The sequence below is a fragment of a genome, unplaced genomic scaffold, assembly GCF_019419815.1.
Source record: "Pyrus x bretschneideri cultivar Hongxiangsu unplaced genomic scaffold, Pyrus_bretschneideri_v1 Contig80, whole genome shotgun sequence".
In the NCBI taxonomy this organism is placed as follows: domain Eukaryota; kingdom Viridiplantae; phylum Streptophyta; class Magnoliopsida; order Rosales; family Rosaceae; genus Pyrus; species Pyrus x bretschneideri.
Window position 1 is genome coordinate 1,258,016 of NW_025999821.1, and position 72,089 is coordinate 1,330,104.

Genomic DNA, 72,089 nt, shown 5'->3' on the forward strand with positions numbered 1-72,089 from the left:
CCCTGGGTGATGTGGGATCTTACAATCCGAATACCTCCACATAAAATGTAGGTAACCCAGGTAATGTCAATCAATGCAAGTAACATGTCAGCCGGAGTCACCTAACGTGACCTGTACGACTGAATCTAGAGCTCAAATCCCCAACTCACTAACTATACCTGCACATGAGTCGGACCCACCTAAAGTGGTTTGTACGACAGGACTGGGTGTAAATAAATACGCTCAAGTGCTACGATCACGTGAAGACTGGGCGAATAATCGCGGCTCACCTACGAGTCGGAACCATCTATAGTGGTCTGTACGATAGGACTGTGCACCTAACTTGGATCCAAGATGAGCGTGTGGTGCGGGAGGTGAACATCACGTGAAGGACTATGCCCTACTTTGGACGAGAGCACTAACACCGGGGGTGCAGGTTATGAGCTCTTTCTGCATCTCACATAACCACTAATTCACAATCATAATCCATAAACTTACCTGTGCATCCGCAGCACCAATCATAAACATTGCAACTACTAATGCATAATTAAAATAGGCAAAGACTATGCATGGCATTTAAAACATATAAACATTCCATTTCATTTTCTGGGAAAAACCACAAGTATATAGGTATATACGGAAAACCAAAAGCCCACTCACACTTTCTGTTTTGCGCCCCTCCAGGTTCTAGTTAGAAGCAACTTTGGTGGTTCACGAGGACTTTACGGTGGTCTGACAGAACATCACAAATGTAGGATCACCTTTGGGCGTTGTGTGATTAGTATTCGTTCTTCTGGATTGCACTTAGGCTTTTTGTGCTCTGATTATGTTTATCCCACTTAGTCTCACACTAGTGTGTTACTTTAACTAGTTTATTTAGTAGTTTGGTTTTTATTTATTCGTACTTTTATCATTATCTTTTGCTTCCGCACTGTGCACATGGCTACGTCACCTTCACGTGACGGCCAGCATGCCTTGATTTTGGTCGGGGTGTGTCACAAAAAATAACGGGTTTCAGGTCAACACGATAACTAATCAGATCACACAATAAGGACCGTTTAATAACGGGTCCTTAACAGGTTTACCCGAAGGTGACACGCGAGTAAACCGTTTTGACACGTGAAGAAAAAAGTTATTTTGATGATTTTAATTTTTTAAACTACTAAAAAAAGCTTAGTATAAAATACAATAGTCATAGTGTATATGTACCTATTGTATATTAAATATGTGTTATTGTATCATTATTCTATATAAATTCAAAATTTTAAGTTTTATATTATACTATAGACAAAAAGTGAGATTAAAATATTATAAAACACATTAAAAATAAAAATGTCAAACACATTAAAAAATTATAATAATTAATTTACAAGTGCGAAAAATGTGAAAAATATTCAAGGGCTTGTGATCACATTCTCTACGCTTTGAGTTTGGGTACATCGTCGTTTGAATTTTTAAAGCCATACAAACTCTCATTAATAGTATTTTTAATGAAGTTCAAAATAAATAAAATTCATAATCATTAATGTACAACTCTAAAAAATGTGAAAACATACATAAACGTGCAAGGTTCATCAACCTTTAAACACAACTCCATCATTTTGCATATCCTTGAGCATTTGGTATTTTTTAGTAATGTACTAATGTTTTTTCATTTAGTTCTTAATTTGGAGTATGTAATACTTAAAAGATAAACGTTTTTTTTTTTTTTTGTATGTTTTGAAATAATATTTAGGTGACAATGTAGTATACATATACTAATTTAGTATTATGTTTTTTATTTTATTTTTTTTGTCAAATTATGTTATTCATTTTCATTATCTATTGATTTTAAATACATTTTCTTGAATGGGTAACGGGTCGGGTCATATTACCTGATAATATTAACAGATCAATTTTGGGTTAGGTCATATTACCCGTTTACTTTAACGGGTGTTACACGACACGACCCGTTAAGATATCAGTTATGTCACGAAAAAAACACGACATGAATGCTAGGTCTAATGTAGTCATGTAAAAAAGGGGTAAATAAGTAAAAAAGGTAAACGGATATACGATTACGGTTAAACGACTACGAGGTTATGGGTATGGTTAACCATTTATAAACAGTTATGGGATGGTATAACCGTTTATGCAATTGCCCGACGGGTAAACGGTTATGGGTATGGTATAACCGTTTATGCAATTACCCGACGGGTAAACGGTTATGCAAGTAAGTGATTATACAATTATGGGTAAACAACCACCATTACCTGCCCGCCATAACCATTGTCAATCCCTAATCTTGAGAGATGTAAAACATGGTTTTAGTCCAATGCACCCTTGTAAATATAGAGGTCAATTTTTAAATTTCACGTGTTCATTTAACACACCCCGACCCGAAATGTCCACTAGGACTCCGAATCAAGCTGTGTTGGCCGACACCTGGAAGGTGATGAAGCCATAAAGTGCAGTTATATGGAACATGTGAATAAATTTAAACCTTCGTGTGCCTAAATATCAGAGTGCGCTGGTGAGCAGGTATGCACCCACTTCACATGTGTCGTCAGAGCATAAGTAGAGTACAGTAGTGTGGGTAAAGATCATACCCTCAGAGGTAGCCATTTATACTAACACTTGGAGGGGCGGAAAACAGAAAATGTGAGTGCGCAAAAACAAATTTTTTGAAAACATCTTTCTCTTTAGAAATATAATAACCCCCACCATAAAACCTGTATAATTTCCCAGAAAATAATACTACATACATATATAAGAACTATGCTCGAGAGGAGTGAAACCAGGTGTATGCCATGTCAATTATCTCAACAACGAATAAGTATGCCAGGTGAAATAAATCAATATAAAATGACAGCCGGAGTCACCTAAGCTGACATGTACAGCTAAGTCTATAGCTCATCAATCAAATTCTGCACATGAGTCAGAACCACCTAATGTGGTCTATACGACAGGCTAGGTGTAAATAAATACGCTCAAGTGCTACGATCATATGAAGGCTGTGCGAAGAATTGCAAGTCACCTATGAGTCGAAACCACCTAATGTGGTATGTATAACAAGTTGGCACCTACCTTAGATCTAAGGTGAGCGTGTGGTGCGGGGGGTGAACGATCACATGAAGGCTAGGCCCTAGCCTCGGGCGGAGTACTAAAACCGGGACGTAGGATATTAATCACTATATGCATCCAAGCATAACCATATACATTACAACCACTAACATCATAATGTACTCACTTGTAGCTTACATGGGCCTCCGTAACATCATGCAACATTAACATAACAACACTAATGCATATACTAAAATATAACGCAAGTATGACATGGCATTTCAATCACATTTCATTTAAAACCTTTTCTAAGCATACATACGTATATATAGAAAACCAAAAGCCCACTTACTTGGAGTTCGCGCTACAACTCACTAACACGAATATCGAGATGTCTCGAATGATCATCGCCTATAGCAAATATCAAATCACATCTCAAAATCCTTACTAATTGAACACGTAATTTACATAAAACACATCCCCAAGGACGATCTAGAATGATTTGAGACCTATTGACCAAAAGTCAACCGTCGGTCAAAGATCGCCGGTAGGGTCCACAGCCCTACGTAACTCAATCCGGGAGATCCACCTATCAGATTTCCAATCTGTAAATTCTAAAGATCCACATTATGTTTCTAGAATAACATACTAAAGTTTCGAAACGATCCAACGGTCGGATCTCCACCAATTTCCAAAACCAAGTGGCGGTTAACGTTTTATATTATGAACTTGCAAATCCAATTCGGAAAGATCCATACATCGGATTCCCGATCCGTAAGCTCCTACATTCCTCAAATATTACGAATAATAACCTATTAAAGTTTGATGACGATCCAACAATTGGATTGTCAATTTATATAATGACCTATCAACATATTGTAGAGAATTTAGGTTCCAACGATCAACCTATGTCAACGATCAACCTTCTGGCCATGTGATAGGAGCATATTTATGTGACTTAATTGGCTTGTTCTCATGCATTTACGTTGTGTTTCTTTAGTTATTTTAGTCCTTTATGCCATTTTCGTGTGTTTCTAGGTTCATATGGCTAAGGAAGCAAAAAGGTGCATTTTGGAGCAAAATTGGGCTTGGAATGGATAGCATATGGTTGGAGCAAAAGGAATGGACGAAATTGAAGACCTAAAGATCTTATGTTTGAGCAATATCAAGGACTCCTACCTATTCTAGGTCACAAAACAATGTCCCTTGCAACATTAAAGCCCTTGCCGTGTGTCCCTTGGTGTTTCCCTTCCTTGCCGTGCAAGGAAGGGCCTTGTTTCCTGTTTTAAACCACTTAAACACCTTCCTTTTTCATATCAAGCTCAGCCATAACTCACATACCCTTTTATATTCCAAAGTTCTTGCCTAATTTCAGAAATAAATAACATCCCCCTTCCACACAACCTGCCTTCATTCACAGAAAATCAAATCCATTGCCGTGCATAACATTCCACTTTCCATCCTTCCCACTTCATCATTGCAGCCACATTCTTCCATTTCCCACTTCAATCATTCACCCTAGTTGGCAGCCACATGCTTTCCCATTTCAATATCATTCTTCCAAAAACAATCAGCCACATTCTCCTTTCATTGTCGTGCATTTCATGTTCATTTCCAGCTTTCCCCCTTTATAAAACAATCAGCCACACTTCCACATGCATTCCCTCTTTAATCATTCCCTTCTAGCTGTCATTCACATGCTCTCCCATCCATTCTCTCCCTATAAAAACCATACACACTTCACACCAAAGGAACATCCCTTGCCATGTAAAACAGCACTCATTCCAGCACCAAACTTCCCTTTGTGCCGTGCACTCCCACTCCAGCTTTCCAGCATTTTCTCCTCCATTGCAGCCACTCCAACCACTCCCCATCCCTCCAAAATACTACCCTACCATCACACATCCATTCCTCCATACAAATACCACCCCAAAACCTTTCCTTACACCTTGTGCCACAACAAAGAGGAGGAGAAGAGGGCCTAAACGTTCATACAATTCAAGTTTGAGTTGTTGGAATTTTTAGGTGTTTTCTCTCCTTGATTTCAATGGTTAAATTTACTTATCTTTGTCTTGTACGTATGAGGAACTAAACCCCCCATGGCTAAGGGTGTATTCGAAACCATGATTATATATGTGAAATAAGTTGATTACTTCCAGTTATCGTTGCATAAGTCGTGAATACAATTTGCTTAACCGTTTGATTTAGAACTTATTCTTGTATGTTGATTGAGAGTGCACGCTTAATTTGCATGCTTGAATTTGGTGCTAGGATATAAATTTGTTTCACCTAATCGTTATGAATTTATATTCACAAGTAGTGAAGGTCGCTAGTCACGACCATGTTAAGTAGATTCCTGGCAAGAGTTTCATGCTTTTCATAGTTACAAATGCCTTGATGATGCTTATGGTTTTCAAGGAACTTAATGATTCTTGCTTGTATCTCTATTATGCAATTCATGTAGGGAACTTGTGGGGAATGCTTTGGGTTGTCGTATGCAATCATCCAATTCAATAACGTTAGGAAAATCTGAAGGTTAATTTAAGCGGACCTAATTAACTTGGAGTGTCGAGGTTCATAACTTATTGAATTGATAACTAGAAAGTGATTTACGTTGCATATATTTCATGTGTGGAGAAGAACCCCTTAGCTATTCCATCATCCATTGGTCTATCACAATTTGTCTTACAATCTGTTTTCTTTATAATCTGTCCATTTAATTTCATTTCGTCCAAACGCAATCCCCCCCATATTTTGTTTAGTCTTAGTCATTACAATCTATCTTATTTTGTGTTTTTAAGTATTTAGGAGTCTTGTGGACTTGTTTTGAGTTTTAGTTAAGTGAGTTAAGTGTTTTAAAGGTTAGTTTTATTTATTTGAGTCAGTTTAAAGTGTTTAGCACCCCTAGTTAATCCCTGGTTAGAACGATCCCTACTTACATCATTACTACAATTGTCACAAATAGGGTTTAATTTGTGTGTCACATTCGTAACGCATCACCATGTGCCATCGTGGGTGGCCGTCGGCCGCCTCGACTCACGGGAAAATTCACCTATTTCCAAAAATTGCCAAAATTTATAGAAATGAAGATGTCAATGAGTAGAGAAAGTTTTATCCCTACGGCCAAGTCCAATTTGGTCGGGAAGTGCTCCACTTTGTTTTGAATCCGAGGGAATCCTAATATGGGTGTTCTTCGAATCGTTGCCAATTCGAACCCCGACGTCCCAACAAATGACTGGGCATGGTTCCTGGGTTCACGAAGAGTTGACCCATGGTGGCATTCGATAGTGATGGCTTCAGAATTGGGTGATTCGCCACCGTGGTGTCCCCGACACCCACGGCCCCATTCCTCCTTGAAACTCGATCAATTGGGTTGGAGTTTTGAGGTAAATGGAGGGTGACAGATTGGGAAGAGATTTTCAAGTAGTTTCCCGGTGCAATTCGTAGGAAATTGACCGAGAAACTGCCGGGATTCATGGCCCCAGCTAGTCGAGTCACATAGGTCAAGAGACCCGGTTTCTTTTCCCCCTCCTTTTCTCTTCCACTCATTTCCCTCTTTTCCTCCCCTTCTGATTGGTCCACTCTTCTTCCTCTCTCCTAACTGGGCAGCGCCTACACTCCTTCTCTCCTTTACTTCCTATCTCCACCGCCCATCCCATTTTTCTTCAATCTGAGCCACACACGTGGCTCCATCAGATTGAGCTCTAAAAATCTGGGGCTTTCTAGAGATTAATTAATTTACTAAAATACCCCCAACTTTCAACGTTAATATCTCCTTATAACTCCAAATTGCCTTCCGTTTGCGCCCACGCATTCGTAGCGATGAATACTACGAAGATATGCCAAGAAAATTATTCTTACGTGACACGACAAGGTGGTAAATAAAAATTAACGTATTTGCATCGAAGGGCATTTTCGTAATTCACATTTTAAAATTATTAAAACCTTAAAATTTGGGGACGGGTTGTTACACATTTGTTTTGGTGTTAATATTTTTTTGGTTTAAGTACCTAAAACCCCCTAACCTTTTAGTGTCATTCCAAATAAGTACCTAATCTATTGAAAATATCACATCTGTTAAGCCCTAGTTAAAAGTATGTTAAATTAACCAGAGCTTCTTTATCTCCAAAATCAATAGAACGTCATGGAAGCATAGCTTCCACCAACTAACAATCACTACCAACCCCAAACCATCACTCCCAACACAATGCAAAACCACCAACTTCACCTACAACTCAAACCTTCAACATCGAGAAGAATGTCATTAAGGTTGCTGAAATGGTGTGTATTTCCATAATACGGTCACCACCATCTTCATCATTCACAAAGAAGAAATGGAAGCTTTATAAGCCAAGAATCGGCGAATGAGGAAATCATGTGAGCAGAAACAAACTACTCGAAACCCTATCTGAATTCTTAACCTCTTTTATATTAGAAGATTGCCCTTCTGATGTAATTTCAGTTTGGGTCCATTATCGGTTCAATTCAATGCCCTTTGATCACTTGGTTCATATTTAATAATTTATGTTTGACATTTAGATTTTAAGGCAACTAATATAAATGTTGATCATGACATACCCAGTTAGTGGGTTTTGAATATAATCTATTTTTGAAAAATTAACTGGGGCTTAACAGATATGAGATTTTCAATAGGTTGGATACTTGTTTGGAATGTTTAAAAAAGTTGAGACCAATTTGGGATGACACTAAAAGGTTGGGAGGTTTTAGGTACTTTTCTTTTTCTTTAAATTTTTTGTGATAATTTAGAGTGTTAACATCATTTTTGACACACCCCGACCCATAATGTCTTCTTAGACTCCGAATAGAGTTGTGATCTAGGAAGGTGATGAAGCCATAAAGTGTAGTGATTTGGGAAATGTCAGTAAATTTAAACCTAAAAGTGACTACATGTAAGAGTGCACAAGTGAGCGGGATTGAACCCAATTCACACGTGATGTTAGAGCATAAGTAAAGCACAGTAAAATAGAATAAGAGTTATACCATCGAAGGTACACTCTTGAATCAACATTTGACAAGAATCCTCATCGACACGAAATTTCTGCTACTAAAACCTAAAGGGGCAACAAAAATAAGGGTTAGTGGGCCTAAAAATAAAGCTTTGTAAAACCTTTTCGAAAAATGAAATAACCCCTAGTCGTAAAACAAGTATAGTTTCCAAATATAACATACTACGTATAGTATGAAAGTACTTGCCGTAGCCAGCAATATATCAAGAATACAATATGTTGCAATATTTCGTAAATAAACACATAACGTCTGGAAATAAGATAATCTCGCATAAATAAACATATCATATCAAGTGCTTATCAACATATACTGACACACAAGTTCATGCAGAGGTATTCTGACATGAAAATGATTGGGTGTCATAATGATTTACGCTCTAGTACTATAATCACATGAATACTAGCACTAGACCTGGTGCAATGACTCGTCCCGAATTATGCTATATTTTATCCTCGATAGCGTGGAAATAATGATTTTGCCCTCGTAGGCCTTGTGGCGTAGTGTACGCAGATAATTTTTGAATTATTTTTCTGTTGACAAATTTAAATTATGTTTGACGCCACAAGAATGTCGACGTGAATTAAAGGCCTAGTTGGGTTGTAGTGGAAAATTGGGTTTTATCTGGATTAAATTGTTGGCCTTGAATCTTATGGCCCAAATTAGGGCCCTGTCCTTTTTATTATCACCCAACCTAGACTACACACACACACACACACCTTCATACACGTACCTGCACTCACCCTTTCTCTCGATTCTTCTCCGTCCGTACAGTCTGAAAACCCACACACCCAACCAGTTTCGTCGTGCACAGATCGAACTAGCGGAGACTATTTCTAAGCTCCTTGCAAGCTGAGGAACACAATCATCCTTAAACTCCGATGAGGAGCTAAACTACTTCGACGTGATCGTGGAGTCTACTTAAGGATTTTAGACTCGTGGTAGTTCTCAAACAACTGCCCTAGTCTTTTGGAACAATTTTGGAGTAGTTTGGACATCGGGATACACGAGTTTGGGAAGTTGCACATTTGGCCGGATTGTTGAAGGATTTTCCGACCATATACCATTGGTTTTAGGACTCTAAACAGGTAAGATCATGTTCTCCTTGTTGAGAGCTTCAATTTGGTATAAATTTCACGAAATTTGGTGTTGAAACGAATAAGATATTAAGATTTAAAGTTTTACCAGAAACCGACAAGTGCAACGGTGGTCGGCGCCGGAATCCGATGAATCATCGGAGAAGAAGAGGAATATTCTGTCAACTTTGACGGAATATGGTAACGGTGTAAGGTAACACCGTTAGTTTTTAGACAGAATATGCTATTATTTAATGGAATATTCCCTAACACCATTAGGGATTCCGTCTATTGTGCCAGGCATGTGCCTTGGATGACGCATGAGGGCGCGTGAGATGTCCAAAAATTATTCTAAAAATATGGGGATGCTCGTGGTGTTGAGTAGGCCACAATGGTATATTCTGACACCCCAATTGAGCAACGTATGAGAAGTTATTACAAAGTAATGGTTATGTGCTTAAGTAACGTTAAAATATTTGTTTCACATATAGGTGAGGCGTTTCAAGAGGATGAGCGCAACCAGGCGAGACTTAGGGGTTACGACCCGGCTGCATACCGGTGAGTAGGCTTTTGGTTATATATATATATATATATATAGATATGCCTTATGTTTCCCAGAAACTGTTTAAATCGGTTTTACATTTTAAATGCCATGTCGTATGCATTACATATTAGAATATGCTTTAATATAGCTATGCATATTGCTGGTTGACATTGTAGACACTCAGGTAAGCCACATGTGAGTATATAGGGATGGTGGTGATGGTAGTATGTATGATTACGATGAGTTACTTTTAGTGATTTATGTCATGCACACCGGTGTTAGTGCTTCGCCCGAGGACAGGGCCTAGCCTTCACGTGATCATTCACCTCCCGCACCATACACTCACCTTGGATTCAAGGCAGATGCCAGCCTGTCGTACAGACCACATTAGGTGGTGTAGGTGACTTGCGATACTTCGCACAGCCTTCACGTGACCATAGCACTTGAGCGTATTTATTTACACCTAGCATGTCGTATAGACCACATTAGTGGTTCCGACTCGTGTGCAGGATTTGATTTGATTGTTGAGTTATAGATTCAGCCATACAGGTCATGTTAGGTGACTCCGGCTGATATGTCATTTTATATTGATTCATTCCACCTGGCTTACTTATTCATGGTTGAGATGGTTGACATGGCATATTCATGGTTTTGTTATTCTCGAGCATACTTTTCATATGTGTATACAGTATTATTTTCTGGGAAATTTATAAGGGTTTTACGGTGAAGGATTATTATTTTGGAAAGATAAATGGTTTTGAAAAGCTTTGTTTTTGCCCACTCACATTTTCTGTTTTGCGCCCTTCTAGGTTCTAAATTGACTTCAGTGTTGGTGGCTCGCGAGGAATCTTCGGCGGTTCTGACAGACATCCATCAATGTAGGGTTTCTTTTATGTTCTGTATTATTAGTACTTAGTCTTTTGGATTGCATTTCGATACCTATGCTCTGGTTGTGTGTATCTTTACTCTAAACACCTTCACTCGTACTTATATGCTAGTCTAAGGTAAAATAACTAGTGGTTTTTATTTATTCACATTTTTATATCATTACCACTTCCGCACAAGGCACATGGTTACGTCACCCTCACGTGACAACCAGCATGCCTCGATTGAGGTCGGGGTGTGTCACCTGGCATCTGTGTCATGTTTTTCGTGTTCGTGTTGTTTTCATATCATACCCGATATCTTAATGGGTCATGTCGTGTAACACCCATTAAAGCTTCATAGATCAAATTTTAACCGTTGATTGTTGTTTACATTTACGCTTCATTTTTCTCATCAAATTTTTTTTTTTTTTTTTTTCAGATTTTCTTTTTTGAAAACATGATCTATTAGAGGATGCAAGAAGATGAATGGGTTGGATCATTGATATTATGTTCAGAGTTTTATGGTTAGTAATAATATTGCTTGATGTTTATAAAGTTTCTACAAATTATATGACATCGACTCATATTTCAGTTAACTGTAAATATCGAAACGTGATATCAAAGATCTGAACCATTCATCTTCTTACATCCGCCAAATGATCTTGTTTTCCAAAAAAGAAAATTTTAAAAAAGAAATTCAGTAAGAAGAATAAAGCGTAAATGACAATCGACGGTTAAATATAAATTTAAGGTGCATGGATTATAGTGTTGGATTTTGAAGCTGGCCCCTTCATGAAAGTTGTAAAGCTTGTCCCTATGAGTGATTGTATATATATTTTTTACATTTTTTACACTTCTACAATAATTATTATGAATTTTATTAATTTTGCCCTCAAATAAAAAACATTATTCATGAGGGTTTGGAGGATTTTAAAAATCTAAACGATAATGTAAGTGTGACCATTATATACTCATGGAGGAACAATGATGAATCATGAGTGTTTATATATTCTTTCATATTTTTCATACTTGTATGTATGTCTTCTTAGTTCTTGCCTATACAAATACTATACTAGTTTATTTTAATTTTGGACAACAACATGTTAAGTAAAATTTATCCTAATATTGATTGTAACATCCCACATCGCCCAGGGGAGTGAATCTTATAGACCTTATATGTATATTCCCATCTCTTCCTAGCACAAGGCCTTTTGGGAACTCCGAAGTTAAACGAGTTCATGCGAGAGCAATCCCAGGATGGGTGGCCTACTGGGAAGTTCTCATGTGAGTTCCCAAAAACAAAACTGTGAAGGTGTGGTTGGCACCCAAAGCGGACAATATCGTGCTACAGCGGAGTCGAACCGGGAATGTGGTGGGGGCTCAGGCCGGGATGTGAAAATTTGGTATTATAGCCAATCCCTGGCTGGAAGTGTGCCGACGAGGATGTCAGGCCCCTAAAGAGGGTGGATTGTAACATCACACATCGCCCAGGGGAGTGGATCCTGTAAGCCTTATATGTATATTCCCATCTCAACCTAGCACGAGACTTTTTGGGAGCTCACTGGCTTCGGGTTCCGTAGGAACTCCGAAGTTAAGCGAGTTCGCGCGAGAGCAATCCCAGGATGGGTGACCCACTGGGAACTTCTCGTGTGAGTTCCCAAAAACAAAACCGTGAGGGCGTGGTTGGGGCCTAAAGCGGACAATATCGTGCTATGGTTGAGTCGAGCCCGGGATGTGGTGGGGGCTCGGGCCAGGATGTGACAATGACAATAAGGAACTCTCATAATAAAATAAATAATGACTAAAACTTTTTTTTTTAACTTATACAGAATAATAATACAAAACTATATATTTAATATTGAATATATTGTATATATTAATATGGTTATTGTATTTTATAATAAATCTTTTAGTAATTAAATTTTAAAATTATCAAAATAATTTTTTTCTTAACAGGTCGAAATGGGTTACCTATGTGTTACCCGCGTGTATACCCGTTAAGAACCCGTTATTAACGGGTCACCCGATAATGACCCAATTAGTTATCGTGTTGATCCGAAACCCATTATTTTCGTGTCGTGTTAGAAATTGCCGGGTCTAACTGGCGCTATGGGTGTCACATACGAGTTGTAATTGCCTATAGCAATCTAGGCCAGAACTGGCACCTACAATGGATTCGAAGTGAATGTACGATGCAATGTGAGCATATACATAAAGCCTGGCCTTGACCTAGGTGAGTATAAACACTAGTGTAGCATGCATGATGAGCAGTAATATAAATATGATCATACTATGGAAATTTCAAAATTCACAACAATAAAATAATAATATTCATGACCGTAAATATAGTTATGCATCACATCAAACTATGCATAAGTGCATCCCATAAAATTCGTGAGAATTTCATAAATTCTATCAATTCGCTAATTCTTAAAACGTTGGTCTAATATTGTAAAAAATTCTTTATTAAGCATATATGGAAACTAAATAAATATATAATATTTAAAAGTAAAGACCAGCTCACAGATACTTACGAGCAGCTGTTCAAACTAAGAAAGTCGAAGTCTTCGATAGCAATCGCACCTAAGCATAACATTGGGACGCATTAGTAAAAATCAACTAAAATGATTAAATTTGGGGAAATGGAGTGCAATTTTGGAATTAAGGCGTCAAAATATCCTAAGAAGAGTCTCGGACAAATTTTAGTAAAAAGTCAACAAAAAGTCAACGGTCAACCCCAAAAAGGTCAACTGAGCTGTTGAGCCGGTCAACCACATTAAAACTTTAAAATTTCACTAAATGGATGCCAAAAATGGACTCGAGGCACCGAAATTAGCCTAGGAGGGTTTCCGAGTAAATTTCAAAAAAGTCAACATAGAATATTTCAGAGAATATTCCAAGGAATTTTTGGTGTGACATCCCACGTCGCCCAGGGGGGTGATCCTTATATGTATATTCCCATCTCTACCTAGCACGAGGCCTTTTGAGAGCTCACTAGCTTCGGGTTCCATGGGAACTCCGAAGTTAAGCAAGTAGCGCACGAGAGCACTCCCAGGATGGGTGACCCATTGGGAAGTTCTCGTGTGAGTTCCCGAAAACAAAACCATGAGGGCGTGTTCGGGGCCCAAAGTGGACAATATCGTGCTATGATGGTGGAACGGGCCTGAGAAGTGGTCATTTTCGGGTCGGGGTGTGTCAATTTGGTAACAGAGCCTGACCCTAGCCGTGGTGTGCCGACGAAGACGTCGGGCCCCTAAAGCGGGTGGATTGTGACATCCCACATCGCCCAAGGGAGTGATCCTTATATGTATATTCCCATCTCTACCTAGCATAAGGCCTTTTGGGAGCTCACTGGCTTCGGGTTCCATAGGAACTCCGAAGTTAAGCGAGTAGCGCACGAGAGCACTCTTAGGATGGGTGACCCATTGGGAAGTTCTCGTGTGAGTTCCCAGAAACAAAACCGTGAGGGCGTGGTCGGGGCCCAAAGCGGACAATATTGTGCTACGGTGGTGGAGCGGGCCCGGGAATGGTCTTTTTCGAGTCGGGGTGTGTCAATTTGGTATCAGAGCCTAATCTTGGCCGTTATGTGCAGATGAGGATGTCGGGCCCCTAAGGGGGGTGGATTGTGACATCCCACATTGTCCAGGGGAGTGATCCTTATATGTATATTCTCATCCCTACCTAGCACGAGGCCTTTTGGGAGCTCACTGGCTTCGGGTTCCATCGAAACTCCGAAGTTAAGCGAGTAGCGCGCGAGAGCATTCCCAGGATGGGTAACCCATCGGGAAGTTCTCGTGTGAGTTCCCAGAAACAAAACCGTGAATTCGTGGTCAGGGCCCAAAGCGGACAATATCGTGCTATGGTGGTAAAACGGGCCCGGGAAGTAGTCCCCCCCGGGCCTGGATGTGACATTTGGTCATTTCACACTTTTAAAATTAATGAAGTCGTAAAATTTGGGATGAGTTGTTACAATTTACCCACATTAAAAAAACAAATTCATCCCCAAAATTTGAAATAACTTGCTATACATAAAATACTTAAAGATAGGAATAAAATATATAAAGAATACATCAAGTTAGAGTGGTTGCATAAAAGGTAATGTCATTCCGTCGCGATCGGATTGTAATGATTCCTCTTTCATGCCTCTAAACTCAAACTTCCTTCTCCTTGAGTACAATAGTATAAAATAATGCCTTTTTAATAACATCACGTCAAAAATACATATATAATAATCTAAGGTTAAAATAATTGTACTGAAATTAAACTGAAAATAGAAAAAATTTCCCCTACACATTCGTATCGTTAAGTACTCCGAGAATATGTGTGTAGTATCTTTGGGTCAAACTGTCACATCCAGGCCCGGGGCAAATCATTTCCCGGGCCCGCTCCACCACCGTAGCACGATATTGTCCCCTTTGGGCTTACCATTCCCTCACGGTTTTGTTTTTGGGAACTCACGAGCAACTTCCCAGTGGGTCACCCATCATGGGATTGCTCTAGCCCCCTTCTCGCTTAACTTCGGAGTTCCTACGGAACTCGAAGCCAGTGAGCTCCCAAAAGGCCTCGTGCTAGGTAGAGATGAGAATATACATATAAGGATCACTCCCCTGGGCGATGTGGGATGTTACACAAGCCCAAACAATAAATAAATAAATATACTAAAGTAAACAGTCTACTTATCCACTTGCTTAACGAACCCAACGAATAAGCTATTGATAATACAATCTACAGCCCGCAATACAAACAACTCACTGTTGTCTCGATAAGAAAGTAATAAATTTTCGAGAGTGCAATATTACCATATTGCCTCTCATTGGGAAATACACATAAATCATCTGATTAATGCCTTAATTGCGCTGGAAAAACACTGCCTTCCACTCCAGTTTGGAGGCACTTTCTCTCCTCTTCTCTCTCAAAAAGGCCGGCCCTATAGGGGAGTTTAACTAGCATCTAAAGCTTCCCTTTAGTCTTCCATCTTGTCTTCATATCTCTACCTTGGTGTGGAGACTTAGAGGAACCATCATTTTGGTGCTTGGAGAATCTTTTCATCTAGGCTTCAAGAAGCAAAGGAGTCAAATCTATGGAGCAAATGAAGTGGAACAAAGGCCCTCACATGGGTGATAACCTTGTGAAAACAAGGAAGAGCTTCAAGGGTATGAATCTCAGAATCCTTTCTTCTCTTTAATGTTATTAAAGAGCCTTGTGTTTCAACATTCATTAGGTTTTGAAAGTCATGGATTTTTAGAATTGTTTTTTAATGCACGCCTACTTGTGTTAATAGTTTGCCTGTGTTCAAATATTCTCACGTTCTCCATCATCTCTCATTTCTCCCAGGCGTTCCTTGCTCGCGTCTTACTGTTTCGCACCCTCAAGGAATCGAGTCGTGATTTGTCGCTCTTCAAGTTCAAGTCCGGCGCCGTTGTTCTCTTCGTTGTCCTCGGGCTGCTCAACTCGCTGTTCGAGGGGAAGGCGGTGGCGAAATTACTCTTCAAGCTCTTTGGGTTCGTGATGAAGATGAGCCACAGAGAGCTGCAAGGGGAGGATCTGACAGACTGTTCGACGCTCTTCGCCTCATCAATTGGCGCCAAGGTGGCGCCACGACCGGCGTCAATGCTGGTAACTTTCCGCTGAGGTAACGGATTTCGGTTTTCTTCTGGAAGTGCTCCTCTTTTGTTTATTTCGTTGATTGAATTTTTGTGGGTTTGTTTTGGATTTAGTGTTATTTGGGAATTTTGGCGTCTGTGTTGGTGAAATTTTACGGAAATTTCTGATGGATTATTGTATAAATTCCTGAATTTTCATATGAACTGTTTTCTTCGTGATTTATCTGTACTTGTGGGTTGTTGGGTTATTTTTCTGGGACCTTTGAGGAATGGCGAATTCTCTTGATATGTGGTACATTTTGACAAAAATGGCTGCCCAAGGTGTGAAGTTTTTTGCTCAGTATTTAGATTCTTCCCTCTTATATTCTATCCTGAGTTGTTGTTTGCTTACAAGTGTATTGATTTTTAGTCAAGATCCTGATATTGGTTATAGTGTCTACGAAGAACTCAAAATAAAGAAACTTGTATTTGAAGTCATTGTATTGATTTTAAAATCCTGATATATGGACAGAGGCATTTCAAAAATTCGGTAGATGTCTTTGTTTATTTGAACAAATGATACTAACTTATAATTCCAGTTAGTATGGAAAGAACAAGTTATCAGTTCAATAATCTATTTAGATTCTACCTTCAAGTTTTTCAATGATAATAGTCCCTATAATATTTTTTTTTTGTGTATTTTGATGCATGAGCATGGACTAATTGTAGGGGGGAAGGTTTGAATAACTTATAATTCATGTGCTTGTTATCTGCCGGCAGGGCAAACCATACAAGTTGGTGATTTAATGAAAAGCTTCCGTCAAAACAGTTTATTTCCACAATTTGGGATCCACTAAATATATACTGTTTACTTATGGGGAAGGTAGAAATATCTGATTAGACTTGGAGGAAACACGGTGGTGTTAGGTTGCAGGTAATTCTTTATTCCAGTTGGATACGTCCTATCATTGTTATGCATTTTATAGCATAGCTAACTGAATACAATATGATTTTGTACTTCAAACTCTTAAGGATATCATAATCTTGATATCCAAATTTGATTGGGTATTGTCGTGATAGGGGGTGAAAGGCTGCTAGTTACCGAGTACATGCCTACTGATACTTTAGCTAAGCATTTGTTACACTGTATGTCAAACAAAATCCTTTGTTTTTTTGCTTTGTCGTCTTTGGCTGTAGCTGTTGTATCAAGAATGCTACTTTTTATCTTAGCTTCTAAGACTTTTTGATGAACCTTTTGTGAAGTACCTCCAAATATATAGTTTTTAAACAATCAATGAAATGCAAGGTGCCGTTGACATTAGTTTTCTTTAACACGAAACGGTTAGGCAATCAATCTTACCTGGTAGTATTGCTTATCCTAGATGATGTTTAACATTGCCCTTCATTTGGAGAAGTCATGGCGGCGGTGTGGTGTTTACTTTATAGTGTGGTCTTCTATCTAGTGTGTATGTACTATGCTTGTCTTCATACTGCTAATTTCTCAAGATTTGCATAAGCAATCAATTATCATGTTCAAGTTTTGTTCCTCCAAATTGAGAATTAGTGGCTGTATTTGTTGAGGATTAATTTTTGGTCATTGCTTTTTCATAAAAGGAGAATCAAACCGTTGAGTGGACCACGCGTTTAAGAGTGGCTATTTATGTAGCTAAAGTTTTAGATTATTGTAGTACTAAGGGTTGTCCGTTATACCATGATTTGAATGCTTATAGGGTTCTCTTTGACGAGGTATTCCTTTTTCAAATTTGATCATCTTAGTTGAAATTTTTTGTAATTTCAGTCATGTCCGTGTCCATTACCATTTTTTAGGGTGATGGACTTGTAGGATGGTGACCCTCGCCTTTCATGTTTCGGCCTGAATATTTAAGATGGTAATAACTTTTCTAGTATAAATACTACTCATCCGTTTGATCATTTTTGATGTTACTATACATAAAGAACTTTTTCTGCTTGAGATATGCTGACTTTACTGGTTGTTTATTTACACTGTGGGAAGAGTCACTCCAAAAGGTGTTGATTATAGCTTTGGCAGTGTTGCTCTAGATTTGCTAAGTGAGAAGTAAATCCCTTCAAGTCATGTAAGTGGGGTGCTATATAATATGTCGGATGCACATTATACCATTAGTCTGTCCTACATCTTTGCTTGCTTATGCAAACTAGAGCCTTTAGTTGTGCTATAGTCATCTTGGAGTGTGTCAACTTGGAAGTTGTCGCTCAAAGTTGAAATTGATTGATTACAAATATTTTGTAGTGGATCTGCTTATAAAAAAACTTGATTGTTGGCATATGATACGCATAAATAACTTTTGAGTATTCAATCTCTCCTGCATGTTGGATTTGAGCATCAGTTGTTTTCATAGCTTTTGTATCTTATTGTGATGAAAAATGGGCTTGTGGCCATAAGTGTGCTCATAAACAACTTCTTATGTTAGATTTGGTTTACCCTGATGATCCCAAGGAAATTGTAGGTGAGGAACTTGCTCATGAATGCTTCACTATGGAGCTCAGTGAGTGTACCTTTTATAGCACTGCAACCATAAGAGGAGTTTGACATGGCCAATGTTCATTAAAAGCTGGTCCATTGTCCCATTCCTACTCCTCTTATCCAAGAGATCTCCCTGCAGCACTTGCATAGAGAAATCTTAAGTTCCAGTTTGGGTTTGTAGTTATACTCCATGGAAACTCAGAAACTGGAAGCTTCCAATCTTACTCCTGCACAGCTCATTGAGTTGCAATCTCTCTTGGGCAAATTTGAAGAGATATTTGTGCTTCCTTCAACTCTGACCCCACATAGGGACCATGATCATCACATACCCTTGATTCTTGGTACCCATGTTCCTAATATCAGGCCATATCACTATGGTCCACTTCAATGGACTGAGATTGAAAAGGTTGTGAAGAAACTCTTGGATTCAGGTTTCGTCCAGCCTAGTCACAGTCCTTTTTCCTGTCATGTGCTCTTGGTTAAGAAGAAGGAAGGCACCTGGAGGCTATGTAGGGATTATAGGGAGCTTAGTTCCCTAACTATTACGGACAAATATCCTATTCCGCTTATTGGTGATTTACTGGATGAACTTTATAAGGCACTATATTTTTCTAAATTGGATTTGAGGTCTGGCTATCACTAGATTCTGATGCAACCTACAAATGTGGGGAAAACAACATTTCGAACTCATGAAGGCCATTATGAGTTTTTAGTCATGCCATTTGGCCTCACCAATGCACCTACTACTTTCCAAAACCTAATGAATGATATATTTAAGCCATATCTTAGGGTTTTGGTCTTCATCTTCTTTGATGGCATTCTCGCGTACAACAAGAGTTGGGAGGACCACTTAGAGCACCTACACCTCACTTTTGAGCTTTTGAGGCAACCCTAGCTCTTTGTTAAAAAAATCTAAGTAAAAAAATCTAAGTGTGCTTTTGGCCAAAGCAAGATTGAGTACTTAGCGCATATTGTGTCTAGTCATGATGTTGACGCAAATCCTTCCAAGATTCAAGATATTATTGCTTGGCCCATTCCCAAAACTATTAAAGAATTAAGGGGGTTCTTGGAGCTTACAGGTTACTATCGCAAATTTGTACCAGTCTATGGGAAAATCTGCCAGCCACTTTACCTACTCACCAAAAAAGATGAATTTCTCTAGGATAATGCAGCAACCATAGCATTCCATAGACTCAAGTCTATCATGGCATCACCTCAGGTCCTTGCCTTACCCTTTGAGCTTGAATGTGATGCTTTAGATTTTGGTATAGGTGCAGTGCTACAATAGCAGGGAAGGCCTATTGCATTTTCTAGTAAGGCTCTGGGTCCCAGAAACCAGTCCCTATCCACTTATGAAAAGGAACTCATAGCTATTATGCATGCATTTAGGAAATGGTATCATTGCCTTCAGGGTAAACACTTTGTTATTAAGAGAGAACATAATAGTTTGAAGTATTTCCTTGGCCAGAGGGCAAAAACTCAATTTCAGCAGAAATGGGTGTCAAAACTTCTTGGTTTCGACTATGAGATTCAATACAAAAGAGGATCTGAGAATTTGGCGGCTGATGCTCTATCCAGGATGGTTGACAATCCACAACTTTGGTTGGCTCGATGAGCCGAGAAGGTTCAATAAAAAGGATGATTGGATACTACAAAAGAAACAAGAATTACTAGCACCTGCCAATTCTACAACTTCTACTTCTAAACTTGTTCATTACCATCTTGATAATGGCTTGTTAAAGTATAAGTCTAAAATTGTAATTAGCCTTCAGTCCTATTGGAGATTGAAATTATTTGAGGAGCATCACTCTACTTTAGCTGCTAGACATCAAGGCGTGCTTAAGACTTATCAACGGCTAAAGAGGGGTTTCTACTGGTCTCGTATGAAGGGTGATATCAAGACCTATGTCTATAAATGTCATACTTGTTAGCAAAATAAGTATGAAACCATTTCCCCACATGGGTTATTGCAACCTTTGCCCATTCTAGAGAAGGTGTGGACTGACATTAGCATGGATTTCATTGTTGGCCTTCCTCTCAGCAAGGGTAAATCTGTAATCATGGTTGTGGTTGACAGGTTGAGTAAGTATGCCCATTTTATTGCGTTGGCACACCTATATACAGCAACTACAGTGGCACACTCTTTTATTGCTAACATATTCAAACTCCAGGGCATGCCAGTTATAATTATTAGTGACAGAGACCCTGTGTTTCCAAGTGCTTTTTGGAAGAAGTTCTTCAAACTTCAAGGTTCAAAACCGTGCATGCTTTTTGGAAGGAGTTCTTTAAACTTCAAGGTTCAAAACTGTGCATGAGCTCAAGGTACCACCCCCAAAGTGATGGCCCGACAAAAGTGGTCAACAGGTGGGTTGAAATTTATCTTCGATGTTTTGTGAGTTCTCAACCTAAGAAATGGACTTTGTGGCTGCTTTGGGCTGAATGGTGCTATAACTCATCTTATCACTCCTCTAAGTTAACTCCTTTTGAACTAGTTTATGGATATGCTCCTCCTCATAGATATGCAAGAGCATCCACATATGAGGAGAGAGCCTGGAACGGTGTTTGAAAGAGGCACTGCAAGAGTATCCTCATATAAGGAGCAACCCTTGTTCCACAGTTTCCAATCTTGTGGTGCCTCTATCATAAGGAACTATTCAAGAGCATCAACATATGAGGAGAGAGCTTGGAGAACTGTTTGAAAATCGATTGATTTGGATGGAACACAATTAATGAGATACGCAGCTGAGGTGAGAGCTTTTCCCCCAAATCTCATTAATCATATTCCATCCCAATCAGTCGATTTTCAAACACCGCTCCAAGCTTTCTCCTTATATGTTGATGCTCTTTCAATTCCCAATCTTCCACCTCATGTGTTTGGATGTGTGACCTTTGTTCATCTCCATAAGCAACGTAGAACTGGAACCTCGAGCATTACAGTGTGTGTTTGTAGGGTATGTCTCAAATAAAAAAGGGTATCGTTGTTATCACCCTCCGACGAAAAAGTTGTTTGTCACTATGGATGTTGTGGGACACATCCCAACCCCAATAACACAAGTTACAAGTTCCTGATGTGCTGTGTAATACCCTGAAATTTTAAATATACAAATTAGATATTCATAATTATGAATGTGGAGAAAATCGAAAATAAATCGATTTATGGTTATGAAAATTTAATTGAGAAATTTAAAAAAAAAATCGGAAATTATTATAATTTACGTTGTAAAATTTATCGATAAGTGAAAATGACGAAAATGCCCCTAGTTGGTTTAATGTAATTATATGAGAACGTATTTTATCCTTATATATTTTATCATATTTCTTGACATATTTGAATAGAGGACGACCCTACAAGCGCACAGGCGAAAACCGTTCACGAAACAGAGTTATAACGAAAGAGATATAAACGATCAAAGGCAAGGGTAAAATGGTCATTTGACCACTAATCTGGAAAGCTCCAGATTTAGCTGGAGGAATGGCTTGGTGGAGATAAGCCACATGTGTGGTTGTGGCTGGGGGAAAAAAAAGGGATGAGACAAATGAGGGGGAAGAAAAAGGGGAAAGAAGCAACAAAAAAAACGGGGAGGAGGTAACTCTTCCATAGCTTCTAGAAGAAATTTTTTCTTCCTTTAGACAAAAATCGGAGAGGGACTGTTTGGCAAAGAAATTGAGAGTTGGAGAACCTGATTATGAATGAAGGATTCAGAGATTTGAAGGGTAAATTCCTTGTTCCTTGATTATCCTGATTTTCGAATTTAATTTCCTTAAGTTGAATTGAAACTGCCATGATATATTTGGAGTTCTTTGACACACCCTGACCTGGTATGTCCACTAGGACTCCGAATCGAGCTTTGTTGGCCGACACCTGGAAGGTGACGAAGCCATAAAGTGTAGTGATGTGGAAAATGTGAATAAATTTAAACCTAAAAGTGCCTAAATATAAGAGTGCGCTGGTGAGCGGGAAGGAACCCATTTCACACTTGATTACAGAGCATAAATAAAGTATAGTAAGGTAAGATAAGGATTATACCATCATAGGTAGCCACCTATGACACACCCCGACCGAGATCAAGGCATGCTGGCCGTCACGTGGAAGTGACGTAACCAAGTGCACAGTACAGAAGCTAATAAATAATAATAAAAGTACGAATAAATACAAATCTAGCTACACACAAGGTAAATAACATACATGTGCAAGCGTAAGTGTGATAACAAAAGTTCAGAGCACGGAAGACCTAGTGCAGTCTCGGAGAAACAACACTAAATAAACACACCCAAAGGTAGTCCTACACTGGTGATAATCTGTCAGATAAGCGGGGAAAATCCTCTGGGGAGCCACCAAAAGCGCTAGCCAAACTAGAACCTGGAGGGGCGCAAAACAGAAAGCGTGAGTGGGCAAAAACAAAGCTTTTCAAAAACCATTTCATAAACAAAGTTCTCACCCCTCGCCGTAAAATCTGTATACTTCCCAGAAAATATAATATAATATATACATAGATATATAAGTCATGCTCAGAAATATGCCATGTCAAATGCCTCTAAATAGAATGCAAGTGCTCAGGTAATGTCAAATCAATGCCATGTAATCTGTCAGCCGGAGTCACCTAACGTGACCTGTACGGCTGAATCTAGAGCTCAAATCTCCATCTCACTAACTATACCTGCACACGAGTCGGAACCACCTAAAGTGGTTTGTACGACAGGACTGGGTGTATAATAAGTACGCTTAAGTGCTACGATCACGTGAAGACTGGGCGAATAATCGTGGGTCACCTACGAGTCGGAACCACCTAAAGTGGTCTGTATGATAGGACTGTGCACCTAACTTGGATCCAAGATGAGCGTGTGGTGCGGGAGGTGAACATCACGTGAAGGCCTGTGCCCAACTCTGGGCGGGAGCACTAACATCGGGGGTGCAGGTTATGAGCTCTCTATGCATCTCAAATCACTACGGAACATAAACGTAAATCATAACTCACCTGGCACTTACCTATGCGACTAATAATGCATAATTAAATGGGCAAACATAACGCATGGCATATAAACGTATAAACGTTTCATTTCACGTTCTGGGAAAAAAACACAAGTATATAGGTATATACGGAAAACCAAAAGCCCACTCATTGGTATGTACAAGGGTCGTAACCCCCTTGCCTCGAGTGACCGTGCTCGTCCTCTGGATAGGTCTCACCTATATTGGAAACAACTATAAATACGTTAATTAAAGCACATAACCAACATTACGAAATAACTTCTCATACAATGCTCAAATAGGGTGTATGAATACACCAACGTGATCTACTCAACCTCACGAACATCCCCATATTTTTAAAATAATTTTTCGACGCCGCACGCGCCCCCACGCACCAGCCAAGGCAAGGCCACACGCGCCGCCCACGTGCAGGCACGTGTTTGGCACACTGACGGCGTTAGTTAATGCCGTCAGGAATATTCTGTTAACTCTGACGGATTCCGTTAATGCCGTTAGGAATATTTCGTCCAAACTAATGGAATATTCCGTCATCTTCTCCGGCCAAACTCCGGCGCCGTAAAACCGAGAAAATTTCAAAGCTTCGTATCTCACACATTTTTCAACCAAGTTTCATAAAATTGGTACCAAAATGAAGCTTACAACAAGAGGAACAAATCCATACCACTTTCAAGCACTAAAACCCACAGAATCTCGCTGGGAAAACACCACCAACTCCGGCCAAACCTGCAACTCACGATCCCGATGTCCAAAACCTTCAACCAAACCACCCCGAGGCTCCTAAGGACCTCACCAAGCTTCTTACAAGCTTGAAATTCCCAAAAACACAAGAATTAACGTGTGCATGAATAGTGACCAAATCGGGGGATCCCGAGTTCGACGTGAAAACGAAGGTATCCTTACCTAAAATGGGTACGGTTGAACTCCTAAGGACCTCACGAGCACGAATATGTAATTTGTTTCCTCGATCTGTGAAGGTTTCAAGGGTTTGTGGTGTTGTCCGTACAAAAGGATAGGAAAAGGAGAGAGAGAGAGAGGGTTCGGGACAGATAGGGAGAACAGGAGAGAGGGGACTGTGCACCTAACTTGGATCCAAGCTGAGCGTGTGGTGCGGGAGGTGAACAACACGTGAAGGACTGTGCCCTACTCTGGGCGGGAGCACTAACACCGGGGGTGCAGGTTATGAGCTCTCTAAGTATCTCGAATCACCATTTAAAAGTAAACATGAATAACACTTACCTGGCACTTACCTGTGCGTCCACAGCACCAAATATGCATATGTATATAAATATATACGCCCAATAATGCAACTAATAATGCATAAATGACGATAATATGATGCATGGCATATAACTAATAAACATTTAATTCAATTTCTGGGAAAATATAAGTATATAGGTATATACGGAAAACCAAAAGCCCACTCACTGATAAGTAGAAGGGTCGTAGCCCCCTGCCTCGAGTGACCACGCTCGTCCTCGGGATATGTCTCACCTATATGCGAAATAACTATAAAAACGTTAATTTTAAAACACATAACCAAACTTTCGAAATAACTTCTCATACATTGCTCACATGGGGTGTATGAATACACCAACGTGATCTACTCAACCTCACGAACATCCACAAATTTTTAGAAAAAATTTTCACCGTCGCATGTGCCCCCACGCGCCGGCCACGCGCAGGCACGTGCCTGGCACGCTGACGGCGTCAACTGACGCCGTAGGGAATATTCCGTCAGTTTTGACAGATTCCGTCAACGGCGTCAGGAATATTCCGTCAGATTTGACGGAATATTCCGTCTTCTTCCCCGGTGAGCCTCCAGCGACGTCGTTGGCGCCGGAAAACTGGAAAATTTTTAAAATGTCCTAACTCCTTCGTTTTTCAACCAAATTCCACGATTTTGGTACCAAAATGAAGCCTAGAACTAGAGGAACACAACCATACAACTTTTAAGGGCTAAAAACCACGAAATCTCACCTGCAAAATCAATCCAACTCCGGCCAACTTCGAAACCAACGATCCCGACGTCCAATTCCTTCAAACGAACTACTCCGAGCCTCCTTGGGACCTCACCAAGCTTCCTACAAGCTTGGAATTTCCTAAAACGTGAGAAATCAAGTGTGCATGAATAGTACCCAAATCGGACATCGTCGAATCGACGTGAAAACGTTGGAGTTCTTACCTGGAAATGGTATGGTTGGACTCGTACGAGCCTCACGAGCCTCACGAGCTCGAATGTGTGCTTGGTTCCTTCGATCTGTGGGTGTTTTGATGGTTTTGGGTGTGTGTCCGTACGTATATGGTGAATTGGAAGGGAAAGGGGCTCGGGACAGAGACAGGGAAAGGGACAGAAGGGTGTGCAGGTGTGGGAGTGTGTGTGGCCTAAAACATGCCAACACAACACAAAAACAACCAATAAATGTAATGAAATCGAACTAGGGGCAAAATAGTCTTTTCATGCGTACGTTTTTGATATTTTCGGGACGGGCTGTCACAACCTACCCACCTTAATAGAATCTCGTCCCGAAATTCAAAACAACCAAACACAACCCCTGGTGACCAAGGAACAATCTAGGATACAAATCCCTCATCCGATCTTCCGTTTCCCACGTAGCTTCTTCAACGGAATGATTCCTCCACAAAACTTTCACTAAGTTCACAGTCTTGTTCCTCAGAACCTTTTCCTTCCAATCTAGTATCGTCGCTGGTTCCTCATCATAAGTCTAAGTCTGGATTAATTTGCAAGGGCCGTGGAGGTATCACATGAGATGGATCAGCAACATAATGTCGAAGCATGGACACGTGAAACACGTTATGCACTCTAGCCAACTCCGGAGGCAACTCCAACCTGTAAGCTACCTCACCAACCCGTTCTGTGACCATGTATGGTCCGATGTACCTGGGACTCAACTTGCCTTTCTTCCCAAACCGCACAACACCTCTCCACGGTGAAAGCTTTAGAAATACCCAATCTCCGACTTCATACGCTCTGTCCGTAGCATGCCCATCTGCTAAACTCTTCTGCCTGTCCTGGGCTGCTTTCAGGTTAAACTTGATTACTTGAACATTCTGAGTAGTCTCCTCAACAATCTCTGGACCCACTAAGACTCTTTCTCCAACCTCTGACCAACGCAACGGTGTGCGACAAGCTCTACCATACAATGCCTCAAATGGCGCCATGCCAATACTCGAATGAAAGCTATTATTATAGGCAAATTCCATCAAATTCAACCGCTGGTGCCAAGCATCACCAAACTGCAACATCGAAGCTCGCAACATATCCTCCAAAGTCTGAATAGTTCTCTCTGACTGTCCGTCTGTCTGAGGATGATACGACGTACTATAAAGGAGCCTCGTACCCAAAGCTTCCTGAAAAGCCACCCAAAACTTAGATGTAAATCGTGGATCATGATCCGAGACAATACTCACAGGGACACCATGGTACTTCACAATCTTCGAGATGAACAACTCCGCTAAAGGGCCCAAGGAATACTTCTTCCTCACTGGAATGAAATGTGCCGACTTAGTGAGCCGATCAACGATCACCCAGATACCGTCAAAACCATTATGTGTACGCGGAAGCTTGTACACAAAATCCATGGTAATATTTTCCTATTTCCACTCTGGAATGGGAAGCGGCTGCAACAACCCAAACGGCTTCTTCCTTTCCGCTTTAACTTGCTGACAAACAGCACACGTACTCACATACTCAGCTATCTCCCTTTTCATACCCGGCCAATAATAAAATGGTTGAATGGTATGATACATTTTAGTAGCTCCTGGATGGATGGCATAAGCCGAGATATGTGCTTCATCGAGAATTTCTTTCTTTAAATCCAAATTATTAGGCACAAACATCCTACCCTCCTGCATTAACATGCCATCCGAATCACGAATTCTGAGGTCTCTCCTCCTCCCTCGATCTCGAGCTTGAACTAATTCCTGAGTTTCCCTATCAGCCACCTAGGCTTCACGTACTCGATCAACTAAAATTGGCCTAACTTGAAAATTAGCAAGTAAAGCCACATCTCGATCTTCTGCTTCTAACCTCACTCCCGTAGAACGCAAGTCCACCAAAAGAGGAATACGACTCGCATACAACGCATTAATGCGGCCCTGAGACTTCCTGCTAAGTGCATCCGCAACTACATTTGCACGACCAGGGTGATAATCAATCGTACAGTCATAGTCGCTGAGCAACTCCATCCACCTCCGTTGACGAAGATTAAGTTCCTTCTGAGTAAAAAGATATTGAAGACTCTTGTGATCTGTAAAGATCCTACATTTCTCTCCATAAAGGTAGTGTCTCCACAACTTCAATGCAAAGATAATAGGGGCCAACTCCAAATCATGTGTAGGGTAATTCAACTCATGAGGTTTCAACTGTCGCGAAGCATAAGCAATCACCCTACCATGTTGCATTAACACACATCCCAGACCATTCAAAGAAGCGTCACTATAAACCTCGAAATCACAACTATCGTCCGCGAGTGCCAAAACTGGTGCATGAGTGAGACAATACTTCAACTGCTGGAAACTCTGCTCACACTTATCATCCCACTCAAATTTAACATCCTTCCTCGTTAACCTCGTCAGCGGTAAAGCAATCACCGAAAAATCCTTAACGAACCGCCGATAATACCCCGCCAAACCAAGGAAACTCCTCACCTCAGTGACGGTTCGCGGTTGCTCCCAATTCTCCACAGCTGCCACATTCTGAGGGTCCACCAAAATACCCTGAGCAGAAATGATGTGCCCCAAAAACGCAATTTGGTCTAACCAAAATTGGCACTTGCTAAACTTAGCATACAATTGGTGTTCCCTCAACCTTTTCAACACCAAAGTAAGATGTCGAACATGCTCCGCCTTAGACTTCGAGTGCACCAGAATGTCGTCGATGAAAAAAATAACAAACCTATCCAAATATGGCTGGAATACTCGGTTCATCAAATCCATGAAAGCAGCTGGTGCATTCGTCAAACCAAATGCCATAACCAGAAACTCGTAATGACCATAACGAGTCCTAAACGCCGTTTTAGGAACATCATCCCTACTAATCTTCAGCTGATAATATCCAGACCTCAAATCAATCTTGGAGAACACACAAGCACCTCGAAGCTGATGAAACAAATCATCGATACGTGGCAATGGATAACGGTTTTTAATCGTCACCCGATTCAATTGCCGATAATCAATACATAGCCTCAAAGTTCCGTCTTTCTTCCTCACAAACAATACTAGAGCTCCCCACGGTGAAGTACTAGGTTGAATAAAACCCTTATCCACTAATTCCTGCAATTGAACTTTCAATTCCCTTAACTCAGCGGGTGCCATACGATATGGAGTCAAGGAAATAGGATTCGTACCTGGAAGCAACTCAATAGTAAACTCCATGTCTCAATCTGGTGGTAAACCAGACAAATCCTCGGGGAAAACATCAAGAAAGTGTCTGACTACCCTCACATCCTCAACTCTACTAGGAGAAGCCTCATCTAATACCACGTGAGCTAAGTACCCCTGGCAACCTTTAGATAACAATCTTGTCACTCGCACAGCAGAGACAACGCCATGTCTCACCCTACTCTGCTCACCCACAAAAGTAACCACAGGTAGTTCAGGACGATGGAACGTAACTACTTTCCCGTAGCAATCAATATTGGCACGATAGAAATGCAACCAATCTGTGCCCAGAATCACATCAAAGTCAACAATATCTAACGGGATAAGATCAGCTGGCATAACAACATTCTCCACTATCACTGGACACCCTGGATACACACGATCTACAATACATCTCTCTCCTCTAGGCATAGCGAACTCTAAATCATACCCTAAAGGTGTGGGGCGAGGTTGCGTCACTTGAGCAAATGTATGAGAAATCACAGAATGTGTAGCACCACAATCAACTAATACTCTAGCAAAATAACCAAGTATATTTAACGTACCCATGATCAAATCCGGATTGTTCTGAGCATCCTGCAGTGAAATATTATGAATACGCCCCTGGGTCTGCTGTCGTCCACCGCGACCTCTGCTCGTCTGACCACCACGACTCTGAGTACCACGCCCCTGACTGGGCTAACCAAACTGCCTCGAAGACCCCACACTACTCGAAGCGATCTCTCCCTGCTGAAACTGTCCTCCCTGAAACCACTGAGAACCACCTGCTGGAGCTGGGGGATACGGCATATAGCCACCAGAATACGGAGGATAACCACCTTGAGAATAGGGGTCCTGGGGATATTGATACTGTCCCGGGGCATAAGGAACAACATCACCCTGATAGTGATAGGCACCACCTCGACCTGCCTGCCCGTAACTACCCGGACCCTGAATCTGCTGAATCGGCACAGGTGGCGGCAAGAAAGTCTGCTGCGGCTTCTGCTGCTGACTCTGGGGACAATTCGCAGCCCGATGTCCCATCTGCCCACAAGTAAAACAACCACTGCTGCCACGCCTACACTCACCAAAGTGCCGATTATTACACCTGCGGTAAAGTGGGGCCCTACCTCGGCCACCATCACCCTGTCTCTGGCCTCTAGCACCATCAGCAAACCTACTTCCACGTCCCTGACCAGTGGTATTGAAACCATCGTTGGAAGAGCTAGAACTAGTACCACCCCTCTTGAAATTCTGAGTCCGACGAGGCCCGAGCGACGCTTGACCTTTACCCTTATCATCTTTCTTCTGATTACCATCCTTCTCTTCCTCGTCACTCTCGCTCGACATGTTTTCTGAATCCTTAACTCTCAGCAAAATCTCATAGAAGTCCTGGTAAGTATTACAATGAGTAGTGGTCGCCATCGAACGCCATTTCTTCTTAGTGCCTAAGCGAAAACGACGAACATCTCCGCCGGATTACCAACAATCTCAGGGTGATAGCGAGACAAATCAGTGAACTTCCGATAGTACTCATTCGCTGTCAACTTCCGCTATTTCAATTCAGTAAATTCCTGCTTCTTACGATCAATGTACTCAGGGGACATAAACCTTCTCTTGAATAAATTTATGAAAACATCCCAATTAGTCTTCTCAGCTGGAGTCAAACGACGAAGTTCCTGCTCCCACCAAGCTGCAGACTCCGAACCCAAAAACCACGAGGTCGTCTCTACCCACTTCTCAACAGGAAGATTCCCCTGACTATTCAGAACACGAAAAGTCTTCTCAATGTGCTCTAACCATCACTCTGCACCCTCATGACCTTCATTACCTTCGAACTTATCCAACTTCAAATTATACATAGTCTCCAGAGGAGTCCTCTGGGGAGGGCGGATCGCCGACTGAATAGCTGTAGCAATAGCTTCCCCCAGCTGAGCAATATCGGGGAAACTAGGCTCAGCAGAGCGACGTGGTTCCCGACGAGGCGGCATAATTCTGACAGAAGACACCAAAACCTTTCTGTCCCTTTCCCTATGATTGTCCCGAGCCCTATTTCCCTTCCTATTCACCATATACGTACGGACACACACCCAAAACCCATTAAACCTCCACAGATCGAGGGAACCAAGCACACATTCGAGCTCGTGAGACTCGTACGAGTCCAACCATACCATTTCCAGGTGAGAACACCATCGTTTTCACGTCGATTCGACGATGTCCGATTTCGGTACTATTCATGCACACGTGATTTCTCACGTTTTAGGGAATTTCAAGCTTGTAGGTAGCTTGGTGAGGTCCTGAGGAGGCTCGGAGTGGTTCGTTTGAAGGAATTGGACGTCGGGATCACTAGTTTCGAAGTTGGCTGGAGTTGGGTTGAATTTTTAGGTGAGATTTCGTGGTTTTTAACCCTTAAAAGTTGTATGGTTGTGTTCCTCTAGTTCTAGGCTTCATTTTGGTACCAAAATCGTGGAATTTGGTTGAAAAACGAAGGAGTTAGGACGTTTTAAAAAGTTTCCAGTTTTCTGGCGCCGGCGACGTCGTCGGAGGCTCGCCGGGGAAGAAGACGAAATATTCCGTCAAATTTGACGGAATATTCCTGACCGTTGATGGAAACCGTTAGGGTTAACGGAATATTCCCTACGGCGTCACTTGACGCCGTCAGCGTGCCTGCGCGTAGCTGGCGTGTGCGGCGGTAAAAAATTATTTTAAAAATTTGTGGATGTTCGTGAGGTTGAGTAGATCACGTTGGTGTATTCATACGCCCCATTTGAGCAATGTATGAGAAGTTATTTCGAAAGTTTGGTTATGTGCTTTCAAATTAACGTTTTTATAGTTATTTCGCATATAGGTGAGACATATCCCGAGGACGAGCGTGGTCACTCGAGGCAGGGGGACTACGACCCTTCCACTTATCAGTTAGTGGGCTTTTGGTTTTCCGTATATACCTATATACTTATATTTTCCCAGAATTGATTTAAATGTTTGTTAGTTATAAGCCACGCATTATATTATCGTTATTTATGCTTTATTAGTTGCATTATTGGGCGTATATATTTATATACATATGCATATTTGGTGCTGTGGACGCACAGGCAAGTGCCAGGTAAGTGTTATTCGTGTTTACTTTTAAATGGTGATTTGAGATACTTAGAGAGCTCATAACCTGCACCCCCGGTGTTAGTGCTCCCGCCCAGAGTAGGGCACAGTCCTTCACGTGTTGTTCACCTCCCGTACCACACGCTCAGCTTGGATCCAAGTTAGGTGCACAGTCCTGTCGTACAGACCACTTTAGGTGGTTCCGACTCGTAGGTGACCCGCGATTATTCGCACAGCCTTCACGTGATCGTAGCACTAGAGCGTTTATATGTATTACACCCAGGCCTGTCGTATAGACCACGTTAGGTGGTTCCGACTCGTGGGCAGGTTTAGTTATTGTGATTGAGATCTGAGCTCTAGATGCAGCCGTACAGGTCACGTTAGGTGACTCCGGCTGCCAGATTATGTATTATTGATGTGATTTATACCTGAGTACTTGCATTTCATTCTGAGGTTCCGACATGGCATATTCTTAGGCATGATTGGCATATCTATATATACGTACACATGTTTATTTTCTGGGAAGTATACAGGTTTTACGGCGAGGGGTTAGAAAATTGTTTTTGAAATGGTTTTCGAAAAGCTTTGTTTTTGCCCACTCACGCTTTTGTTTTGCGCCCCTCCAGGTTCTAGCTACCTAGCAGGTTCGGTGGTTTCCCAGAGGGCTTTTTCGGCATTTTTAACAGACGATCACCAGAGTAAGGCCACCTTTGGGTGTACTGTTGTAGCGTCATTTTAGTTTGGACTACTTTAGGCTTTCTGCTCTGAACTTGTGTTTCACTTACGCTAGCACTTGTTCTATTACTTATGTATGGTAGTTTTTATTTATTCGTACTTTTACGTTACTACTTTATTAGCTTCCGCACTGTGCACATGGCTACGTCACTTCCACGTGACGGCCAGCACGCCCTGGCCTCGGTCGGGGTGTGTCAGTTTGGTATCAAAGCCTAGGTTTGCCGGTCCTGTATTTTTGTGAGCATTCTAACGGTTTTGGTGTCTTCTGTCAGAACTATGTCGCCTCGTTGGGAACCACGTCGCTCTGCTGAGCCTAGTTTCCCTGATATTGCTCAGCTGGGGGAAGCTATTGCTACAGCTATTCAGTCGGCGATCCGCCCTCCCCAGAGGACTGCTCTGGAGACTATGTATAATTTGAAGTTGGATAAGTTTGAAGGTAATGAGGGTCATGAGGGTGCAGAGCGATGGTTAGAGCACATAGAGAAGACTTTTCGTGTTCTGAACAATCAGGGGAATCTTCCTGTCGAGAAGTGGGTAGAGACGACCTCGTGGTTTCTGGGTTCAAAGTCTGCAGCCTGGTGGGAGCAGGAACTTCATCATTTGACTCCAGCTGAAAAGACTGATTGGAATGTTTTCATAAATTTATTCAAGAGAAGGTTTGTGCCCCCTGAGTACATCGATCGTAAGAAGCAGGAATTTACTGAGTTGAAACAGAGGAAGCTGACAGCAAATGAGTACTATCGGAAGTTTACTGATTTGTCTCGCTATCATCCTGAGATTGCTGGTAATCCAGTGGAGATGTTTCATCGTTTTCGCTTAGGCACTAAGAAGAAATGGCGTTCGATGGCGACCACTACTCATTGTAATACTTACCAGGACTTCTATGAGATTCCGCTGAGAGTTGAGGATTCAGAAAACATGTCGAGTGAGAGTGTTGAGGAAGTGAAGAACGGCGATCAGAAGAAAGATGATAAGGGTAAAGGTCAAGCGTCGCTCGGGCCTTGTCGGACTCAGAATTTCAAGAGGGGTGGTACTAGTTCTAGCTCTTCCAGCGGTGGTTTCAGTGCCACTGGTCAGGGACGTGGAGGTAGGTTTGCTGGTGGTGCTAGAGGCCAGAGACAGGGGGATAGTGGCCGAGGTAGGGCCCCACTTTGCCGCAGGTGTAATAATCGGCACTTTGGTGAGAGTAGGCGTGGCAGCAGTGGCTGTTTTACTTGTGGGCAGATGGGACATCGGGCTGCAAATTGTCCCCGGAGTCAGCAGCAGAAGCCGCAGCAGACTTTCTTGCCGCCACCTGCTCCGATTCAGCAGATTCAGGGTCCGGGTAGTTACGGGCAGGCAGGTCGAAGTGGTGCCTATCACTATCAGGATGATGCTGTTCCTTATGCCCTAGGACAGTATCAGTATCCCCAGGACCCATATTCTCAGGGTGGTTATCCTCCGTATTCTGGTGGCTATATGCCGTATCCTCCAGCTCCAGCAGGCGGTTCTCAGTGGTTTTAGGGAGGACAGTTTTAGCAGGGTGAGATTGCTTCGACTAGTGCGGGGTCTTCAAGGCAGTCTAGTCAGTCCAGTCAGGGGTGTCGTACTCAGAGTCGTGGTGGTCAGACGAGCAGAGGTCACGGTGGACGACAGCAGATCCAGGGGCGTATTCATAATATTTCGCTGCAGGATATTTTGCTAGAGTATTAGTTGATTGTGGTGCTACACATTCTGTGATTTCTCATACATTTGCTCAAGTGACGCAACCTTGCCCGACACCTCTAGGGTATGATTTAGAGTCTACTATGCCTAGAGGGGAGAGATGCATTGTAGATCGTGTGTATCCAGGGTGTCCAGTGATAGTGGAGAATGTTGTTATGCCAGCTGATCTTATCCCGTTAGATATTGTTGATTGATGTGATTCTGGGCACAGATTGGTTGCATTTCTATCGTGCCAATATTGATTGTTACGGGAAAATAGTTACGTTCCATCGTCCTGGACTACCTGTGGTTACTTTTGTGGGTGAGCAGAGTGGGGTGAGACATGGCGTTGTCTCTGCTGTGCGAGCGAAAAGATTGTTATCTAAAGGTTGTCAGGGGTACTTAACTCACGTGGTATTGGATGAGACTTCTCCTAGTTGAGTTGAGGATGTGAGGGTAGTCAGACACTTTCCCGATGTTTTCCCCGAGGATTTACCGGGTTTACCACCAGATCAAGACATGGAGTTTACTATTGAGTTGCTTCCAGGTACTAATCCTATTTCCTTGACTCCTTATCGTATGGCACCCGCTGAGTTAAGGGAATTGAAAGTTCAGTTGTAGGAATTAGTGGATAAGGGTTTTATTCAGCCTAGTACTTCACCGTGGGGAGCCCCAGTATTGTTTGTGAGGAAGAAAGACGGAACTTTGAGGCTATGTATTGATTATCGGCAATTGAATCGGGTGATGATTGAAAACCGTTATCCGTTGCCACGTATCGATGATTTGTTTGATCAGCTTCGAGGTGCTTGTGTATTCTCCAAGATTGACTTGAGGTCTGGATATTATCAACTGAAGATTAGTAGGGATGACGTTCCTAAGACCGCGTTCAGGACTCGTTATGGTCATTATGAGTTTCTGGTTATGCCATTTGGGTTGACGAATGCACCAACTGCTTTCATGGACTTGATGAACCGAGTATTCCAGCCATATTTGAATAGGTTTGTTATTGTTTTCATCGACGACATTCTGGTGTACTCGAAGTCTAAGGCGGAGCATGTTCGACATCTTACTTTGGTGTTGAAAAGGTTGAGGGAACACCAATTGTATGCTAAGTTTAGCAAGTACCAGTTTTGGTTAGACCAAGTTGCGTTTTTGGGGCACGTCATTTCTGCTCGAGGTATTTTGGTGGACCCTCAGAAGGTGGCAGCTGTGGAGAATTGGGAGCAACCGCGAACCGTCACTTAGGTGAGGAGTTTCCTTGGTTTGGCAGGTTATTATCGACGGTTTGTTAAGGATTTTTTGGTGATTGCTTTACCACTGACGAGGTTAACGAGGAAGGATGTTAAATTTGAGTGGGATGATAAATGTGAGCAGAGTTTCCAGCAGTTGAAGTATTGTCTCACTCATGCACCAGTTTTGGCACTCCCGGACGATAGTGGTGATTTCGAGGTTTATAGTGATGCTTCTTTGAATGGTCTAGGATGTGTGTTAATGCAGCATGATAGGGTGATTGCTTATGCTTCGCGATAGTTTAAACCTCATGAGTTGAATTACCCTACACATGATTTGGAGTTGGCTGCTATTATCTTTGCGTTGAAGCTGTGGAGACACTACCTTTATGGAGAGAAATTTAGGATCTTTACAGATCACAAGAGTCTTCAATATCTTTTTACTCAGAAGGAACTTAATCTTCGTCAACGGAGGTGGATGGAGTTGCTCAGTGACTATGACTGTACGATTGATTATCACCCTGGTCGTGCAAATGTAGTTGCTGATGCACTTAGCAGGAAGTCTCAGGGCCGCAATAATGCATTGTATGCGAGTCGTATTCCTCTTTTGGCGGACTTGCGTTCTACAGGAGTGAGGTTAGAAGCAGAAGATCGAGATGTGGCTTTACTTGCTAATTTTCAAGTTAGGCCAATTTTAGTTGATCGGGTACGTGAAGCCCAGGTGGCTGATGGGGAAACTCAGGAATTAGTTCAAGCTCAAGATCGAGGGAGGAGAAGAGACCTCAGAATTCGTGATTCGGATGGCATGTTAATGTAGGAGGGTAGGATGTTTGTGCCTAATAATTTGGATTTAAAGAAAGAAATTTTTGATGAAGCACATATCTCAGCTTATGCCATGCATCCAGGAGCTACTAAAATGTATAATACCATTCGACCATTTTATTATTGGCCGGGTATGAAAAGGGAGATAGCTGAGTATGTGAGTAGGTGCGCTGTTTGTCAGCAAGTTAAAGCGGAAAGGAAGAAGCCGTTTGGGTTGTTGCAGCCACTTCCTGTTCCAGAGTGGAAATGGGAAAATATTACCATGGATTTTGTGTACAAGCTTCCGCGTACACATAATGGTTTTGACGGTATCTAGGTGATCGTTGATCGGCTTACCAAGTCGGCACATTTCATTCCAGTGAGGGAGAAGTATTCTTTGGGCCGATTAGCGGAGTTGTTCATCTCGAAGATTGTGAAGTACCATGGTGTCCCTGTGAGTATTGTCTCGGATCGTGATCCACGATTTACATCTAAGTTTTGGGTGGCTTTTCAGGAAGCTTTGGGTACGAGGCTACTTTATAGTACGGCGTATCATCCTCAGACGGACGGACAGTCAGAGAGAACTATTCAGACTTTGGAGGTTATGTTGCGAGCTTCGGTGTTGCAGTTTGGTGATGCTTGGCACCAGCGGTTGGATTTGATGGAATTTGCCTACAATAACAGCTTTCATTCGAGTATTGGCAAGGCACCATTTGAGGCATTATATGGTAGAGCTTGTCGCACACCGTTGTGTTGGTCAGAGGTTGGAGAAAGAGTCTTAGTGGGTCCAGAGATTGTAGAGGAGACCACTCAAAATGTTCAGGTAATTAAGTCTAACCTGAAAGCATCCCAGGACAGAGAGAAGAGTTTAGCAGATCGGCATGCTACGGACAGAGCGTACGAGGTCGGAGATTGGGTATTTCTGAAGCTTTCACCGTGGAGAGGTGTTGTGAGGTTTGGGAAGAAAGGCAAGTTGAGTCCCAGGTACATTGGACCATACATGGTCACAGAGCGAGTTGGTGAGGTAGCCTACAGGTTGGAGTTGCCTCCGGAGTTGGCTAGAGTGCATAACGTTTTTCACGTGCCCATGCTTCGACATTATGTTGCTGATCCATCTCATGTGATACCTCCGCAGCCCTTGGAAATTAATCCAGATTTGACTTATGATGAGGAACCAGTGACGATACTAGATTGGAAGGAAAAAGTTCTGAGGAACAAGACGGTGAACTTGGTGAAAGTTTTGTGGAGGAATCATTCTGTCGAAGAAGCTACGTGGGAAACGGAAGATCGGATGAGGGATTTGTATCCTAGATTGTTCTTTGGTCACTAGGGGTTGTGTTTGGTTGTTTTGAATTTTGGGACGAAATTCTTGTAAGGTGGGTAGGTTGTAACAGCCCGTCCCGGGAATGTTAAAACGTACGCGTGAAAAGACTATTTTGCCCCTAGTTCAAATTCGTTACGTTATTGGTTGTTTTTGTGTTGTGATGGCATGTTTTGGGCCACACACTCACACTCCCACACCCCACACCTTTCTGTCCCTTTCCCTGTGATTGTCCCGAGCCCCATTTCCCTTCCCATTCACCATATACGTATGGACACACACCCAAAGCCCATTAAACCTCCACAGATCGAGGGAACCAAGCACACATTCGAGCTCGTGAAACTCGTACGAGTCCAACCATACCATTTCCAGGTGAGAACACCATCGTTTTCACGTCGATTCGACGATGTCCGATTTGGGTACTATTCATGCACACGTGATTTCTCACGTTTTAGGGAATTTCAAGCTTGTAGGTAGCTTGGTGAGGTCCCGAGGAGGCTCGGAGTGGTTTGTTTGAAGGAATTGGACGTCGGGATCACTAGTTTCGAAGTTGGCCGGACTTGGGTTGAATTTTCAGGTGAGATTTCGTGGTTTTTAACCCTTAAAAGTTGTATGGTTGTGTTCCTCTAGTTCTAGGCTTCATTTTGGTACCAAAATCGTGGAATTTGGTTGAAAAACGAAGGAGTTAGGACGTTTTAAAAATTTTCCAGTTTTCCGGCGCCGGCGACATCGCCGGAGGCTCGCCGGGGAAGAAGACGGAATATTCCGTCAAATCTGACGGAATATTCCTGACGCCGTTGACGGAAACCGTTAGGGTTAACGGAATATTCCCTACGGCGTCAGTTGACGCCATCAGCGTGCCAATCACGTGCCTGCGCGTGGCCGGTGCGTGGGGGCGCGTGCGGCGGTGAAAAATTATTTTAAAAATTTGTGGATGTTCGTGAGGTTGGGTAGATCACGTTGGTATATTCATACACCCCATTTGAGCAATGTATGAGAAGTTACTTCGAAAGTTTGGTTATGTGCTTTAAAATTAACGTTTTTATAGTTATTTCGCATATAGGTGAGACATATCCCGAGGACGAGCGTGGTCACTCGAGGCAGGGGGACTACGACCCTTCCACTTATTAGTGAGTGGGCTTTTGGTTTTCCGTATATACCTATATACTTATATTTTCCCAGAATTGATTTAAATGTTCGTTAGTTATATGCCATGCATTATATTATCGTCATTTATGCTTTATTAGTTGCATTATTAGGCGTATATATTTATATACATACACATATTTGGTGCTGTGGACGCACAGGTAAGTGCCAGGTAAGTGTTATTCGTGTTTACTTTTAAATGGTGATTCGAGATACTTAGAGAGCTCATAACCTGCACCCCCAGTGTTAGTGCTCCCGCCCAGATTAGGGCACAGTCCTTCACGTGTTGTTCACCTCCCGCACCACACGCTCAGCTTGGATCCAAGTTAGGTGCACAGTCCTGTCGTACAGACCACTTTAGGTGGTTCCGACTCATAGGTGACCCGCGATTATTCGCACAGCCTTCACGTGATCGTAGCACTAGAGCGTTTATATGTATTACACCCAGGCCTGTCGTACAGACCACGTTAGGTGGTTCCGACTCATGGGTAGGTTTAGTTATTGTGATTGAGATCTGAGCTCTAGATGTAGCTGTAGAGGTCACGTTAGGTGACTCCGGCTGCCAGATTATGTATTATTGATGTGATTTATACCTGAGCACTTGCATTTCATTCTGAGGTTCCGACATGGCATATTCTTAGGAATGATTGGCATATCTATATATACGTACACATGTTTATTTTCTGGGAAGTATACAGGTTTTACGGTGAGGGGTTAGAATATTGTTTTTGAAATGGTTTTCGAAAAGCTTTGTTTTTGCCCACTCACGCTTTTGTTTTGCGCCCCTCCAGGTTCTAGCTACCTAGCAGGTTCGGTGGTTTCCCAGAAGGCTTTTCCGGCATTTCTGACAGACAATCACCAGAGTAGGGCCACCTTCGGGTGTACTGTTGTAGCGTCATTTTAGTTTGGACTGCTTTAGGCTTTCTGCTATGAACTTGTGTTTCACTTACGCTAGCACTTGTTCTATTACTTATGTATGCTAGTTTTTATTTATTCGTACTTTTACGTTACTACTTTATTAGCTTCCGCACTGTGCACATGGCTACGTCACTTTCACGTGACGGCCAGCACGCCCTGGCCTCGGTCGAGGTGTGTCACCGTACGTATATGGTGAATGGGAAGGGAAAGGGGCTCGGGACAGAGACAGGGAAAGGGACAGAAGGGTGTGCAGGTGTGGGAGTGTGTGTGTGGCCCAAAACATGCCAACACAACACAAAAACAACCAATAAACGTAATGAAATCGAACTAGCATCGGAGTGCAGCAATGATGAGCTCTAAACGAGTATATGCATGCTCATATAATGCAACCATTTCAATCACATAATAACTCACCTAAACTTACCTGCGCCTCTGTAGGATCATTTGACATAATCACAAATCTCATCATAATGCAATATTTAAATATAACACATTTAAATCATGGCATGCTTTGCAATACTCAATTTAAAACATATTTGGAAATCGTAAGACATATATATATAAACACAAAATGCCCACTCACAGATTATATCACCGAGTCAAACCTGCCTCGTAGCATCGAGAGTACTTGCTATGCATTTCACCTAGAAACGAAATCATTTAGGTAAATACGTAAATACTAATATATAAACGCGATTTTGTACAAAGTACGGCTAATAAAGAAACTATTTTAAAACAATCGAATTTCAGAAAACGGAGAGCGAATTCGAGTCCAGCACATCGAGAAACCTAAGGAGGGACCTCGGGTTCCTTCGAGCGTCAATGCACGTGCCGCCACTGAAGGAAAATTTGTGAAAAACATGTTCATTTAAGCAACATCAATAGCATGCAATTAACAATTAAAGGCGGAATCATGCTTGTATGCACTTAAAACAAAACATTTACCCATGAAATTCAAAGCCTAGTAGATAGGTGAATCAAGACTCAACTCAAAACAAAGTGAGTTGAGAAATCAATACCTTTGTAGATTCCTCTTTGCATAAGCAAAGGCTAATCACCCAAAGAGAGGGCCTTCATTCCTTGCATCTTGGATCCATGGATTTGGATGGATGAAAAGGTTTCTCCAAGTTCCCAAAATTGAGAACCTCTAAGTCTCCACACCAAGGTATATTGTAGAAGAAATGAGTGACCTAGAGGAAGTAAGATTGCTAGCTATTCCCCTCTAGATTGGCCAAAATTTTTGAGAGAAAGGAGAGCTTGTGTTCTCATCCTTTCCCCAAAAATAACCCTTAGTAAATTTTAGGCTATAAAGACCTTTATATAGTCCCTTCAAATAAGTGACCTAATGGACCAAAAGCCCTATTCTTTTACACATGGCTAGCCTATAGGTTTATTGGGCTTTCAAGCCCTTTGTTTTATTCAAGTTGTCATACAACTTGAGTTAATGGGCTTGACATTCAAATCCCATTGGGCCTTGCGGCCCAAAACTAACCCGAGGTCTTTAATGAACTTATTCGTTTGATTAATTAACATATTAATTAATCCTAGCCTTAGATAAATAATTAAACCATTTAATTATTCTTACTCATCTCCGTTGAATCTTCAATCTCTACCTTACACGGTGTACGATCCATTAGGTTCCTTTTAGCGAGGCAGTGGGCGATTCAAACTCTTTCAAATCGATTGTGAATTGAAACTTACTTTCAATTCTCCCGTTAGTGATAATACACTTTTAGGGCTTCCACAAACCATGAGTGACACCTAGCAGCATATCATGGTTACCCAAGCTAATCAGAAGAGGTGGAGAACCTATTCAGTTTAGGATTACAAATGCAATACGGTCTTTCTCTAATACAATACTCTTGACCACATTGTTTGGTTTGATAGTTTATTCATGTCTACTATCCAATGTGAATCTTGTATTTATATGATTACCTTGAATGTGACCTGGAACGCATTCCAACATCTCATTCATACTCTGGCCAGAGATTCTAAATCATATCATAGAGTAATCTCCATCAAACAGTTTGAAGGTTAGAGATCCCTTGTTGCGCATTCACTTGCCTCCATGGCTAAGTGGCTTAACCCCAACGATGCCGTGGACACCCTGATAGAGTGACGTTGACATAATCAAAGATTAAGGACCTAACCACAAGACAACTGTGATGCCTCAGGTCAAAAGACTAATTTGCATTATCCCAACCATGAGTTCTCATGTGACATGAATATGAGAACTCTTCGTTGATCGTGTTCAGTGAACTCATTCTCTATTGAGCACCTACGTACTTGTCTTGATGTCACACACACCAATGACTCGAGACTAGTCACTCTCCCTGAGAGAAGACATAGCACGTACTGATCTTAACGGACTGTCAATGCCCAATTGACAATCCTATGATCAGGAACGTTTAGGATGTGTCAACGAAAGAATGGTCTCATGAATCTAACTTCTTTAGATCGCATTCTTCCAATCACATATTCCTTGGACTTATCGTTTAAGCATATAACATTTATATTAGACGGCTCAAACAATAATCTTTGCCCTTTACATTTAAACTACATTAGTTTGAAATGAACTACATTAGTTTGAAATGTCCGTAAAGTATCATCATATGATTGGTTTTAGGGCACATTTCCAACAGCCACAAGGTGGCTGCATTGGCAGCCACGTGCTACACACGCAGCAAGTACATCAGTATTCGCCTTCCTCACAAAGGTCATAATTTTGCTGGTTTTCTTCCTAACTTCCAAGGCTAATTTCTAACTCAATACTTAACCAAATTCAATGATTCAAAAGCCAACAAGAAGCTAGGAATGTGGGAAAAAATTTATACTAGTTCGGGGTCCAATCATGGCCGGAGTTGAACAAGGGAACGCCTTAAAGTGGCCTGATGGTCACGGCCAAACTTTCCAGACTTTTGGAATTTTCTTCCCAACTTTCTTAGCTAGTTTCTAATTCAATACTTAACTAAACTTGATGATTCAAAAGCCGTAATGAGGTTCAAAATGTAGAGAAGAGAGTCATACCCTTAGGAGGCCCAACGAAGATCGGAGTTAGTCGAAAATTTGGTCTGAAAATGGCCAAATGGCCACGGGTTTTTTTCCCAGATTGCTTCCTACATTAAATCATCATCAAATCACCATTTAAAGGTTACCAACACTAAAAAGGCTTCGAAACATGAAGAAATTGGGGGTCTCAAGACTCACCATGGTTCCATAATGTTGTGCACAGAGAATTGAGAGAGAGAAAGTCCCTTAGCATTTCCCTTAAAAATAAACATCCATTCGACAATTTATCATCATCACCATCGCCAGTACCAGCCTTCGAACCCAGTATCCTGAGGAGTCATGCTAACACAATTAACCACTAGGCTAAGAAGAAAGTCAGTGATGGCGGTGCGGTTTCACTATGCACGATGGGTGCAAAGAAAGTTGGAGATGAGAAAGTTATGGTGGTTCTATGGCGAAACTCGCTGGAGAAGGCAGGGGATGGTGGCGTTTTGGTTGAACTGGCAGATAAGGAGAGTTGACAGAGATGAGAAACGAAAGACGAGAGTTCTCGAGGGAGAGATCACGGGAGAGGAAAGAAAAAGGGCACCAGAAATGGGGTGCCACGTGTCAGTCATGTGGTGTCCAAAGTGGAGAAATATCTCCATTTGTGAACTTACTAAAATACCCTTACATTTCGAATTCCATAATATCCCCGTTTTTGCTCCAAATTCAAATCCTCTTGTACCCATGTGTTCGTATCATCGAGTAATACCCAAATACGCTAAAAGAATGAGTCCTACATCTCCCGACAATCAATGAAAGTCAAAATCCTTGCCTCTAGGGCATTTTCATAAAATCACTCTTTTAAAATTTATAAAAACGAAAAATTAGTGATGGGTCGTCACATTCTTAGTTTTATTTAGGGTTTTCTATCATTCAATGAACCAGTTTGAACATGAATTAGAGTTGGGTAATTCAAATTGGGTTTGTAGATCAAATTTCTTGATCAAGGATTTGGTTCAAAAGGTCAATTTCTTGTTATTTTGAGCCTTATTAGTTTTGGATGTTGTGTACATGACTTCTGGACTACCTAGAAGTATTTTGGGATTTGTTATATGAATTGGGAGTGGGTTGTTACGTAAGTTGCCGAAAATTAATTTCTTTGCAAAGAAAACTCAAGTTTCGAGTAGCCTTCTTTGGCTCTTAATTTCTAGGTCTTTATGTGCTCCTTTGGAGAAATTTTTTAGTGTGTTGAAAGTAAATATGTTCATGATCATAACCCAATTGTTTTCACTCAGTTCTGTTGAGTTTTGGTTGATCAAAACCTTATTTAAACTTAGGTCACGAGCTACCAAACAGCAGCAGAAAACTGGATTTCCAGTTTCAAGATTCCGTTTTTCTTTTGGGCATAACTTCCAATTTAGAGCCCCGTTTTCTGCAAACTGTACATGCTTTTAAAGTACAGAACACAAGGGAGCCTAAACTTGGTCCAATAATGTTGTTTTTCTAAAATGTGTAAAATGGATTGTGAACTACGATTGGCTTGATCCCTCCAAATGGTACGTAGGTAGTCTAACGAGAAGTTAGATGCAACCACAAAATAAACGAGATTAAATAATTGTGGAAAAATCGTCAAAGAGAGAATTGTTAGTACGGTTAATAACATAAAGGGTAACTATGACATTTTTGTGCCTATCACCATGGTTAGATTCCATATAAAATTTTCGGGGCGTTACATGTTGGTCGACACTAAATTGGCCATATGACCCCATCCGGAGATGACGTCAGAAGCCAACTTAATGACGAAGCCATAGCAAGATATTTATGATGTGTAAGAATTTGAACCAAAGATGTTCATTAAAATAATAAATTCAAAGCTGCTACAAGAACGTACTTATTATCCTCCTCACTTAGGGACACATATTATCTCATGTTTAACCCCATTATTAATCACATCACATCAAAGCAGCTAGAAGTTTCACACAACAGTAAATACAACATAGTGTAGTGCCATGCATAATCAAAAGAATGATCATACAATAATTATTACACTAAGATAAAACTGCAGTAAAGGAGCCATCACCCAAAGTCCAGAGGATGAAAGCCTCGTTGCCAAGCACACTCGTCCCCACCGGTATTCTCTTTAGTCTCACTACATCCTGAAGGGGTCGATAAAACAAAACGTGAGTGGACCAGTTTCATCATAGTTATAAAATTATCTTTTAAACATAACAACCCTTGTTTTGAAAACATATATAGCAAAAAACTATATAATATAATACTACCATAATAGTAAATATCTCATTCATCAATCTTATCGAAAAACAAACAAGTCAAGTCTAGAAATCATACCTTTCGTCAATCAATCATGTTAGCATCCACTAATATAAGTATAGCAAGCAGGAAATATATACTAGCATCAACTAGTCCATCTCAATACTGGTAATAATCATCAACCCTAGCATCCACTAGGACAAATATAACCTGCAAATAAATCTACGGCCGCATATAGCTATACAACATCTCACATGATGACCATGTGGCCATGTAGTAAAAATAGATCACGAATGACCTAAACATATTATCAATATTATCTCAAGTCTCATCCGATACTAACATATTAATATGCATCCACATATTAAGCATATAAGCATATATATATATATATATATATATATATATATATATAACGTAAAAACATTTTAGTTTTTCGAAGGGATCCACTCACAGGTAAGCAGAGCGTCCCTCGCAAATAGGCTATTTTGCTTGTATCCTTTCAATCCTTAATCAATCCTGTGAATATCAATATAAGCTAAGATAAGCTTAAAACATCAATTTAATGTAACGTTGTCCAATTCAACCATTTTAGCTCCGAATTTGCACAAACATAGGGCACCACATGACTTGGAACACCGAAAAACCTAGGGTTAGGTCTCCAGTCTGTCATGCGCTGCTGTGCTCCAAACACGCCCTGCCGTGGTGGTGTCACCCGCTGCCGTAGGCCGCCATCGCTGGTGAACACATCTTCATACTCGCCGCCACAGTTCGGTGAGTAGACATCACACTCGCCGTTGTTGGTGCCACGCGCCGGTGCGGTAAATGAAGTGATAAAAACTAACACACAAATTAAACCCTCTTTTAGACAATTGTAGTATGCGTAAGTAGGGATCGTTCTAGGCCAGGGATTAGGAGGGAAGCTAATCTACACTAATTAGACTCAAAAACAGAAAACTAGACTCAAACAACTCAAAACAAGCTAAACTGACTCAAATAACACAAAACTAAGTTAAATGGACTCAAAATAGGAACTAGAGGATGATTTCAACGAAAATTGACTAACTTGACTCAAAACATGAAAGGGGGTTTGTTTGGACGAAAATTGACTTAAAACTAATAGGTTGCAGAACTAAGTAAAGATTGCATGAAATTAAGGTGACTAAAGGGGTGAAAGGCTAGCTAGAGGATTCTTCTCCACACATGAACCATATGCATACAAATAGATTTCTAGTTATTATTCCTATAAACCATGAATGACAATGCCCCAAGTTAACCATGAGCAACACTAATTAACTCTCAGATTTTCCTAGATTCATTGAATTGGACTCAGCGATGCAACCAAATTATTCTTATCAAGGCATCTCACATAATGCATAATCTAAGGCATCTCACAAAAGCTCAAAAGGAAGACTCCAATCTGGTGGAACTATGATGGGTGCCGAAGTGAGCATCTCCTTGAGGTGATTTAAGGCCTTCTCACATTCATCGTTGAACTTAAATGGCACATCCTTCTATAGGAGTCGGCATAGGGGTGTAGAGATCTTCGAGAAATCTTTGATAAAACGTTTATAGAATCCTGCATGTCCCAGGAAGGAGCGAACCTCTCTCGCCGAAGTGGGAGAGGGTAAGTAGCGTACCAGATCTATTTTTGATTTATGAACATCAATTCCCCTTTCTAAAACTATGTGGCCTAAAATTATGCCTTGTTTTACCATGAAGTGACATTTTTCCCAATTTAAAACAAGGTTAGTTTCGATGCATCGTTTCAAGATTAATGTGAGGTTAGCTAAACAATCATCAAACAAATCACCAAAAACACTAAAATCGTCCATGAAGACTTCAATAATCTTCTCAACAAATTATGAAAAGATACTTACCATGCATCTTTAAAAGGTGGCTGGTGCATTACATAAACCAAATGGCATTCGACGATAAGCAAAAGTACCAAACGGACAAGTAAAAGTAGTATTTTCTTGATTATCTGGAGCTATAACAATCTGATTATATCCCGAATAACCATCAAGAAAGCAATAAAAAGAATGACCATCTAACCCTTCAAGCATTTGATTAATGAACGACAAAGGGAAGTGATCTTTCCTTGTGGTGGTGTTGAGCTTCCTATAGTCAATGCAAACTCTTCAACCTGTTTGGATAAGACTGGGCACAAGTTCATTCTTTGCATTCTTCACCATAATGACTCCAAATTTCTTTGGAACAACTTGAACCGGCGAAACCCAACGACTATCCGAAATTGGATAAATCACTCCACAATCAAGAAGCTTGATAATCTCTTTTTTCACAACTTCCATCAGTAGAAGGCTGAGTCGACGTTGAGCCTCTCGAGTTGGTTTAGCCCCCTCCTCTAGAAGTATGCGATGCATGCATGTTGTAGGACTTATCGCCTTAATATCGACCAAGGTCCATCCAATGGATGTTTTGTACTCCTTCAACACCCTAACCAATTTATCCTCCTCTTCTACCGTGAGTGTGGAAGAGACTATGACCGGCAAGGTGTCTTGGTCTCCCAGGAAAACGTACTTCAAATGATTTGGTAACGGTTTAAGCTCGAGGGAGGGTGCCTGAATCATTGAGGGTAACAACTTATTAGTAGAAATGGGAATTGGAATTGGGATTGGAGGTTTACCAATATGTTGTGGCAAATACTCAAGGGCAACCACCATCTCGCCAATTTCTGCACAATTAGGCACAGCCACGTTGGGTTTGAGTCCCATTCCTTTAGCAATGGTTGTTTCAAGGGCATCCCCATTTAAGTCTTCAAGATATTCCTACGCCAACGAATCGAATACATCAATAGAAAAAACAAGAATGATCATCTTTAGGATAGCTTATAGCTTCAGAAATGTCAAAATCAATAATCTCGCCATCAAATTCCATTGTTAACGTCCCCTTGAACACATATATCTTGGTGCGGGCTGTTTTCATGAAAGGTCTCCCAAGTAGGATCGGCAGTGGTATAGAATGGGTTGAATCTTCCATGTCAAGCACATAAAAATCTACTGGAAATATCAAGTGGTTAACCTGCACCAAAACATCTTCCAAAACTCCTTTCGGATATGCATTAGAACGATCAGCTAATTGAATAATAACACCATCATTTTTAAGCTCTCTTAGGTTCATAGATACATAGATAGAGTAAGGCATGACATTAATGGAAGCACCTAAATCTAGCATAGCATGTTCAAACTTAGTATTGCCAATAACACAAGGGATTGTGAAACTACCAGGATCTTTGCATTTAGGAGGCAATTTCCTTTGTAAAACAGCTGAAACATTCTCACTTACCCGTACCACTTCCTTGTTCAAAATCCTTTTCCTTGTTGTGCAAAGCTCTTTCAAAAATTTAGAATACTTTGGAACTTGCTTGATTGCATCAAGGAGTGGGATATTGACTTGTACTTTCCTGAAGGTTTCTAGAATGTCTTTTTCATTCTCTTCTTTCTTAGATTGCTTGAACTGCTAGGAAAAGGCACATTTGGTGGAATAGGGTTAGAAAGAATTGAATTTTAACCTACCTTACTTGAGTTGGACAGCTTAGGGTCCTTAAGGGGCTGCGGCAAGGGGTGTTCTACCTTTGTCGTGGCTTTGGCATCCTCCTCTTCCTCAAGCAGCAGCTTTTCATCCTCATTTTGACTTGATTTGGACGTTTGTGGGCTGGTTCCAACCTCCTTGCCACTTCTCAACGTGATAGCATGACCGGTTTCAAAACCTCCCTTCGGATTTACAATGGTTGAACTAGGCAGTTTTCCTTGTTCCCTAAATTATCCCATGAATTTCGCCATCTGCCCCATTTGATTCTTCTATTCACCCATCTCCTTGGCTTGGTTTTATAAGCCCTGCATCAAAGAAGTTAGTACTTGAAGAGTTTCATCATTATCCAATGTCGAACCTGAATTTGGTTGAGCAAATTATGATAGGAGTTTTGGTGGTGCGAATGGCCTTTGATAGAGTCCCGGAGGTGGCTGTCTATATCCGCCTTGTTGATGAGTTTGTTGAGGTTCCCTCCACTTCATATTTGGATGATCTCTCCAGCCCGGATTGTGGGTGTTAGAGAATGGGTCATGCCTTGGTTGATTTTGGCCTTGATATCCTATGGCATTAGCACTTTCCCATCCTCCATTCTCTATCAATTGAGGACATTGATCAGTGGAATGTCCTTGGATAATGCACACACCACAAGCACTTGCTCCTTGTACTTTGGATCCATCAACAACCTGTGATAGAAGAACAGAAAGATTATCCATTTGAGATTGAATTTCAGAAATTGCACTTACCTCATTCACTTGGGTTTGCCGTGAGGGTTCCCTTTGTCCAACTCCCTCGTATTATTGTGCATTCAAGGCTCGATTGGCTATTAGGATCGTGGCAACAACTAGGGTTTTGTTAACCAAAGCACCACCTGCCAAAGCATCTAGCATTTGTCTTTCAATTAGAAGAAGTCTTTCGTAGAAATATTGAATTAGAAGCTCTTCCTTCATTTGATGTTGTGGACAAGATGCAACTAAAGTCTTGAAACGGTCATAATATGCTGGAAAGGATTCTCCTTGGCCTTGTTTCATTCCACTAATTCTCTTCCTCAAAAGAATGACTCTTGAAGTTGGGAAGAATTTCTCTAAGAATGCTTGCTTCATACTTTCCCAAGAAGTAACGGTTCCAGGTGCTCTTGAAGTTGGGAAGAATTTCTCTAAGAATGCTTGCTTCATACTTTCCCAAGAAGTAACGGTTCCAGGTGCTAACTCAAAGAGCCAATCCTTAGCCTTTTCCAGAAAAGAGAATGGAAAGGCTTTCATCTTCAGAATATTGCCATCCACGTTGATTGGTGTCATGCTCGAACATACCACTTCCCATTCCTTCAAATGCTTGTTCGGATGTTCCATGGACAACCCATGGTATTTGGGAATATGATGCAGCAAACCAGACTTCAATTCAAACTCATCGGTCTTGCCTTGAGCTGCTCTAGGGTATTGAATACAAATAGGTAAGGCATTGTCCAATCCCGAGGCTGAAAGTTCCTTGATTGTTCGATTGTCCATGGCCATGTCCTATTCTTCCTCCTCTTCTTCTTCCAATTCGGATTCAAAGCTAGAACTAGGTGGATTAGGTTCTGGTTGCTTCCTCTTCCTTCTCAAACTTCGTTCAAATCGTCGCCAAATGATAGGAGCATATTTAGGCGACTTACTTAGCTTGTTTTCGTGCATTTATGTTGTTAATTCATAGTTGTTTTAGTAGTTTAAGCCATTTTCGTATGTTTTTAGGTCCTAATGGCAAAGGGAGCAAGAAAGTGCATTTTGAGGCTATTTGGAGCGTTTTTGGGCATGGATTGGATAGCTTAACCATGGAGCAAAGAGGATGGACGAAGTTGAAGACAAGAAGAGCTAGGAAAGGCTACAAATCTGGTGGAACAAGTCTTAATACAATGAAGATAAGGAAGAAGCAAGAAACAAGGAACCTTATCCAACCTTATCTTATCCTATCCTAGAAACCTTATCCTATCCTAACTCTAACATTATCCTATTCTATCCTATCCAAATCAGGTTGGGACTTAAACCTAGCTAATTAGAGGGAATTAATTACACATCTAAACACCTATTTCAGTTTCTAGAAGACTTATCCATTTAAATGCCGCAAGACACCATTCCTTGTAGGTTTAGGAATTACAATCCTTCTCCTACTCTTATATCACATGTCCTAGGCCCTTTAGGAATGGGAATCTGCCTTAAACACTTCTTCTAGAACACCTTATCCTATCCCTACATGTGTGCCGCACCTAACCTTCTAGAATTCCCTAAATCCTAGCCGCACTACCTATTCCAATTCCCACTTGATTTCTACCTTGAATTAACCCTTTTTCAATGGGATTGTATAATCCTTTTCCTTCACTAAGTGTGCCAAATTAGCCTATATAAACATCCCTTGACGTGCCATTTAGATCACCACCGCTTCACACAACAATCATTCATTCATAAACACAACCATCCCTTGCCGTGACCTTACAACCAACTTTACACCATTCCCTTACTTCCACACATCCATCCCAACCTCCATACACCACCATCAATCCTTGCCGCACCACCACACCCTCCTAAATCCATCCAAAACCCAGAAAATCATCCACTAAACCACCCTAGACCTTGTGCCGTGACTTAGCATGGAAGAGGAGAAGGAAGACCAAGCCTTGGGTGTTTGTGCATTCGAGTTGGAGTGTTAGACGTTTTTAGGTGTAATCTATCTTTTATTTTCAATGTTTAAATCTATGTTGCTTTGTTTTGTCATGAACATGAGAGGCTAAACTCATTTTAGCCTAGGGATGCTTTGAAACCATGATTACATTTATAATATGAGTTGATTAAGTCCAGTTGTGATTTCATAAATTGTGAACGCAATTTACTCAACCGTTTGATGGATAACTTATTCTTGTATGTTTATTAGGGAGGCCTACTTAATTTGCATGCTTGAATTTGGGGCTAGAATATAAGGGTGTTTCACATAATCGTTACAAACTTATGTTCACAAGTAGTTAAGGTTGTTTTCACAATCATGTTAAGTAAATTCCTAGCACGAGTATCATGATGTCATAGTTATAAGTGCTTTGTCAATACTTATGATTTCTATTGAACGTAATGATCTTTGACCGTATCTCTATTATGATGTCATGTAGGGGACTTGTAAAGAATGCTTTGGGTTGTCGTATGATGTCATCCAATCCACTAACTTAAGGGAAATCTGAGGGTTAATTAGTGATGTCACGGTTAATCTGGGGTGTTGAGGTTCATGGTTTATCGGAAAAGCAACTGGAAATCAATTTATGTTTGAATGTATCATGTGTGGAGAAGTATCCCTTGGCTATCCCATCATCCATTAGTTTTTCTTAAATTCGTCCAAAATCTGTTTTAAAGTTTTAAGTTACTTGTTTTCTTTTAAATTCGTCCAAAATCAAAACCCCTTTTCTTACTTGTTCCAAATTTGTCCAAAAGAGTCTTTTTGAGTCTTTAGAGTCAAAACTAAGTGTATTTTCGTCCAAATTAAGTCCTAGAGTCTAAATTGAGTCTTTTTGGTTGTTTTGAGTCTTTAAAGTTTGTTTTGAGTCATATAAGTTAGTAAGAGTCTTGTGAGTCTATTTAAAGTGTTTTAAAGCATATTTTTACATCTTTGAGTCAATTTTCATTAGATTAGCAATCCCTCCTAATCCTAGAACGATCCCTACTTATATCTATACTACAATTGTCAAAAAGAGGGTTTAATTTGTGTGCTATCTTTTATCACATCAAATTTTTGGCGCCGTTGCCGGGGATTAGCAAATTTGCTAATCCCCCGTTGTTTCTTTTTGTTTCTTTTTGTTTTCTTTTTGTTTTAGCTACTGACCTTATTTCTTTGCTTGTTTGTAGGTACTAGTTTATGACTCGTAGTTCTCAACCTGTTAGTGCAAACATCTTGGATTTTGACGACGATTTTGAGCGCACTTTGGGAAAGAAGAAGAAGAACCCAGAACTTCACCTATCAAGTTCTAGTTCGGCTCCCAACCTTGAGGAGGAAGAAGAGCCCACGGCAAGGGAGGAAGAAACCATGGCAGTGGACAACCGTACAATCAAGGAGTTGTCTGCTTCGGGAATGGCCAATGCCGCACCCTTGTGCATCCAATACCCAAGGGCGGCTCAAGACAAGACCGACGAATTTGAATTGAAGTCAAGCTTGTTGCACCACATTCCAAAGTTCCATGGACTGTCCATGAAGGATCCCAACAAGCATTTGAAGGAGTTCAAGGTGGTGTGTTCGAGCATGACTCCAATTAAGGTTGATGGTAGTATTTTGAAGATGAAGGCTTTCCCGTTCTCACTTTTGGAGAAGGCCAAGGATTGGTTATACGAGTTAGCGCCCGGAACTGTCACTTCTTGGGAGAGCATGAAGAGTCATTCTCTTGAGAAAGAAGATTAGCAGAATTCAACAAAGTCAAGGGGAGTCTTTTCCAACATACTATGAGCGTTTTAAAACCCTTGTTGCATCATGTCCTCAACATCAAATGAAGGAGGAGCTTCTACTTCAATACTTCTATGAAGGTCTTCTTCCCATTGAAAGGCAAATGCTTGATGCTTCGGCGCGAGGAGCGTTGGTGGATAAAACCCCTATGGCAGCTAAGAACCTCATTGCGAACCGGGCTCTCAATGCACAACAATACGAAGGAATTTGGCAAAGGGACCCCCCACGGCAGCAAGTGAATGAGGTAAGTTCTCAATCCGACATTCAAACTCAATTAGCTAATCTTACTTCTCTTGTGTCTCAGATGGCCAAAGGAATGAAGATCCAAGGTCCAATTGTATGTGGCGTATGTTCTATTCAAGGTCATCCTTCGGACAAGTGCCCTCAATTGATTGAGAATGGTGGGTGGGACAGTGCAAACGCCATTGGATTTCCAAGCCAAAATTAGCCAAGGAATGATCCATATTCCAATACATACAATCCGGGTTGGAGAGACCATCCAAATTTCAAGTGGAGGGAGCCTCAACAACCTTACCAACAAGGAGGCTTTAGGCAGCAACCCCCGGGGTTTTACACCAAAACCCACGGCCAAGACCAAAACCAACCCCAATCCGCCCAAAACCATCAAGGTACGTCTTTAGATAATGCTACAATTCTTAAGTTACTTACTAGTTTGTCTCAAGGGCAAGAAAATCAAAACAAGGCAATGCAAAACCAAGACAAAAGGGTGGACCACTTAGAGAAGCAAATAGGGCAGATTGCGGAGTTTGTGGGACAATTCCGAGACCAAGGCAAGCTTCCAAGTTCAACCATTGTCAATCCAAAAGGAGGGTTCGAATCTGCCAAAGCAATCACTTTGAGGAGTAGAAAAGAAGTTGGCACCACATCCACACCACCCAAAACAAGTCCTAACGAAGAAGAAACATTGCAACATGAAGAGGAGGCTGAAGGGAAGCCCACGGCAAGGACACAACTTCCATTGTCGCAAGCCCAAAAGGACCAAAACTCATCCGTGCCATCCCATTCGGCCACCAAAGGTAAGTTGGGTTCAAATTTGATTAATTCTAACCCCGTTCCACCCAATGTTCCTTTTCCCCACAGATTTTTGCAAACAAAGAAGGAGGAGCATGAGAAGGACATTCTTGAGACGTTTAGGAAAGTTCAAGTCAATATCCCGCTCCTAGATGCCATAAAGCAAGTGCCCAAATACGCTAAGTTCTTGAAGGAATTGTGCACTACAAGGAAGAGGGCGTCACATAAAGAGGTAGTAAGGGTAAGTGAGAATGTTTCTGCTGTTTTACAAAGAAAGTTACCACCAAAGTGCAAAGATCCAGGTAGCTTTACGATCCCTTGTATTATTGGTCAAACGAAGTTCGAACATGCTATGTTAGACTTAGGAGCTTCAATTAACGTCATGCCATACTCTATTTATGCTTCAATGAACCTTGGTGAATTGAAAAATGATGGTGTGATTATTCAGTTGGCCAATAGATCTAATGCCTATCCAAAGGGCGTATTGGAAGATGTCTTAGTGTAGGTGAATAATTTGATCTTCCCGGCGGATTTCTATGTCCTTGAAATGGAGGAAACCACCCATGCTCCATCCTTGCCGATTCTTCTTGGGAGGCCATTCATGAAGACGGCCCGAACTAAGATAGACGTGTTTAAAGGCACTTTAACAATAGAATTCGATGGGGAAGTGATTGATTTTAATATTTCTGAAACTATGAGATTTCCTAATGATGATCACTCATGTTTCTCTATTGATATTCTTGATTCTTTGGCGCAGGCACACCTTGATCAATTACATGGCAATGCACTTGAAACGGTCATTACAAATGGCATCGAAATGAAGGATTACATGGATGTCACCATAACAAACCACGACACACAATTGAACACCCATGTCGTGGCCTTTGATGAAGATGTAATTGAGACCGTGGCAGCCCTAGAGTCATTGCCAAGGCTCCAAGGTAAGTCCCCTAGTCCAATTTCAATTCCAATTTCGACTAATAAGTTGCTTCCTTCTATAGAACAACCACCTACACTTGAGCTCAAACCATTGCCAAATCACTTGAAGTATGTGTTTTTGGGCGAGCAAGACACATTGCCCGTCATTATAGCTTCATCACTCACGGCACAAGAGGAGGAGAAATTGGTGAGGGTTCTCAAAGAGCACAAGACGACCATTGGGTGGACTTTGGCCAATATCAAGGGTATAAGTCCTACCACGTGCATGCATCGAATTCTCATGGAAGAAGGCGCCAAACCATCAAGGGAAGCCCAACGTCGACTCAACCCACCAATGATGGAAGTAGTGAAGAAGGAAATCATCAAATTGCTTGATTGTGGCGTCATTTATCCCATCTCGGATAGTTGTTGGGTTTCACCGGTCCAAGTGGTTCCCAAGAAGTCCGGAGTCACGGTGGTGAAGAATGAGGAAGATGAACTTGTGCCTACACGCATTCAAACCGGTTGGATGGTGTGCATTGACTATAGGAAGCTAAATGCCGCAACAAGGAAAGATCACTTCCCTTTGCCATTCATTGATCAAATGCTTGAAAGGTTAGCCGGTCATTCTTTTTATTGCTTTCTTGATGGTTATTCAGGTTATAATCAAATTGTCATAGCGCCGAATGATCAAGAAAAGACCACCTTTACTTGTCCATTTGGTACTTTTGCATATCATCGTATGCCATTTGGTTTACGCAATGCACCGGCCACTTTCCAACGATGCATGGTAAGTATCTTCTCTGATTATGTTGAAAAGATAATTGAAGTGTTTATGGACGATTTTAGTGTCTTTGGGGACTCATTTGATGATTGCTTGCATAATCTTACTTTAATCTTGAAAAGATGCATGGAAACTAACCTTGTTTTGAATTGGGAAAAATGTGATTTTATGGTTAAACAAGGCATAGTTTTGGGTCATATCATCTCTGAAAAAGGAATTGAAGTTGATAAGTCTAAAATAGATCTTGTACGTTACTTACCCTCTCCTACTTCGGTTAGAGAGGTTCGTTCTTTTCTTGGCCATGCAGGATTCTATAGGCGATTTATCAAGGATTTCTCCAAGATTGCACAACCCCTATGCCGTCTCCTACAAAAAGAAGTGGCGTTTGAGTTCAACGAGGAGTGTGAGAAGGCATTCAAGCTTCTCAAGCACAAGCTTACCATGGCACCTATCATCCTTCCACCTGATTGGATGTTGCCTTTCGAGCTCATGTGTGATGCATCCGATTATGCAATAGGGGCTATTTTGGGTCAAAGGAAGAATAAGCAATCCCACGCCATCTACTATGCTTCTAGGACCTTGAATGATGCTCAATTAAACTATTCTACCACTGAAAAAAAACTTTTTGCCGTTGTGTTTGCTTTAGATAAGTTTCGTTCATATTTACTTGGCACTAAAGTGATTGTATTTTCTGACCATGCAGCTCTTAGGTACTTATTCACTAAAAATGAGGCTAAACCACAGCTCATTAGATGGATGCTTCTTCTCCAAGAGTTTGATATTGAAATTCGAGACAAGAAAGGGAGTGAGAACTTAGTTGCTGACCATTTAAGTCGTTTGGTGTGCAATGAGGACTCCTTACCCATCCAAGAGACTTTCCCTGATGAACAATTGCTGTCCATTAAGGTATGTGAACCTTGGTATGCCGATTTGGTCAATGTTTTGGTGTCAAAACGTGTACCAAGTACCCTAGCTAGGCACCAACGTGATAAGTTAAAGAAAGAGGCACGGTTTTATGTATGGGATGACCCCTATTTGTGGAAGTTTTGTGCAGATCAGATTGTGCGTCGTTGTGTGCATGATTGTGAGTTTAATTCGATTCTAACCTTTTGTCATACTTATGCTTGTGGTGGGCATTTTGGCACACAACGCACTGCCCTTAAAGTGTTAGAATGTGGTTTTTATTGGCCTACAATCTTTAAAGATGCTAGAACATTTTGTTTAACTTGTGATCGTTGCCAACGAATGGGAAATATAGGTGCAAGGGACCAAATGCCGCAAACACCTATCTTTAATGTTGAAATTTTTGATGTTTGGGGTATTGATTTCATGGGCCCTTTCCCATCTTCGTTTGGTTTTACTTATATTTTGCTTGCGGTGGATTATGTCTCAAAATGGGTGGAAGCCAAGGCCACCCGTACTAATGATTCTAGAGTTGTTGCAGATTTTATAAAGATTAACATTTTTGCTAGATTTGGGATGCCTCGAGTACTTATTAGTGATGGAGGCTCTCACTTTTGTAATCGTACCATTGAAGCACTACTCAAGAAGTATCAAGTCACACATAAGGTTTCAACACCTTACCATCCCCAAACCAATGGCCAAGCCGAGGTGTCAATAGAGAAATCAAGCAAATCTTGGAGAAGACCGTTGGACCAACAAGAAAAGATTAGAGTGTGCATTTGGAGGATGCATTATGGGCCTATAGGACGGCATACAAGACACCAATAGGCATGTCCCCTTTTCGGCTAGTGTATGGCAAGCCATGTCATCTCCCCATGGAGTTAGAGCACAAGGCTCATTGGGCGATCAAGACATTCAACATGGACATAGATGCGGCGGGAATGCATTGAAAGTTGCAATTGAATGAACTTGAGGAACTTAGGCGTGAAGCATATGAGAATGCTTGCATTTACAAGGAAAAGACCAAAGCTTTCCATGACAAGATGATCCGAAGCAAAACATTCTCCATAGGGCAAAAAGTTTTACTTTTTAATTCCCGCCTTCGTTTATTTCCTGGTAAGTTACGTTCTAAGTGGATTGGACCTTTTGTTGTTACTAATGTTTTTCCACATGGCGCAGTTCAAATCCAAAGCTTGAGGAATGGCCAAGAATTCAAGGTGAATGGGCATCGTTTGAAGCCCTATTATGCAAATATTGAAGGGCAAGTTGTGAAGGACATCACACTCCATGCCGTGGGCCCCAAGTGAGGATAAGAAGAATGTCCGTCCGGTTGCACGACGTTAAAACAAGCGCTTCTTGGGAGGCAACCCATGCATTCAACGAGAGAGGATGTCGGCAATTCACCAATTCATGCTACAAAATCATATTTGCGTTCCTCAATCTCTATCTCTTTATTATTTTTATTTTGTCATGTTAGTTCATTTATATTGTTTGTTTGGATGTGAGTCTTTGTGTGAAACATTGAGGACAATGTTTGATTTAAGTGTGGGGGGGGGTAAACAAATTGCTTTTGCATGATTTTACATGATTTTTGTGGGATTTTATCACCTATCACTTATAATGTTGTTTCTCACTGTTTTGAAGTGTTTTTAGAGTGTTTTGAAGTGTTTTTATGTCTTTTGATCAGAAAATCCGAAAATTTACAAAAAAATTTGCAAAACAGTTTTGAAAAACCCAAAAAGAGTTGTTTTAAAGTTGTTTTTGTGTGTTTGTTTATGTCTTAGGTCACCTTCCAACACAATGATGAGGATTTGGTTTTTAATTGCATGACTATTAAAGAATGTTGTAAACATGGCTGGAAGTTGATTTATGCTTTGGTTTATGCTTGGTTATGGTTATAGCTTATGAATTCACATGCAATTACAAAGAGAAAATCAGTTTTTGTAACATGCTTGAAGGAAGAAACTCAAACTAACGCTACATCCTTGAGAGACTTGAGCCTACAACGTTCTTTGGAGAGTATAATCTGTGATTTCTTGTTTTCTAAAGTCGTTGCATAATCTCATCATTCTTTGCTTGGTTGCTACTTGGAATGCATTTCATTTTAGTTCCAAATACTAGAACTCATGCCCATTTCATTCAAAGCATGGTATTGATTGCATAACATACAATAAGATGAAGTTGTTAGTCAAGCCAGAGCCAAAAAGCCTATCCCTTTTCATATGTATTGTAGGATTAACCCTCTTGAGCCTTTTTAAAGCCTATTTTCGTTGTTAGCCACATTACCCTCACCTAGCCTAGATTAGGACTTTCCATACCTTGGTTCTTAAAGGATAGTGAAGCACGACTTAGAGTGAACTCCTTTGGTCAATATATGGCAGAAAACGAGTGTGCGGGAAGATGATAGGGCACGGAAAACAAAAAAAAAAAAAAGAAGAAGAAAAAAAAAGAGAAATTCGTGGAAAAATCAAAAGAAAATAGAAAAGTATTCAAAAGAAAGAAAAGGAGTTGAAAAATAAGTGAGAATGAACTCACAAGTGTTGGTAGTTGAAGGAAGGGTCCAAAAGAGTGAATTTGACCCTAAATGTTGCATGAATCTTCCCTTGTGTTTAAAAGTTGGTTTTTGCCAGTAGAAGTGAGTTTAAGTGTCAAATTCATTACTTTGCTTGCTATTGCTTTAAGAACTTTTTTTTATCCTTACCCTTCTTTGTTAGCCAATACCTTAGCCTCGTTACAACCCTCAACTTCTATCTTGATGTTATGTGTTCAATATGTGGAGTTTGAATTTGGTATGAGCATATGGAATCACTGGTTCTCGTTCTAAGTAGTAGCATTCCATTCATGAGATCATATTCATGTCATTGTCGTAAATCCAGAAAATGCTTTGTTTGATATAACATATGTGAGTGTTAGTCTTCATATTTACATCAATCTTCTCACATATACCTAGTGCAGGGTGTGAAGTTAGAAAATCTGTGTGAAAATAGAGTGCATTCTAGTGAGGAATTGAGGGAATTCTCTAAGGCATGTTACTACATTCAAAACATTGTTTTAATTGATTATATGTGAACTAATAAGTAGTAACTATGATTAAGTGTTTGTTGAGGTGTAAAGAAAGCTAAAAACCGTGGGAATGATGTTCTTTAATGTGTCATGTTCGTTGGAAATCCCTGAGGTACATGTTGGAAGGTCTAGAATGTGTTTGTTTTGTTTATTTCGTTTTGCTCGAGGACTAGCAAAAGCTAAGTGTGGGGGATTTTGATAGGAGCATATTTAGGCGACTTACTTAGCTTGTTTTCGTGCATTTATGTTGTTAATTCATAGTTGTTTTAGTAGTTTAAGCCATTTTCGTATGTTTTTAGGTCCTAATGGCAAAGGGAGCAAGAAAGTGCATTTTGAGGCTATTTGGAGCGTTTTTGGGCATGGATTGGATAGCTTAACCATGGAGCAAAGAGGATGGACGAAGTTGAAGACAAGAAGAGCTAGGAAAGGCTACAAATCTGGTGGAACAAGTCCTAATACAATGAAGATAAGGAAGAAGCAAGAAACAAGGAACCTTATCCAACCTTATCTTATCCTATCCTAGAAACCTTATCCTATCCTCACTCTAACATTATCCTATTCTATCCTATCCAAATCAGGTTGGGACTTAAACCTAGCTAATTAGAGGGAATTAATTACACATCTAAACACCTATTTCAGTTTCTAGAAGACTTATCCATTTAAATGCCGCAAGACACCATTCCTTGTAGGTTTAGAAATTACAATCATTCTCCTACTCTTATATCACATGTCCTAGGCCCTTTAGGAATGGGAATCTGCCTTAAACACTTCTTCTAGAACACCTTATCCTATCCCTACATGTGTGCCGCACCTAACCTTCTAGAATTCCCTAAATCCTAGCCGCACTACCTATTCCAATTCCCACTTGATTTCTGCCTTGAATTAACCCTTTTTCAATGGGATTGTATAATCCTTTTCCTTCACTAAGTGTGCCAAATTAGCCTATATAAACATCCCTTGCCGTGCCATTTAGATACCACCCCTTCACACAACAATCATTCATTCATAAACACAACCATCCCTTGCCGTGACCTTACAACCAACTTTACACCATTCCCTTACTTCCACACATCCATCCCAACCTCCATACACCACCATCAATCCTTGCCGCACCACCACACCCTCCTAAATCCATCCAAAACCCAGAAAATCATCCACTAAACCACCCTAGACCTTGTGCCGTGACTTAGCAAGGAAGAGGAGAAGGAAGACCAAGCCTTGGGCGTTTGTGCATTCGAGTTGGAGTGTTGGACGTTTTTAGGTGTAATCTATCCTTTATTTTCAATGTTTAAATCTATGTTGCTTTGTTTTGTCATGAACATGAGAGGCTAAACTTGTTTTAGCCTAGGGATGCTTTGAAACCATGATTACATTTATAATATGAGTTGATTAAGTCCAGTTGTGATTTCATAAATTGTGAACGCAATTTACTTAACCGTTTGATGGATAACTTATTCTTTTATGTTTATTAGGGAGGCCTACTTAATTTGCATGCTTTAATTTGGGGCTAGAATATAAGGGTGTTTCACATAATCGTTACAAACTTATGTTCACAAGTAGTTAAGGTTGTTTTCACAATCATGTTAAGTAAATTCCTAGCACGAGTATCATTATGTCATAGTTATAAGTGCTTTGTCAATACTTATGATTTCTATTGAACGTAATGATCTTTGACCGTATCTCTATTATGATGTCATGTAGGGGACTTTTGAAGAATGCTTTGGGTTGTCGTATGATGTCATCCAATCCACTAACTTAAGGGAAATCTGAGGGTTAATTAGTGATGTCACGGTTAATCTGGGGTGTTGAGGTTCATGGTTTATCGGAAAAGCAACTGGAAATCAATTTATGTTTGAATGTATCATGTGTGGAGAAGTATCCCTTGGCTATCCCATCATCCATTAGTTTTTCTTAAATTCGTCCAAAATCTGTTTTAAAGTTTTAAGTTACTTGTTTTCTTTTAAATTCGTCCAAAATCAAAACCCCTTTTCTTACGTGTTCCAAATCTGTCCAAAAGAGTCTTTTTGAGTCTTTAGAGTCAAAACTAAGTGTATTTTCGTCCAAATTAAGTCCTAGAGTCTAAATTGAGTCTTTTTGGTTGTTTTGAGTTGTTTTGAGTCTTTAAAGTTTGTTTTGAGTCATATAAGTTAGTAAGAGTCTTGTGAGTCTATTTAAAGTGTTTTAAAGCATATTTATACATCTTTGAGTCAATTTTCATTAGATTAGCAATCCCTCCTAATCCCCGGCCTAGAACGATCCCTACTTATATATATACTACAATTGTCAAAAAGAGGGTTTAATTTGTGTGCTATCTTTTATCACATCACCAAACTCCAATATATGTGCACAAACAGGTTGAGAATGTCGAGTCATAAACTAGTACCTAAAACAAAGAAAACAAAACAAAATGAGAAACATAAGAAAAACGAAACAAAAACAAAGGGGAGATTAACAATTTTGCTAATCCCTGGCATTGGCGCCCAAATTTGATGTGATAAAAACTAACACACAAATTAAACCCTCTTTTAGACAATTGTAGTATGCGTAAGTAGGGATCGTTCTAGGCTGGGGATTAGGAGGGATACTAATCTATACTAATTAGACTCAAAAACAGAAAACTAGAATTAAACAACTTAAAACAAGCTAAACTAACTCAAATAACACAAAACTAAGTTAAATTGACTCAAAACAGGAACTAGAGGATGATTTGAATGAAAATTGACTAACTTGACTCAAAACATGAAAGGGGGGTTTGTTTGGACGAAAATTGACTTAAAACTAATAGGTTGCAGAACTAAGTAAAGATTGCACGAAATTAAGGTGACTAAAGGGGTGAAAGGCTAGCTAGAGGATTCTTCTCCACACATGAACCATATGCATACAAATCGATTTCCAATTATTATTCCTATAAACCATGAATGACAATGCCCCAAGTTAACCGTGAACAGCACTAATTAACTCTCAGATATTCCTAGATTCATTGAATTGGACTCAGCGACGCAACCAAATTATTCTTATCAAGTTCCCTATATAAACTGCATAATAGAGAGACATATCAAAGATCATTAAGTTCTATGAAAATCATAAGCATTGACAAGGCATTCGTAACTATGAACTGCATGATACTCCTGCCATGGGTTTACTTAACATAATCATGACGAGTGATTTCCACTACTTATAAATATAAGTTCATAACTATTAGGTGAAATTCCCTTATATTTTAGCATCAAATTCATGCATGCAAACTAAGTATGCATCCTTAATCAACATACAAGAACAAGTTCTCAATCAAACAGATAAGTAAATCGCATTCATGTTTTACGAAACAATAACTGGATGTAATCAATTCATATCACATATATGTTCATGGCTTTGAATGCACCTCTAGCTGAAACGAAATTAGTTCCACATGTTTGCAATTAAACAAAACAATCTAATTTAAACATTGAACTAAAACTAAGGATGGAAAGAACCCATAAACGTTCCAGCACTCCAATGACCTTGGATGGCAGGTCATGGCACAAGTCCTTCTTCTCCTTCCTTCCTTGCAAAGCTGCGGCACTTTTTATATTTTTCTCTAAAATTCTCCCTAAAGCTCTCTGATGTTGTACGGCAGATATGTGGTGTATTTATAGGGCTAGGGTTCACGGTACCAATCCTTGGAGGACAAGGATAGAGCACGGTAGATTTCTAGGGGGAAACGGATAGAGTGGTTCGGCACAATCTTAGGGCAGAGGATAGGGCTTCTAGAACCAAATATTTAGGTGATTTAATGTGAAATTGATTCCCCCTTGCAGCTGGAATTAAGGTAGGATAAGATTAGGATAGGATAAGATAAGATAAGGTTAGGTTTGGATAAGGTTTTGATAATATTCCTTCCTTTTAGCTGCTTCCTTATCTTCAATGTCTTGAATTAATTCTTCTAGATTTGTAGCACATTTTTAGCATCATTTGTCACCAAAAATGTCCATCCATTATGCTCCATACGCAAGCTATCCATTCCAGCCCAAAACTGCTCCAAATTGCTCCAAAATGCCACTTCTTGTCACCTTTGCCAATTGGACTTACAAACACACAAAAATAGCTTAAAACACTCTAATAAATATAAACTAACTGAGTAATGCAAGGAAATTGGCTAACAAAATCGCATAAATATGCTCCTATCAGTAAGGATTTAAAATAGTTAATGGAATATACCTTCTCTGTTATAGGATTCCGTCAAAGTTAACAGAATCTCAGCCTCTGCCGTTAAATCTAACGGTGACCGTCGCTGGAGCTTCATCGAAAACTACACAAATAGCCCAGAACACGATTTAGGGCCTCCCGAGTTCGAACTTCATGATTTCAATGCTAAAATTTAAGTAATTAAGTCCTAAAAATCACCAAGAATTCACCTAGGGTCTTTATAAGACGTTTGGGATTCTCCCGTGGAAGCTCGGTGCAACTCGCCGGAATCTGGAAAAAGGTTGACAAAGTGCATATACATGTCAAAACTTGTCGATCATAACCCAAAACTTACATGCACTTAGGTAATTTATTACCTAGAATGGGGTTTGAAGGAGTTCGATTGCCAAAACCCTCAAACTCGCCGGAAACAGCTCGAGGTTCATCGTCAAAAAGACAGAGAATGTGGGTGCATGCAAAGGATTAAACCCACGAATTCAAGCTTAGGTTAGCCCAACAAAACATTAACATTCACAATCAAGCTAAATCCCAAGAGAAACAATCACCACCAAGCTTCGAACTCGACGGCATATGCCGGAGTTCGTCACCGGGGTGACATGCATGCACAGATTCAAAGTAGAGATTAACCCCCAGAGGTTTTCAGCATAAGGTTCATCACAAATAGATTAGAACTCACACAAACAAAGAGGAGTAGGTTAATCATACCTGAGATGGAGATCGAGAGAGCTCAAGCTCTTAGCATTAATGGCAGAGCACACGGAGGTGCCTCGATGCCACATACAACACTGCAGGTGAGTTCTCTAGGTCCCAAAGGTTCTAAGTTCAGATTTTTGGGAGTTGGTTTGGTCGGAATCGAGAGGAATGGGGGTTGTTTCCTTCTCGAAGCTTAGAAAGAGACAGTCGAGAACCTAGAGAAAGAAGTTGCAGAAATGAGGGAGAAGAGAGAGACTGAGAGTGGGTATATCCCTATTTAAAAATTATTTTAAGTGAAGTTACGGTTTTGTCCTTCCTATTATTTTTAATTATAAATAAACCCTCGAGGTCTCAATTCGTAATTTGATTTCGACATAAAACTTAAGTACGAAAATAGAGATTATAAAACTTAAGAAAGTACAAGGATATAACTCTTGAATCGAGGCTTGATAAATTAATTAAGACACCCATTTAGGGGCAAAATAGTCATTTCACATGTCTCATAATAAAATACAATATTTTAAGGTATGGGTTGTAACATTGCGCTTCATGATAATGATATGTACTTTGCCAATCTCAAGTCTTCACTTAAGGGGGAGAATTAGACAGAAGTTCAGACTTTGGATTATACTATTCCAAATACAAATAGTGTGAATGATTTGGATTTAAGTGGTGATGTCTTGGAAATAAGTGGTGATCATTCACACGAAAACAATGATGTGAATGAATTGGAACTAAGTGGTAATGTCTTGGAGACAAGTGGTGATCATTCACATGGAAACAATGTTGAAAACCTTGAAATAGACGAGTTGACATCACCAAATAACTCACTACCTGATAGCTCACTGCCAGTTTCCTCACCATCGGACAATCATGTGTCACCAGCTACCTCACAGTCAATCTCACCACCCTTGAGTCCCAATAACCATAATCAATCGTCTTCAATCCCGAATGCACCACCACGTCGTCTCCCTGACTGTGTTAACCGAGGTATTTGTAAACTTACTTATGAAGCCGACTCTAGATGCAAAACTAGGTATCTGGTGAATAAGCCCAACCCTGAGTCTAATGTGTTATATCTGTTAAGTAATTATGTGTCTACCAATCACCTGTCAAAATTAAATAAGTCATTTGTTCATCAATTATCTACTGTATATATTCCTAACATGTGCAGGAGGCTTGAGTTGATATACGGTGAAGTACAAATTTGATGGGATGGTGGATTGCTTCAAGGCAAGACTAGTAGCAAAAGGATACATTCAAAAATATGGAATTCACTATACTGATACATTTGCCCCTATGGCCAAGATCAATACAATCTGTGTTTTGTTGTCCTTGGCTGCAAATCTTAATTGGCCCTTATAGCAGTTCGATCTGAAGAATACTTTCTTGCATAGAGATTTAACAAAAGAGATTTACTTGGAACTCTCACGAGGGAGTAACATTCTAGATATACATAGACAAAAGGTGTGCAGGCTTTGAAAATCATTGTATGGGTTGAAGCAGTCCCCAAGAGCGTGGTTTGGGAGATTTACCAAGTCTATGAGAGCATTTGGATATAAGCAAAGTAACTGTGATCACACGTTGTTCTTGAAATATCGGAATGGAAAGCTTACAACACTGATTGTATATGTGGATGACATGGTAGTTACCGGTAATGATCCAGATGAGCGTGCAGCCTTGCAAAAATATTTATCTATAGAATATGTTCTTAGGATTGAGGTATCAAAGAGCAAGTCAGGAATCTTCCTGTCGTAGAGAAAGTATATTCTTGACCTGTTAAAAGAAACTGGCATGTCAACATGCAAACCCATGACTACTCTGTTGGTAGAAGGAATGAAGCTGAGCATTGATTTAAACCAAGTACCGGTCAATAAAGGGAGGTATCGATGGTTAGTGGGAAGATTAATGTATTTGGCACATACTAGACCAGACCTTGCTCATGCCTTGAGCTTCGTTAGTCAATACATGCATGATATAGGAGAACAACACATGAATGCAGTTATGAGAATATTCAATTATTTGAAACAAAGTCTAGGGAAAGGGATTTTATTTAAAAAGAATGGTCATTTTAGTATTGAATGTTATACGAATGCTAACTGGGCCGGTTTGAATGATGATAGATGGTTAACATCAGGTTACTGCACCATTGTTGGTGGAAATCTGGTTACTTGGAGAAGCAAGAAGCAGGGTGTAGTAGCAAGGTTTAGTGCAGAAGCAGAATACATAAGTATGGCCCTTGGTATTTGTGAGATTTTGTGGCTTAAACTTCTATAACAAGATTTGGGTGTCAAACATAGTCAACCAATGAAGTTGTTTTGTGATAATAAGGCTGCTCGCGATATTGCTCATAATCCGGTGCAACATGATAGAACTAAGCATGTAGAGGTTAACAGGTTCTTTATTAAAGAAAAGCTAGAAGGTAAAATAATTGAAGTGCCTCCAATCAAAACGAAAGATCAAATAGCTGACATTCTCACCAAAGCAGTTTTAGTGAAAAGTTCTCCAAGTTTCTAGACAAGTTGGGCGTGTGTAACATATATGCACCAACTTGAGGAGGAGTGTTGACTTGTATAGTTTCCTAAATTTAGGATTTCCTAGTTTAGGATGGATCCCATGTAATCTAGGTCAAATCTCTTTGTAATCTCCTGTAATTATTCTTCCCTGTTTGGTTAGGATTAAGATTGTATATTATACCTCTTTTTGAGAAGAATAAACATATCATTCAAAGCATTCTCTTCTAAATAAAGGCAACCCAAGAGAAGGTGGTGGTGAAAACACCCGAGCCGGTGTGAACAACAAAACTGTACACACTTTCCTAATGGACCGCAACAGATCGCAGGCAAAAGTGATTGCTAACCGGATTTGGTATGGAATCGTTGAAGGACAAAGCCAATTCAGAGAGAACAAAGCAAATGAAAGAGAGATTAAAATTGTAGAGGATGGATGAGGGACGTGAAGATGGATGGATAGCAAAGATTAGAAAAAATTATAAGAATGGATATGAGGACATAGTCGAGTAAGATGGGGAAAACAACAACATAAAGTAAGGAAGGAAAAAAACAAAAAGGAGAAGGAAGGGACTGCCACCGACTCTAACCACAGCTAGGAGCGGTGGCATCGAAATTTGACGAAGGGGTAACCACTCACACCATGGTGAGAGCTCTCCAAAGAGTCTCTCACCAAACGAGAGAGAAAAATTCTGCAGATTGCTTTTTTTATTTTCCCAATTGTACATCACATTAAGTAGTAGAGACATTGTTAAGATTTTGTTAATTTAGGCCATAAATTAAACTATTTCTTCGAAGGGGAGTTCTATTGCCATCCTCAAAAGAGAACAACATAGGTAGATATTTTTAGTTGTAATATTTTCTTCACCCGGGGCAAATCTGAGCTATAAAATGAGATTAAAACCAAGTAATGCTAAATGGGGCCACATATTCTGCCTCCAGTCCTGATCACATTATGTAACCGTCAAAATTCGGTTATTATTTAAAAATTTATACCAATTATATTTAACAATTGGTTAAAGTTTGCTCAAAAAAAGACTTCTCGTTAAATGACTATTATTTATACAACTCATGTTCCGTATATGCTTTCGTTGCCAATTTAATTTAGGGGCTAACTATATTTAAATCCTAGTTTCAATTTTCTCACATTACACTATAACATTTTGAAATTGTAGCAGTTTATGCATCAGAGTTATGTGACCGTCTTTGACACACCCCGACCGAAATCAAGACATGTTGGCCGTCACGTGAGGGTGACGTAGCCATATGCACAGTGTGGAAGCAAAATATAATAATAAAAGTACGAATAAATAAAAACCAAACTACTAAACAATGTAGATAACGTACAAGTGCAAGTGTAAGTGTGAAAAATAATATTCAGAGCACAAAAAGCCTAGTGCACTCCAGAAGAAGAATACTAAATACACAACACCCAAAGGTGGTCCTACACTAGTGATAATCTGTCAGATATGCCGTGGATTCCTCGTAAGCCACCAAAAGAGCAAACCAAACTAGAACCTGGAGGGGCGCAAAACAGAAAGTCTCAGTGGGCAAAAACAAAGCTTTTCAAAATCATTTCATTAACAAAAGTTCTAACCCCTCACTGTAACTAAACCTATATAGTTTCCTAGAAAATAGAATATACACATATATTGAAAACATGCTCAGAAATATGCCATTTCGAATGCCTCCACATAAAATGTAAGTAACCCAAGTAATGTCAATCAATGTAAGTAAAATGTCAGCCGAAGTCACCTAACGTGACCTGTATGGCTGAATCTAGAGCTCAAATCCCCAACTCACTAACTATACCTGCACATGAGTCGGAACCACCTAAAGTGGTCTGTACGACAGGACTGGGTGTAAATAAATACGCTCAAGTGCTACGATCACGTGAAGACTGGGCGAATAATCCAGAACCACCTATAGTGGTCTGTACACAGGACTGTGCACCTAACTTGGATCCAAGATGAGCATGTGGTGCGGGAGGTGAACATCACGTGAAGGACTGTGCCCTACTCTGGGCGGGAGCACTAACACCGAGGGTGCAGGTTATGAGCTCTCTATGCATCTCACATAACCACTAATTCACAATCATAAACCATAAACTTACCTGGCACTTACCTGTGCGTCCTGATGCGAAAATAGTTAAGCACACAAATTAACCCTTTTGTTGTCAAATTGTAGTAAGGATGCAAGTAGGGATCGTTCTTGGACCGGGGATTAGGAGGGCTTGCTAAAACCTCTAAACTAACTCAAAAACATAAAAACAAAGTTAAAAACGTTCACAAAGACTCAAAGGACTCAAAACAGGTTCAAAAGACTCAAAACTGCCTAAAAACACTAACTAGGCGGTTTCTGACCTTAAGCACAAATTTGGACGAATTTAAGATTATAGGTTGATTCAAAACACTTTAAAACACAAACTAAACAGATTCTAAACACTATAGAACAAGAAAGTAAAGGGGGTTTTGATTTGACGAAAATTGAAATAACAAAACAAGTTATAAAACTAGGCAGATTGTAAAACGAATTCCTTGAAAACAAGATGATGGATGGATTAGTTAGAGGTCCATTCTCCACACATGACACATTTGTATATGAATCGATTCTCCAATTGCTTTTCACTAACTATGATGCTCAACACCCCAAGTTAACCGTGATGCACTAATTAACCTTCAAATTTTCCTTATGTCAATGATTTGGATGATGCATGCGACAATTCATATTATTCTCCAACGGTCCTCAACATGAATGCATAGAAGAGATACAATGAGAGATCATTATGCTCTATGAAAATTATAAGTGTTGACGAGGCAATTGTAACTATGAATGCATGATACTCTTGCCAAGAATTCAATTAACGCGGTTGTGACTAGCAACCTTCACTACTCATGTTTATAAACTCGTGACGATTAGGTGAAACTTGCTTATAAACTAGCATCAAGTTCATGCATGAAAACTAAGTATGCATCCTTAATCAACATACAAGAACAAGTTATGAATAAAACAGATAATTGAATTGCAATCACAACTTAACAAATCACAATTGGAAGAAATCAATTCATATCTCAAACATGTTCGTGGCTTCAAACTTTCCCCTAACTAATTAGGGGTTTAGCCACTCATGATTACAACAAACTTAGAAAGTAATAACAAAGTAAACATTGAAAACAAGAACGAAGTACACCTAAGAATGCTCCAATCTGCAAGCATGAAACGTTCAAGGCCTCCTTCCTCTCCTAGTTGCTGCGGCACAAGGGTTTAAGGTGAGTTTTGGGGTTATGGATGATGTAGAATGATGGATTTAGGGTTGGGATGGATGTAGGGGACGGCAAGGGTTGTTTTTGGGCAGAAAATATGAAGAATGGTGAAGTATGGATGTGTTAGAAGGATGGAACGAATTTCTGGGGTGAATGGTGAATGAATGGAGAGTTTTGTGGCTGCAACAAGGATGTTTATTTATAGGATTTCAGGAATTAAAACCCTAGGTTATTTAGGTAATCAGAAATTAAGTCAAAGGCTCTAGAAATAGGAAATCAAATCAGAAATTTAAAGGAAACTTAATAAAAGTTGCGGCAAAGGCTTGTAAGAAAGGAATGCTTTTTATTTCTGAAATTAGGCAAGAATTTTGGAATAGAAAAGGGTATGTGAGTTATGGCTGAGCTTGGTATGAAAAAGGAATGTGTTTTAATGCAAGGAAATAGGAAAGAACTATCTTCCTTGCACGGCAAGGAAGAGGAAAGGACTAGGGAGGTGCGGCTAAGGGTTTTAGGAAAAGGATTGTGACATAATCTTGCAGATTTTGGGAGAGAAAAGAAAGGTAAGGTGCGGCACAATTTAGGGCATGTCTAGGGCTTCTAGAACATGTGATTTAGGCAACCAACATTATTTGGAAACTTGCACAATTGGAAACCTTTCAAGAATAGAAACTCCCCATAATGGAAACTGGTTTCCAATTCTTGATTCCTCCTTCTTTCTTCGATTCTAGGCTCACTTGATCTTCAATTTCGTCCAATAATTTGGCTCCAAGCATAAGCTATCCATCGTTAGCCCAAAAGTGCTCCAAAAGGCTCCAAAATGCACTTCTTTGCTCCTTTAGCCCTTAGAACCTGAAAACATACGAAAATGACTTAAAAGACTTAAAGAACTAAGAAATAACAACGTAAATGCACAAGAACAAGCCAACTAAGTCGCCTAAATATGCTCCTATCACGTCCGCAGCACCAAACATACATATATGCAACTACTAATGCATAAATAAATAGGCAAACGCTATGCATGGCATTTAAAACATATAAACATTTCATATCATTTTCTAGGAAAAACCACAAGTATATAGGTATATACGGAAAACCAAAAGCCCACTCACTGATATGTGGAAGGGTCGTAACCCCCTTGTCTCGAGTGACTGCACTCGTCCTCAGGATAGGTCTCACCTATATGCGAAACAACTATAAAAACGTCAATTTAAAGCACATAACCAAAACTAGGTAATAACTTCTCATACAATGCTCAAATGGGGTGTGTGAATACACCAACATGATCTACTCTGCCTCACGAACATCCTCATATTTTTAAAATAATTTTCCGAGGCTCCACGCGCCGGCGAGTGCACGGCCCTACACGCCCCCACGTGCGGCCACGTGCCAGTCACACTGATGGCGTCAGTTAACGCCGTCAGGAATATTCCGCTAAACCCTAACGGATTCCGTTAAAACTAACCTGATGCCGTTAAGAATATTCCGTTAACTTAACAGAATATTCCCTTGTCTTCTTCGGTGAGTCTCGCCGGTCGTTACCGTCAGCGTTGCTGTCTGCAACTC

At 40.5% G+C, this 72,089-nt stretch overlaps 1 protein-coding gene across 3 annotated transcripts; it reads left to right on the forward strand.

The window, feature by feature from the left end:
• Positions 1–15,421: 15,421 nt before the first annotated feature.
• Positions 15,422–32,780, forward strand: LOC125473263. Of its 3 annotated transcripts, XM_048575844.1 has the most exons (3): positions 15,422–15,685; positions 15,814–16,164; positions 32,709–32,780. In XM_048575844.1, exons 1-2 carry the CDS (start codon positions 15,613–15,615, stop codon positions 16,161–16,163), a joined length of 423 nt encoding a protein of 140 aa, XP_048431801.1. In that variant the 5' UTR covers positions 15,422–15,612; the 3' UTR covers position 16,164; positions 32,709–32,780. The 3 variants fall into 3 exon arrangements, 2 of the variants coding, with proteins under 2 accessions (XP_048431801.1, XP_048431800.1); XR_007255138.1 differs by lacking the exon at positions 32,709–32,780 and having other exon boundaries at positions 15,867–16,478; XM_048575843.1 differs by lacking the exon at positions 32,709–32,780 and having other exon boundaries at positions 15,814–16,478.
• Positions 32,781–72,089: the final 39,309 nt, after the last annotated feature.

Excerpts from the sequence above, each read along its gene's own strand:
- LOC125473263 (XM_048575844.1), top strand. The coding sequence starts at position 15,613 with ATGGAGCAAATGAAGTGGAACAAAGGCCCTCACATGGGTGATAACCTT. Across the intron at positions 15,686-15,813 it reads AACAAGGAAGAGCTTCAAGG|TTTGCCTGTGTTCAAATATT; the intron begins GTATGAATCTCA and ends TTGTGTTAATAG.